The sequence below is a fragment of the Schistocerca nitens genome, chromosome 2 (genome assembly GCF_023898315.1).
Source record: "Schistocerca nitens isolate TAMUIC-IGC-003100 chromosome 2, iqSchNite1.1, whole genome shotgun sequence".
Lineage (NCBI taxonomy): Eukaryota > Metazoa > Arthropoda > Insecta > Orthoptera > Acrididae > Schistocerca > Schistocerca nitens.
Genome location: NC_064615.1, coordinates 250365964 through 250438052, shown reverse-complemented (window position 1 = coordinate 250438052; position 72089 = coordinate 250365964). Strand labels below are relative to the sequence as shown.

The following is a 72089-nucleotide window of genomic DNA, read 5'->3' as shown; positions in this document are numbered from 1 at the left end:
TTGTTGTTTTTCTGACATGTTCCACATCCTGGAGGACCTCCTCACTACGGATCAATTGGAATGAAAGTAAATCTAATCTAATCTAATCTCACAATTATTCTTTGCATATGATTGATCTTATTGATATGGTTATGAACTTTATTCATTTTGTTGGGTTGAAACTTTTTTGCTGGTTTGTACCCAGTCTGTGTTGGATTCATGGGTTGATCCCCACATTGTAAACTTAGGCCCTAATATTTTCCATTATTTTGTTCTTTCATGAGTCAATGTATCCTTGAATACTGCAGTTTAAGTGGCTCATTGATTCCTGCTCATGGTTGAATCTTCTGGTTTGTACCCATCATTGTGAGTTTTTTGGGTCAGCTCACTCGTCGTACACTCATGCTCTGAAATTTTTTCTCGTCTCTTTTGAAGATTCTGAAGGTTTGATTGTACAGATCTGAACTTAAAATTCATAAATTCTGGTAATTTACATTGTCTCTGTAATTATTTCTATAGTTTAGTGGTGTAATGAAGTAGTTTTGACTTTATATTATTTATCTTGTGATACTATGTTCCGCAGATCTGAAAATCTGAATGCCATATCCTGATATATGTATAGATTATGATTTGTATAGTAGATATTTTTCTCATTTTCTCTGTAATATATTATGTATCAGATACGTCTATACATCCATCTGCTATCCTGGGCATCATTTTGTACACTGTTTGGCAAACCTTAAAGTCTGTCACAAAATATTGTAATCATCCTGTTTCCAAATTTTGTGAGGGGGATATTATAAGGGGTCACCCTCCTCTAATATTACCATTTTTCTCTATAGAAATAACCGATACCAAGTATACTATTGATTCTTGTGTAGGTGAACATTCTCAGCTGTTTAACTGAATTAACTTGATATGATTTTGTGTATGATGTGTTATGTTCCAGGCTAGAATGTATCAAAATAAATTAATTTTTTACACTCTGTATGTATGGTTAAAATTACTCTTCTTTTAAAAATATTTGAAATTACGAAATTTATGGCATACTTAAAATTCATATTATTAATTGTACAATATAACTCCAATTATTAAATATATTTCTGGACTCAGTTATAAAATAATATTATATGCTGTTGATGAGTCTTCTGCCGTCAAGAAAATATGTAAACTCTCTTTCTTTGTAAACTCTTTGGAAAGTAGTTAGTACCTCAGAATGTAAGTAGTAGTGGGCATTCCTCTGATGAAAATGCATATATATTTCGAATCTTGTCAACAACAATGTAATTTGTGGTGTGACAGAAGTGAAAATTGTAAAGTCGATGTGATTTAGAAGAATTGGATAAAATAAAAAGATATTCAAAGCAACAGGCAAATCTTCATCAGTTATTTCATCTTCAGGAACCCATAACATTAAATCAAAATTTCAGCTGCATGAATGTACCCTTAGACAAGACTTGGAGCCAGCAACAACAACAACAACAAGATAATGAAGATAAGTAAATAAGTTTTTCTTTTGTATATCTTACACCTCTTGAAGCTTTTGAAATTTGTGCAAAGACAGAGAACTTTAATAGTGTTGTGTGGCAGGGTAAGATTACAAATTGAAGATTTGACAGCAATTTAACCAACCAAAGGGTCCACAGCATGGCGTCAGGTGTCAGGTTGCTCTTCAGATGAGACATGGGAGCAGAGATGTTGCCACAGTTGGGATGGGGTCTGATCCTGCAGCTGTATGTCATGAAAGATGTAATGAATTGCTTCAGCATGAGAGCATGACAGGCGTTCAGTAATTCAGGACCAAACTGTTGCATGTTGAGATGACGGAACCAGCAACATTTCACTGATGAGGTATAGTTCGTCATATAAGCAGCCAACCAGACATATGATTCATTCTTTCTTGCTCAGAATTCCTTGATGTCTAACATGTTATTGACTAAGGCGAACCACATTTTGAGATTCTTTTCTGCAAGCAAGATAGTTTAGCGATATGTCCAACAGGCACCTGTTATGTTGTCACAGGAAGAAGCAAGTGGCAGTGTTGCAATGGCAGCGGTGGTGTGGACCTAGGAAGTGATACATCACCCGAGGTCTGTGGGGAGGGGGGGGGGGTTAGTGATACTCTGTCCACAAATGGCATTTGATGAGGTTATCACAGATGATGTGTCTGTAGTCATGAATTGATGAATTAGAATGTTGTTGGTACAAGGGATGCATAGAAGTACATGTCCATGCATAGTGGAAGGGGAGAACACATCAATGTTATAAATGTACGTCTTCTGCTGTGCCACTTGCTTGATTTGGTGTGGGATGAAATTGGAGTGTTATGGCAGGTTGTGGAAGTGGACATGTTGTCCTGCATGTGGTTCCCAACAAAGGTGGCTGTGACCTGAAGAGGTTAGTGTTCACATTTGTGGATGAATGCAAGCTGGTAGCCACACATAAGTGTGGGATCAGTATAGGTTGAATTTAAGTAGTATCACTATAAAAATAGCACTCTCTGTGTGCCCATGGCAGAGTCTAAGTCACAAAACTGTAGCCAGATCATTGTGTAGGTTTAGGCACAAAAGTGTAAATTCATTGCACAAAAGCATGACTGAGCAGAAGACATCAGGGGCCACCAATGTGGCAGTTCCAACTCCCATGGTGAATCATTGGGCAGAGGAGATCACCAACACAAAACTGAATGTGGAAATGAAGCACTTTATTACTATAAACGACATACAACAAATACAAGCAAGTACACACAAGAGACATTCATACTGGACTGAGCCAAAGTTCATAGACTCCTGAATCAAAGTAGTTCTTCTCAAAGTCGATAACCACATCTTGGATGTTGGTGGTCGCCACATGTATATCTACCTACCATTTTCTTTTACCTTCCGTAGCATGCTGACAATACCTCATGCATGGGTTTCGTGCAAGAGCTGCTGTGGGGGGCAGGGGAGGGGGGGCCGATTAATGGAACAAACTGGATAAATCAACTTTATATTACAGCACCACATATTAGTGTTCAATTGATACCAAAAGTCTCACATCTGTGTAAATTTTATGTATGCATATTGCCACAAATTTTACAGCAGAATGCAATGTTAATGGGACCTGCAAAGCTGTGTGTAGCTAATCAAGTAATCAAGTAACAGAACAGTATTTCAAAAGTAACTTCTCAAAACAAACTGTAAATAAACAGCATAACATTACTATTTTGATAAAATCTGTACAGTTGATAAAAAACCAACTTAGAGATATACCTAGCAATATATTTGGTACTTAAGGAAATGTTAGCTACAAAATCTAAATTGTAATTAATAATAAAATCAACATTATTTGTTTTGCATTATTGGATCTGACATAAAATACTATTTTGTTCAGAAAATTACTCGAAGATAATCATTATTATGTGTTAATTTGGTAACTTATTTGATGTAAAACTACATTAATAGAAACTTATTTAATTGACTTTTTAATTACAAGTTTATGAAATATATTGTAAAGAGATATCATATTTTATATTTCACCAAAATCTGTTCAGTTCGTTAAAAAGAAAACAGCTTAATGAAGATATTAAGCAATATGTCTGGAATTCATGAAAATGTTATCCACAAAAACCAATTTTTAATTAAGAAGAAAATCATTATTTTATATTTTGCACACAAGATCATTTTGCACAGTTAATTACAAACATCACAATTTATAATCCCTATGAATCAATCTGGCAATTTATTTCATGTAAAACTACTGCAGCAAGAACTTTTGTAACTAACTTTTTTAAGTTTAAGTCATGTATTTGTCAATTTCAATAATTACTGTTTTGCTTACTTGTTTGATAAAAGGATAATATATATATGTGAGCTGCACAAGCCCGATCGAGGTACTCCCACAGATTCTCAATTAGGTTTGAAAGTAGGGAGTTTGGTGCCAGGGGAGTACTGTAAACTCATCCTGGTGCTCTTCAAACCATGCATGCACACTGTGAGCTGCACGACATGTTGCATTGTCCTGCTGATAGATGCTATAGTACCGAGGGAAAGCAGATTGCATGTAGGAGTGAACGTGGTCCCCAAGGATAAATGCATACTTGTGTTGATCCATTCTGTCTACCAGAATGATGAGATCACACAGAAATGTCACAAAAATATTCCCCAGATTATAATGCTCTCTCCTATGGGCTGAACCCTTTGCTTTCAGACATTTCACATTATATATGCTAACAGCCAGCTACCTGATGGAGCATAAAATGTGATTCATCTGAAAAGGCCATCTGTTGCCACTCAGTGGACATTCAGTTAAGATACTGGCAAGCAAAGTCCAGCCTTCATCATTGATGAACAGTAGTCAGCATGGGTGTGTGAATGAGGCACCTATTGCAGAGGTCTGTACACAGAAACATTCGCTGAACGGTTATTAAGGAGACACTGTTGGGAGCCCCTTGATTCATCTGGGTGGTGACTTGTTCAACAACTGCACATCTATTTGCCAATACACATCTTCACAGCCACCATCCACCCCTGTCATCTATGGCCAGTGGTGCATTACAGATGCCCCAACACCATGTCCCCATCATATACTTTAACCACAGCAGCACAGTTTACAAACTTCACCAGACATCAGATAAAACACGCCATTTCCTCATTACAACAATGACTGCACTGTTTTCCACATCACCCAGCACACTTTTTTTTACCCTTCACTGCTAGTGCTGCCACCTGCCATCTAAAAGTGGTTATTGCATGTTGATATTGAATATAGATGCTGTTCAAATAAATGTGACCGGTCCATGTGTATTGAGGAAGCCATTGGTTAGGGACTTAGCTTCATGAATGGTGGTAAATTATGTTCATGAAGTCATGTACTATGAAGTCATGGAAATTTATTTGTAATTAGAAGAAACTGGTTCATGAACAATCTGAGACAAGAGATAAAGTATATTTTGATATCAGCTGATTTTGAAATTTGAGAATGCAGAGTATGTGGAATAATAATTTAATAATAAAATATTAAATGTAACAATCAAACAATTTTCTTTTGCATCACTATACTCGATGTTCATTCTCTTTCTCTTCTGACCTGTGTTTCTCTTGCTGCCTTACAAACAGCACTGCACACTCTACTTACGAGCCACTCTGTATCATCTGTCTCGGCCACACACAACAGACGGCTCCAAAACCACACTGATTGTTGGTGCCCCATCTTCTATCTCACATTACTCCTGCTGATATAATTATTCCTACACTATCAAATTGATCACTACCTTTCCAGTACCATTGTATCTCATCCTACGAACCCCTCCCCACCCCCGACACTTTCTCCGTTCTGTCCAGTTCACACCCACTAATTCCACCATCCAGTCACATCTGTCATCCCCCTTCTTCACACTTATTCACACCTACTAACCACAGTAATATATTATTTTAGCGAGTTTTCACATTTCTCTATCATTGACTCCTCAGATTTCATCTTGTTTCCCCCTTTTGCATCCATTTCATTCTTTTTGTATGTTTTCACACATATTTGTGTGTATTTTTGCGAAATTTTTCAGACATTATTCTACATTATTTACATAATTTTTTGCATGTTTCCACCAGCATGGATCCTTGCTCCTTCCATCTGCACCAATACAGAAAAGTCTACTTATACCTAGCCAGACCCCAGTCCCCACATGCTGTTCCTTTGTTGTTGCTTGGCTCATGGAATCCCCCCAACGGCCATACCATCAAATTACCCAGTTACTCAATGCACAAGCTTTTTGTGTGATTTGCATGAAAACAGGATGCTAAACAAATTATCTATGATTTTTAATTAAGCTGTGATGAAACAAAATTCTGTAGAAGAACACTATTATATAACTTCAGTATGCTTACATCCAGTAGGGACTACAATATAATAATTTACCTACATATGATTTGTTATATTGATAAAAAAATTAAAAAATGTGCTTTGAGTCTCATTGTACCACAACAATGAGCAGAATACAGTCATATATTTGCTTTCTGAACAAAATTAAAATAATAAATTAAAATGATATAGAATACATATTTGGTTATGGGATGTAAATGTAGGTAGATTTAAGAATATCTTTATTGAATTTTCATAATGTATACAAAACAATGTAATGTCTATTTTCAACAAGGTTGGCCAGGGGAAGTAACAGACTTGTCTGCAATAGATGGCCGTGTGACCATGCAGAGGAGACTCGTGGTCTTTTTGTCTCGGTCACTTGTGGAGTGAAGACAGCGTTTTGATTGTTATCATTCAAAGAGCAAAGGTCTCTGTTGGTAAGATTCAGTCAATGAGCCACTTGTGATTAAGTGGTTCAGGATAGTAGTAGTGTGGAATTTTTGTGATAATAGTTGACTGCAGTGGGACATTAATGTGTTAAACAAGTGAATAGTAGAACTGATACCAGTGTTGGAGTTTATTTGTTCTTTAATGAGTTTTAGTGGCACTTTGGAAACATTGCAAAGTGTTGAAATTGTTACACGTGCTACAAACTCTGAGATCTAGAGCTCAGAATTTTTCATTCAATGCTCTGATTGATTTGTTCTGCTCTATAGATTACCTCATTTAAGTGTCTGCTGCAAGTCTATTTTGAAATGTGTGACCATCTTTTTGTACTGTTTACTTTGTTTGATTCTTTGCTTGCAAGTAAATTTATGAGTGAATTCAAACCACTGCATTCGGCTACCTCATTATCCTTCAGGATACTGAACTTCATAACATTTGTTAATACTTCTGATTTAGTATATTTGAAAACAAATTCTTAATTCTATAAAATTTAGCTGACTGTTATGCTAAGCCACATCAGTGCTTAATTATTTGGGCCAAAAGGCAGCAGCAGACAACTATCCCTTAGATGTAGTTGAGCCACAATTATTGTAGGCTGTGTGGGTGTACAGTCACCACAGGTTGCTGCTACTGATAGGGCCTCACTGTACATGCTGTTGGTTCACTCTTCAAAACCCAACCAGTGAGCTCACAAGCAAAATGTTTATTCACTATGCCAATCCAAATTTAAGTTGATCATGTTAGTCATGTATCATTGCAGATACAACTCTTGTACACATTATATAAATTTTATTTTTAGAAAATGCTGTGATGGTTCCTTAATCAAGAACATGGCCAACCATTTGTCCTATCCTCATAAGGCATGTTGTGTATGCTGTGTATTGTATAACATTATGGATATGATACTGGCAGTTTCAATAAAACTTTCTAGTTCATCTTTACAGTCTGTTCAAACTGTTCACACAATATTTTCACGCAATATTTTGACACCCTATAAGTTCTGTAGACAAGAAATATAATATAGATTTTACAGCTTATCAAAAATTATCGTCAGTGTAGACTTACAACAAAATTTGAAACTACACAATTATATATATTAAAAAAAAAACATAAATTCTGAAACAGGCAAAATTCATATTACACATAAACAAACATCTGGGTGCTAACGAAATAGCCATGTTAATTTCAATAACAACCCAAAAGGCAAAGGTTACAAATTGTGAAGTAATATTAAATTACTAATTGAATTAGCTGTTGGAGCTTTGTGTTTCATCTGAAAACTTAGGAGACGGAGAGATTGCAATGCTTCCTAATTTTTGTCAGTTCTATCCCAAATAGAAAATAGCCAAATTTGAAGTATAAAATAGGGTCATAATTTTGAATTCAAAAGCATAGTTGATTCTCAAAACTTTTCAAACCAAAATTACTTTTATTGTTTGTAAATCCTGATAAGGAACATAAAACATATCTAACCTATTCAAAGAAAATACAAAACTGCAAAACACCTGTTTGACAATCAGAGTGGAAAATATGCCCAGATCAAATTAAGTTTACCACTGACAACACAGTATAAACATCACATTACCATAAAAAATTACCAGTAGTTAGTGTGAGTGTTGTTCTCAACTCGCATATTTCATATTTTTCTAGTTTTTAAAATGACACTAATCTGTCTCAAAAATGTATAAACAAAAACCAGAATAACAGTTCCAGCCTAAACCTGGAGGTTCTATTAGGTCTTTGACATACCAATGCAAATGATGCAAGTGGTTGTCAGAGATGCACAAAAGCGGATGTGCGTTAAAGGGTTGCTCTATAAACTGTTGTCACTAATATATGTGAATATTGCAATCAATTGTGAAAGTGTATCAGAACCTATAGATAAACCATCTGGTGGAAAATGACATCATGGCCAAGACTATTTATATGAACACAAACGTCAACTTAAACCTACTACCAGAACATATTTTTACAAGCTTGCACAAGAAGAAGAAGAAGCAGCAGCCTGGGAGACTATTGTCAAAACTTAATCAGCAAAAAACTGAGTACCATTTATTCAGCTATGCCTTCTTCACTTTGTCCAAAGTTTGATGCTTTAGAGCAGAAGACGAGTACTGGAATTTGGTCATATCCAAGAGGTATTAGGACAGGCGGGTGAAGTGACGTAAGAATTGTATATTTTAACCTGTTGATTTGAATTTTATTATCTTGGAAAATCCCATGTCATTCTGAGATGTTCCTTAAGGGGCTCCGGAACGCCCTATACTTGCAATCTTAAAATAACATTACATCTTTCCTCACAAAGTATTTGAGTTAGGAAGTTGAACTTTTTACAGATTATTTATTGGAATATGGGCTACAACTTAACACAGGGATTTTACAAAATTTTAGTTCAGTTATTAAAGATGATTTTTTTTCAATTGTAATGAAAATTTACAATATTTTTTTGCAATTTTTTATTTATATATTCAAAAATATACAGTTTTTTGGAAAAAGGCTGTGTTAAATTATGCAGAAGGTACTGTGTAACATTTACTGAATGTTTGAAACAAATATGTTTGGAAGATCCTTAGAAAACATGTAATTAGTATGAGAAAATAAAAGTTTTGGGAATTGAGCGACAAAGATTGGATTAACTTTTTAGTGCATTCCAGGTCCATAGGATGGATTATCTTCATCCTCTGCAAACTCCTCCTCCAGCTTCCTCTTGTTCCTCCTCCTGTTTACTCTTGCTTGTATTTCTAGACTCTTTACAGCCCTGTCTGCAGCCCGAAGGCGTTCCTTGTCTAAAGCAAGCATCGCTCGTACCATGTTAGAACCTATCTTCATTCCCATATTTCTAAATACCTTGCACCTTACAATGTTGCCATCATTGAAAGTCGCGACAGCATCATACACACCAAAGTGAAGTGTTTCTATTCCAACAAACACAGTCTTGGGGATTCTCAACCATATAACACTATTTACACTTTCATTGGGGTTTTGAGTTTTTCCGTGAATACACTTTTTCAACAGTTCAGGTGCTGCTAAGTCTCTGAAAATAGGTTTTATCACCTCCATTATTGCATGAGGCAGACTATGCTTATGAGTGTACACTTCACCAGTTAGCAATCCTTTGTTATATTTACACCAACTGTCTTCTTCTTTGGGACACAAGCTATGTTGGGGATTTTCATCGTCTTTATTGTTTACAGTAATAACACATACCTTTGGCTTTCCAAAATTTCTCCTTTTCTTAAAAGCCTTCAGAGGATTTCTAATAACTTTACTTTTACTCATTATTATACTTCAACAAAACAGAGACTCAAGAAACAGAATTAATTACAAATATTTTCGAGATAACGACAGAGTAAATAAACATGAAACAATCGACAATCACACCAGCGATATATATTGAACCATCACAGGTTAGCCACAACACATACTTTATCTCACATCACTAAAATGTACCTGATGAACACGGACGTTAATAATAACACCATTTGACGGCAGTTTAACAGCGCCACAGTGGGCCACACCCATGTAGAACACATTTAAAAAAAAAATTAAAAATAGTTGTAGTCTTCGGAATTGAATAAATTATATATCTATTAAAAGGTAATACTCTGCAGATTCAGAAAACGCAAAAAAGTAAAAATTGAACTTTTCATGATTTTGAGCCTTTCCGGAGCCCCTTAAATGAATAAAGATATTATAAATAAAAAATAAAATAAATAAACCCACTGGTAGTACTTGGAGAGCATGATGACATTTGTGTGTCAGTATACCAGTTCCTACAAAACATCCTCCTGAAATCTAATGGTAATTGTCATGAATTGTTTTGAAACAGATTTGGTGTACATATTAAACAAGATTGTGAAAGAGAATTCACAAAAATTTATGATTTTCAGGAGTGTCCACTACAATATAAGTAAAATCAAACAATGGAAAATCCAGGATGGAATAATGTAAATATTATGAAAATGGCAGTCTGCTATTCACCATAAAGTGGAGATGTTAAGCAATGGACAGATACAGCAAAAAGGCTATTAAACATGTAAGCTTTTGCCAGGAAGGCCTTCTTCTGAAATAGACAACGTGCACACATACATTCATGCAAATTCAGCTTACACACATGACCACTGTCTCTAGCCATCGAGCCCAGACTGCTAGCAACTGTACATGATGGGATAAGCAGTCTGGGAGGTGGGGGTAAGGAGGAGGCTGGAGCAGGGAGGGGAAGGGAGAGAAGGGTATGGGTGGTGCAGGATAGTAAAGTGCTGCTTGAGGGAGCATACAGAGGGCGAGGTGTAGAGGGATAGGGCAACTAGGTGCAGTTGAGTGGATAGACAGAGGGTGGGGAGGGGGGGGGGGGGCATGGATTGGGAAAGGAGAGGAAAACAGACTGTGTGTGCACTTGTGGAGTAGAAGGCTGTGGAGTGGGAACAGGGAAGTGGATACGTGGGTGAAGGACAATGACTAATGAACAATCAGGTCAAGAGGGTTACAGGAACATAGGATACATGATGTCCGTTCAAAAATTCCAGAACTTTGTCCACAAAATTTTTCTATGCTTACCTTTAACTTATTGTGCATGGTCTCCTTCGAAATACTCTCCTTCACAACTGATACACCATTCCCAACGCCGTTTCCACTTCCACAAGCAGTCTTGGGATGCCTCTTGTTGGATTGCAGGAATTTTCTTTTTTTTTCTTTTATCTTGTCTATCATTACAAATCTTCACCATTTCAATGGGGTTTTCAACTTTGGAAATAAAAAAAAAAAAGTCTGTAGGGGCCAGGTCTGGAGAGTATGGAGGATGAGGCAGCAGAGTGATTTCGTTTTTTGTGCAACAGTCATGCACCAACAGAGTTGAATGTGCAGGCGTGTTACCATGATGCAAGAACCATGAACTATCTCACCACATTTGAGGCCATTTTCTTCTTACGGTTACTCGTAGGCATCGCAACACATCTCAATAAGACCATCAATTAAGAGTTTCTCCGTGTGGCATGAATTCATGATGAACTAATCCTTCAAATTCAAAGAAAATATCAGCATGGCTTTGACATTCGACCTGACCTGATGAGCTTTTTCTTCTGGTCTTGGAAAATCTTTCCCGGCCCATTGTGAAGATTGAACCTTGGTCTCAGCATCATAACTATAGGCGCTCATCTCATCACCAGTTATGATTCTCTTAAGGAACAGCTCATTCTCATCTGTGCGCTGTAAAAGCTCTTCACAGATTGTGAGGTAAAGGTCTTGACTTAGGAGCCATGAGACGAACATGGTGGCAGCATGATGCATTCCGAGATGCTGTGTCAGGATTTCATGACATGAGCCAACTGAAATGTTACATTCTTCTGCAGTCTCTTGGACAGTCAGTCTTCAATTGGCATGCACAATTTCATTGACGTTCCTGTAATGAGTGTCCTCGGTAGATGTCGAAGGCATCCTAAATGAGGGTCATCTTTAACTTCCATCTGGCCATTTTTAAACCATGTGAGCCATTTGTAAAACCAAGTACAGCTTAAGTACCCAACACTGTAGGCTTCCTGCATCATTTGGTGTATCTCTGTAAAGGTTTTCTTGAGTTTTGTGCAAAATTTAATGCAGACACATTGCTCCTCTAATTCTGCCATCTCAAAATTCGCAAATTATGTGACACAATGTTCTACTCAATATAGCACTGAACAATAACTAACAGACAGACAACAATGAAATTTCTGGCAGTTACACATTAAACACAGGCTTGTGCAGGGATGCTAACCACATTTCGCTCCAACACACCAATGGCACGAAATTACAAATGTTACAGAATTTTTTGAACAGATCTCATATTGCAGGAAGAGTTCCCACTTGCACAATTCAGAAAAGATTGTGTCAGTAGGAAGGATCCAGATGGAACAGACTGTGAGGCAGTCATTAAAATGAAGAATGTTATGTTGGACAGCACGCACATCAATGGGGTGGTCCAATTATTTCTTGGCCACAGTTTGTCAGCAGCCATCCATCTGGTCAGTCATCTTGTTGGTTGTCATTGCCAGCTAGAATGAAGCACAGTGGTTGCAGATTAGCTTGTAGATCACATGAATGATTTCACAGGTAGCACTGCCTTTGATGAGATGGGTGATGCTTGTGACAGGACTGGAGTAGGTGGTGGTGGGAGGATGTGTGCAACCGCTGTTCTTTGTTCTACATGGGCATGACAACCAATAAGCTGTCTGTCTCCAAGAATGGCCACTGACAAACTGTGGCCAAGAAAACACTGGCCACCCAGTTGCTGAGTAAGCAGCCCAACACAACTTTCTTCATTTTAATGACTGCTTTACAGTCTGTGCCATCTAGGTTCTCCCTACCAACACTGGCTTTTTTTAATTGCACAGGTGGAACTCTCCCTGCAATACTGATGTCGTATGTTCCCGTAACCCTCCTGGCCTCAACCTTTGTTGGTCATTGTCCTTCACCCGCCTATCCTCTTCACTATTTCCTTTCCATAGCCTTCTGTTCCCATATACCCACAATCTGTTTACTTTTCTCCTCCCCCACCCCCTCCCCCTGCCCACTGTCTAACCTTTTGACTGTACCTAGCTGCCCTACCCTCTCTCCACCTCATCCCTGTATGCTCCTACAAAAAGCACTTCACTGTCCCCCATCTGTACCCCCTCTACCACCCCCTCCCCGCTGCTGCCTCCTCCTTACCCCCAACACTCACACTGCTTCTCCCATTGCAAGCCGTTGCTTGCAGTCTGGTGATGGCAGCCAGAGACAGCGGTCATGTGTGTGAGGTGCATTTGCATCAATGTGTGTGTGTATGTTGTCTATTTTAGAAGATGGCCTTCTGGCTGAAAGCTTATGTATTTGTAGTCTTTTCGTTGTTTCTATCTGCGACTCAACATCTCCGCTATTTGGTGAGTAACAGTCTATCCTTTTTATGACATACAAGTACGCATTACAAAGAAAGTGAAAAATGTAAAAAAACGTAATTTTATTGATAGTTTACTTAACAAAATATAGTTCACTTGTATCATACACTGTTTGTAATTTTTTTTAAAAAAAAAAAGAACGTAAATTGTGATAATTTTATTTCTGGTGACACACAGAGACGCAGTTGTTCTGTGTTGTTAGACACAGGAAAGCTGAACAGCCTTGGCACCTTATTTTGGTTTTCATCATATAGCCAGTGTTGTTGCACCTCGTGCTATTTTTAAACTCAGTCATTTCTGGCAAATGGGTTACAGTAGGTGAGCACGATTATAATGCCAATAATCTTCACCTTTTAAGAGCTGGAATGTCACAATAATTTTTTTCAATTTTGACATGCGTAATTCATCTCGGGTGAATAATGATATTTGGTCAAATGGAGAATTATATGTTTCCACTGAGTGAGGAAATCACATGATACTTAAATAAATACACATCTCATATTCATGTAGTTCTTTTATAATGCTGATTGATTTTGTTTTTTTGTTTCCATGAGTAAAAAGAATCTCTGGAAATTTTGTTACTTCATTTGCTTCTTATTGCTTGAATTGTTGATATGAACTGTCCATGAAAGTGTTCTCAAATAGTAGGAAAATAAATGTATCTCTTCATTTCAGTACCATAACATGCTAACTAAAGGTTGATTTTTCTATAGCTCATGTAGTTGATCAGATGGTGAGTTTTTGGGAGAAAAGTTAGCTGGCTTGATCACAATTTGCACAGCTGCGTTGTGGCTATCTCATTGAGATGACTGTCATTTATGTTTATTACATTGAACTGCTTGTTTCATCTTAATGTAGTCCAATCTGTCAGTGAATAGAGGTTTACATGCCTATAATTTTGAAATTTCATGGTCATAAAATTTTCATCTAAGCCAGTTAATTCTAAAACAAATATTTCATGTTCACATTTTTGATGGTGTCAAAAGGGGGGGAGGGCGGGGGGAGAGAGAGAGAGAGAGAGAGAGAGAGAGAGAGAGAGAGAGAGAGATTCAAGAATAGTAGAATTTAGTACTATTGTTGTGGAAAGCTCGGTACAATTTTCTCTCTCACCAATGTAGCAGCTGATTTTATGTGGTCTGAAACCACACTTCATTATTGACATAGTATATTCTTTAAGCTAAAAGATTTTTGTAATTACGTTGATACCCAGACTGCATATAAGCAATATTACAGAGCTGAGTCCTCATGTACTTCTTCAGAATGTTGTTCCTCTTGGCATTTAAAAAATGCTCTGAAATTCTTAGATAGAAATCAAGATATTGCAGTATACTCTCCTTTGGCTTATCATTCCTAATTCTGTCAATCCTGTGCTGAATCCAACTGTTTGCAATTCCTAGATCTATGAAGTGAAAAATAGTTTTTACATCCACTTTCTGGTTCTGGTGCAGATCCTGTAAACACACATTTCCTGTCAATTAGGTACGTGCCACCCATATTTTTATTGTAGTAGCTGATTACTGCTGGACAGGGAACCTGAATGATCTCCCATCTTTCTTTGGCCACCTTTTGCACTGATTCATAGTTTGCTTCCCAGTCTTAGTCAATCCATTTATGACTGGTGTTTGGGCATACAAATTTTACAATAGAAATTTGGGTAATAGGAAATTAGTTTGTCTTTTGTCACTGTCAACAGATCCATGTCCCTAATTTGCAAGAATCAAGTCTGTTGTCAGATGGACTGCCCTGCGTACTCTTGACTTTATTATTGTTCCAATGGCAAGCAAAGGTTTTTCCCCCCAGCCAATGAGCCCAGTAAAGAAACGGAGGTAAAATATCTATCAAAGAACACATGTGTTCCTTCTGTATGACTCTAGTAAAGCCTCTGGACTGCTGAGGTAAATTCAGGCATTTCCTTAAAAAAGGCCAAGTCAAACTGTTGCTGAAAATAGTCCATGATCTGCTTCTCATTGTGTTTTGCAGCCTGTGTGGGTGAGAAGAAAGCCTAGAGTCCATCAGACCTGAAATCTGGAAAAATAGCATGGGGAAAAAATCTGAAATCACAGGGACAGTAGAAAATTACTTACAAGAAGGTATCACACTTACCTTTCACTTTCCTCCCAGTGCATCTTGTGATTGTGCAAAGAAGTCTCATCACTGAGCATTGATGATCTGTATCCTTTAAGAAAATGATTGTATTAACATAGAACCTATTTTGCTTACAAATAATAATAATAATGTGTCACATAATGCCATTTAGCAACATTCACAGCAAGAAGTGTGTTGGAAATCGCCACTGATGCCTCAGAACCAGTGTTTGAAAATGTGGCACAACGTCTCAGTGTCCATTACAGTGGACATTCTTACTCTATAACCACAATTAAAGAAACATTTAGTACTACCAAAACTTATCACATAGCAAAGCCACATGAACAACACATATAGATATTGTCTACAATAGACAGATATTTTCATGAAAAGTTTCCAAGAATACATAACAATGAAATAGTATTCACCTGTCATGATAACATGTCATAAAAAAAGTGGTACTTGGCACCAATGTATGATAGTGACTGTCTCACTCTCCAGATAACTGCTTCACCCTGTCAATTCAAATGGACCACTCCTTATAATGGACACAGGTATTCAGGGCATGGTCAACTATTCTTTTAAACTTAAACCATAACTTCCCTGCATGCTCCTGCCCTCTGTTGAAAATTTTCAAGTTCCTCTTTGATATATGACACTACTGATTTTTTTCTAGTTTATTGACCATATATATCTTTCTGCTTGTTTTAGTTTTCTTTTTTTTACTTTGGTAATCATTGTTACTACATTTGTTTCATGGTCACTGGTACCAGTTCTGATGTGGACATTGTCAAAGAGGTCACGTCCATTTGTTGCCATTAGATCCAATATATTACTATCATGAGTGGGGTTCCAAGCTATCTATTCAGAGAAGGCATTTATTAATGTTTCAGAGGATGTCTTATCAAGTCCCCTGCTAACAAAACTGTTATTTTCCCAGTTGTTTGATGGATGATTGAAGTCTCCACCAGTAATAACATTACAATTGGGGACTCTATGTACAAGCAAACTGAGGTTTTTCCTAAAGTTTTTGTTACATCATGAGATGAATCTGGTGGGTGACAAAAAGGCCAGTTACGATATTATGTCCACCCCTGATACTGAATCCTGCACAATCAATCTCACATGCAGCATTAATTTCTCTCTTGGTGGATTTTGTGTGTCTTATCTACTGGGACAAATATATCACTTCAATTTCCTTTAGCTTACCCTTTTGACATACACTTAAATTTTCCCCAAAAATCTCACTGCTATCAGTTTCAGGTTTCAACCAGCTTTCTGACCTAGTATTAAGTGAGCTTCACTGACTCTTATGAGCACTTCAAACTCAGGCACTTTGTAAGAAAAAATGTTTATTGTACAAGGAATTTTGGTTTCCTATTTAGTATCCAAATTTATTCAGTTTCAATTATCTCTCCCTGATTTTCTTGTTTCTGCTTCATTGCCTTTCACATGTTCCTGTCAACTGCAACCAACCCTGGACCTTCAATCCATCCACATGACTGCCTCAAATACCATCCTATGCCTACTTTTACACTTTCTTTATGTAGCTAACATGCTCAGGTTTGTCATCCTTGTTCAAATTTTTCCTTCTTCCAAATCCCATTACTCATTGCAAATGCTTGAACTCCATGTTCTTCTCCTCATATTCTGCACCTCGTAACAGCCCCAGGGTGGGTTCCTCTCTTCCAAACTATCAACACCTGTTTCGCTGTTAATGAATTGCTTGATATATTCTCATTTTCATTCAACAGGCTAAGGGAATAGAAGTGATGGCTAAATAGAAGTATATTATCTGGGTACAAAGAGCATGAAAACATTGCTCATTTGAATAAATAGCCAAATAGGAAGCTCATGTTTTATGAAGTAACTGATGCAAACTTGGACCATCAGTAACAAGAGGTTAACATTAAAAATGTATACCTTGATACGATGATGCCAAAGCATCTGTAATCACTTATTGAATGTACTCCACGCCAAACTAATTCGAAGTGCAAAATAAAAGTTGTCAACTCTAAAATTTCTTCATCTGACTCATTAGCTCTAATATCACTGTAGGACATGGGTATACTTCAGTTTTCATATCCTTCCCAACTCCCCCATCATCATCATCATCGTCATCATCACCACCAATATCTCATGTACAAATTAGGCTTTACCAGTCCCATCTACTTATAAATTTATCAAAGTCCTCCCACTTGTTTTTGGTTCTCCCTATTTTTCCTTGTCCTGTACTTGTGTGGTATTTTTGGTACTTTTGTCATTCTATAGATATGTTCTTTCCATTTCCTTCCATAATCATCATTTTTTTTCATTTAGAGATAATTCTAATTGTGTTCTTATTTGTTTTTCACATTTGATCTTGTTTTGTGAGAAGTCTCATTTCTGCACTCTTGATGCTTAGTGTGTCTTTTTCTGTTGTTAACTGATCTCCAGCTCCACCTGGGGATGATGATGTTTTGTGAAATTTCAGAAGTTTCTTTTCTTACTCTCCTGTGTAAGGTTCTTCTCATATTACCTTTCACTGAGATAAAATCCTCTTTCTTATACTGAAATTAAGTCTGTCTTTGTGTGATATATTACATCCTAAGTATTTAAATTTCCACCACGCATTACTAATTTAAACAGCAAAATGTCACTGTGTCCCAAATCTCAACTAAATGAAGACAGTGACAAACCTCTTCCACTGTCCCTCCCTACACTTCTCATCATTTCCCGACACAACGTAAACCAATTTCCACTTCTGATTCATAAATCTGTAGTCAAACTTAACCATCCTATGATATGTAGCCCCTCTACTGCTTATCTCCTATAACTCAATCCTCCATTACCCAACTTAAATCTGCCATTTCGTAAAAAACCTAATGTCCATAAAAAGAACTTCACAACCTTTCTATGAGTCTTTATATAGCTTGTGACACCCATATTACCCCCTTCCCATAGAGCCATTCATCCATCCATCTAGTTACCACGAGCAATTAATCATTTGTCACCATTGTACAGACACCTCCCTCTATTAATTTGTTTGCTGTGAACCAGTTGGATGCTTATTCAAATATAATCAGCATCTTATCTAGTATAGCTGTTTTGGAAATTGATTAAAAAGTTTATTACAATATGTGCAGATACTACATTTTAAAAGCAATCCTTAGTAAGGGCATTTAACGCAAGAGAAGTAGGTAGAACATGAAACTTTGTAGGAAAGTTAGTTAGTTAGTAACATATTCCATCATCTTGCATGATAGATTGTAATGATGTGGAACACGTCATTATACATTCACATCACAAATTAATTTGTACATTTTTTCAAACACCGCCTTAACGTAGAGTAATGAATGTCATTTTTCCTTCTGGTATTGTAATCATGTGTCTCATTTTTCCTCCAGAGCTGTAGTGGATTATTTACAACAAACTTCATGAGGGAATAAATATAATGTGAAGCAGTAGTCAGAATGTCCAACTCCTTAAACAGATATCTACAAGGTGACTGTGGGTGAGCACCACATATTCTCACAGCATGTTTTTCCATAATGAAGACGTTCTTACTTACTGAAGAATCACCCCAGAACTTTATCCCATGTGACAGTATTGAATAAAAATATCCAGAATATGTCAACTTACTTATTTCTCTCACCCCAAGATTTGCAGTGATTCTTAGTTTAAATGTGGCTGAACTAAATTGTTTTAGGAGTTCCAAAATGTGTTTTTCTCCAGTTTAAATTCTTGTCAATATGGACTCCTAAGCACTTTTACTTACTTTATTTTTACTTACAAAAGCTAGTATTTCTCTTACTTTGTTAAGGTCTGAAGTTATGTGGAAAAAAAAAAGAGGCTTCTCCTATATTTTACTGTTTCCTTAATTTTAATAAATGTATTTAGTTGTTACTGGAAACAATGAAATTGGGAAACATACGTATGTACTACTTTGGTTCGTGCTAATTTTATGTTTTGTTTTTACTAGATGAAAATTTGATCTGGGCACAGTTTCCTTCAGCAATTCATCCTTGTCTATAGGTTGTAGTGCACAAGTTCAAATAAGGTCACCTATTTTGTAGACATGTTTTGATACTAAGTAGGCTGCTTCTCTTACACAGCATTACACTATCTGCAACTAATTCCATTTCTTAATTTATTTACTGTAGTAAGTTTCAAGGAAGGCCTGAAAACTGGAACCAGTCTATATATCTTGTCTCATTAGCTCCTCAGAAACTCAATATCGGCACTGAATTCACTTTATTACCATCCTATCTATTACATAGTATGATGTCTGTTTTTTCAGAAGCTTCATGTATCTGATACTAATTCAAAATATAACTAAAAGTTATTAAAAATATTTATGACAGAAGAGCATTGCCTCACAACGGACATGTATTTATTGCATTTCCAGTAACAACAATAATCTCTCTCTCTCTCTCTCTCTCTCTCTCTCTCTCTCTCTCTCTCTGTGCACCTGCAAGCATGCATTTCTTCTTCTGTTTTCAAGCTTAAAAGAAATTGAAATGCTATTTGTGATAAAGGGGAAAAACATTTCAAAAAAATAAAATAATTTCTGTAGTGTTTTGTAATTTTTATAACAACATTTTTCACCACATTTTATAGTTTATGTTTAACAAATATAAATAAATAAAAACACCGGTGACAATGAAATGTGAAATGACTGAAGTGAAAAATACAACAAAGATAAAAGAATTGTGAATATGAAATGGATTGTGACTGTGAAATGAATTATGAGTGAAATGAATAATGACTGTGAAATGAATAATGACTGTGAAATGAATAATGATAAATGGATGTGAAATCCAACTATGAAATGAATTATGATTATTAACAGAAATATGAGAACGTATTAGTGGTTCTATGGCATGACAAAAATAAAATACAGATGAAAATATCCAACTCAGTTTACAAATTCTCTCTAAAGTAAAGTAGTTGCCATTTCACTTTAGTATTACACACTGAAATACAAGATCACAATAAATTGTTTCTGCATCCAGAACAATGCCACTGAAACGGAAGTTGTAAGACTCTCCCATTTCTTTGTACAATAGCTTAGAAAATTTTCTTTGGAGTTTAACACATAAAGAGAAAGATTTTGAGTCTTTTTAAAGTACATCTCTGTACATTCAATATGCGAAAAAGTTTGTAATGTACTGTACAGAAAGTGTCATGACAACATAAGTTTTTGTGTATATACAGTACTTCACATACATTTCTGTCTGCACTCTTAACACAGAGCTGATCTTATCACATTATAATCACTGCTATGATCAGAGGTTTTCAGAATAATGAAGAATGGCATTTGTGACTAAGGACAAAAGTGAGATTGCTGAATCAGTCTTTTAATTTTTTGGTGACCTATATACACCCATAAACAGAACAGCTTGTGACACACGGTCAAACAAGAAGTACACAAAAGGATGGTTGCACACGAATTTTGTTGGATTAAGAGGCCTTGCTGAACGGAAGAGGAATATGGCTGTTGCAGCAGCAGCTTCCGTTCCTTCTTCATTCACTTCTATCTTTGCTTGGTGTATGGCACTATTAAAGAACACTTCAGGTTTACCAGTAAACCCTGAATAATCAGCAGTTTTCTCAAAAGCATCACCTGCTCCAAGGGCTTTAAAAACCTGCAAAAAAAAATAAAAATAAAAATGAATAACCGCCACTGCATCTGCTCTTTACACACACCTAGAAATATATCAGTGGTTAATGCTGAAGTATTAAAGCACTTAAACAGAAATAATTGCATGTAAGAATAATGTATACTGGGTACCTAAAGTATGTAATAGACTATTTTTATTCAAGAGCTCCAATGCAGTACAGAAATGTTGATTGTGGAATAACAACTTTAACATGCTTGTAAGCTCAATCTGCTGCCTATCAATCTCTTTTTTTCAAAAGACATAAAATATTTTCAAATTCCTGATAATTTCTGTTGTTTGGTTTAGCGGTATCTACATCTACATCAACACTCCGGAAGCCACTATTACAGTGCACGGCAGAGGGCATCTGTTCATTTCACAAACTGAGCGAGGGAAAAACGACTATCTATATACCTCCATACAAGCTCTAATTTCTCTTCTCTTATCTTTGTGGTCCATATGTGAGATGGTCATTGGTGGCAGTAGAATTGTTCTGCAGTCAGCAGCAAATGCCAATTCTCTAAATTTTTATCATTAATATTTCTCTAAAACAATGTCCCTTCTCTCAGGAATTCCCATGTGAGTTCATGATGCATCTCTGTAATACTGATGTGTTGATCAAACCTACCAATAACAAATCCAGCAGCATGCCTCTGAACTGGTTTGTCTTCCTTTAATCTGACCTGGTCGGGATCTCAAACACTCTCCAATGAACATTTACTTTCCACACGAAAGTACTGGGTTCTATTAGTTAAGAAGCCTTCGAGCCACTCACATATCTAAGGATCTATTCTGTATGCTCATACCTTTGCTTTCCAGAAATATAGGAACATGAAATCGATCTGTTGCCCTACATCCTTGCTTTACAGGATATAGTGCGACAAAAGGGAAGCTGAGTTCTGAATGAGTGACAGTTTCTAACGTCATGATGGTTTGTGGACAGAAGCTTTTATGTCTCAAAGAAACTTATTAGATTTGAGCTTAGAATATTTGAAGAATTCTGCAGCAAATTAAAAATGATATTGGTCTGTAATGTGTGGGCCCAGTCTTGTACCCTTCTTATACAAAAGAGACACCAGTACCATTTTCCAGTCATTACAAATTTGCGAGAGATTCATTACAAGTGCAAGTAAGAGGCCAATGCCGAAGAATCCTCACTGTAAAACCAAAGTGGAATTACATCCAGACCTGGCAACTTATTCATTTACAACTCTTTCAGTCGATTTTCTGTATGATCCTCCCAAGTGAATATTTTTTTTTTAATGTGGCATTTAAAACTTCAGATTTTACTTTCCTTTCTTCACTACTGCACCAGACTGGTCACTGGGTGATTAAATATAAGCCTTCAGCATACTTTGTGATTTTGCACAGGACCACAATTTTCTTGAGTTCTTGGCAAGGTCATTTGCTAAACAATAGTGGCAGTAGTTGTATGCTTTGTGGATCAACCTTTTTATACAAACACAAGTTTCAACTAACTTTTGTCTGTTGACGTTTCTGCGTTCTTTTTTATACAGTTATAATTAAAGTTAAATTTATGATAACACAGCAACATATTCTTACCTGCTGCATTTCAATTCGGCTTTCCACAGTGAATTTTGGTATTTCAACTTCCACAGTCTGTGGGTACATGGCATCTTGTTCTGTGATTTCCCTCAGGCTGTCCACATCCAGCTGCTTAATTATTGCATCCACACCATTGCTCTTTAGAAATGGTGGCAGGAGAATGAACATACTAATATCCTCTCCTTTGTATGGCAGTTCCAGCACATGGGCTCCTAGCCTTTCAGAAATCACTAGAAAAAAAAAAAAAAGCTAGATAAATATATTTTCACATAGGGCATTTCCGAAAAGTCATGTGATGAAGCTATGGTACAAAATGAACAGCATTTATTTTTTTATGTCACAGGTATAACATATATTTCTGGAAACACAACAATTTCTCAGATGTTGACTGTATCATTCTTACATTTTTGGAATGAATTTAGTGCCTCGAATAAAGAGAGTACATGTATAAACAGGGAATAACTTACTGTAGTTAAATGTTCCTTTTTGTTTCATCATCTCAACCAAAGCCTGTTTTGAATGTGAGATATGAAAGACTTCTTTGTGGGTGTTTTCAGGCTGGAATTGTGACTGCCATTTTCCTTTGAAATATGCAGCATTCACCTAGAATGCAATTAAACATTTACTTAAATGCAGAACTATATCTTAAAAATTTATCTTATTTTTTAATTGCTACTGGTGTACATATTTCAGAATTAATTTCCAAACATATATAAGATATTATAGTACATTATTTTCACTTTCAACTCTTAAAAAGTAAACAATTTATGTTTTAAAAAATGACAAAAAGTATGGTCCACAGCTGCAGGTAACCACACCTTACAAGAGTTAAGGAAACTGCTTGACAAATAAAAGTTTAAAAACTATCAGAGTCAGAGAAAAGAGCATGAGAAGTACCCACCTGTTATGTGGACAAGTTTAGACTAGGATCTTTGCCTACCTTTGTCCTCATAACATGTGGCTTCTCTCAGCAAGGGGTCTGAGTGACCTGCCTTCCTTTTTAAGGTACCCCAACCTATCCCTCTGTCCTCTCTGAGGAAGGAACTATTAGTTACAAAAGCTAGGATAGTTTAAGTAACTTTATAGGTTTATTGGCAGTACTGAAATTTTGCCTCTTGAAGGTAAGAAGTGGTCAGCAACTTTGCCTCATAATTTTTTAATATCAATTTACAATTTTCTTATTTGACGTGTGATTTAAATAGCATGTTTATGACCAGGAACACATTTTAATGTATGATATACAGAACAAACTACATACTACGTATGGTGGGTGACTGGAGAAAGACGAAAAATTTAGGATGTAATATAACAGGATAAAAAAGGAAATTAACTGATGGGAAGCACGAGAGAATGATGTGGGACCACATTAATCACAAGAGGGGGAAGTTTTGCATAATAGTCACATCCCAATGCAAAATTTCTGTTACAAAATATGGAAGCCAGACAATACAACACTGGCGCAAATAAATTCACAGCTAAGAACTGTTATGGCCTAGTAGAATGAAATGAATTAGTTGTGGTATTTGTGACTGCTTACCAGTGTAACAGTAGAAGCTGGAGAAAGACCTTGTATGAGGTTGTTTATCTGTCCATGTGTTTGTTCAGAAACCCAAGCATTGATGGCTTTTTGTGCCGCCTCCACATTGGTTTCATAGTCAATGGATGCAAGTTCAGTGTCAAATTTCTCTGCAAGGCACGGCCGCATCTTCAGCTTGTTGGAGATGTATACCCTGTTTGAGCTGGTGAAGAGATGGCCATCCGAAGTGTTGAAATTGCGAAGGAACTTCTCTAGTCTGTAGGCCTGCCATGTTGCTGCTTTACTCTGTAACAATACAGTGTAATTTATTACATTACTTGTTAAATAATATCATTTGACCAAAACAATACACTTTGCATGATATACAATCATAATGGGCATTCAGCATTGTCAGTGTCTCACTTAGTACTACAGTTGTGAACATGGGTCTGCTGACTGTAGCTATGTGAGAGTGTAATTGGGAGGGAATACCTTTTTTTCCAGTCATTTCTGCCTACATCCTCCTATGTTTCTTTGTGGAGGGTCTTTAGCTTTCTGTCTTGCCTGGTTAAGAAATTTGTAGATATTTAAAAACATAAAGGGTTATAGTTAATTTTTTTTAACCCCAAGAACCTTTCACTGCACTTGGGACACTTGATAAAAGGCAGGTGATTGGTAACTGTATGCCATGAGCTCTCCTCTGGTATTGAAAATTTCTTCCACTGCCAAAATTTGAACCAGCTAGAGTTCGTGCAATATAACTTTGCCCCTACACAGAAACACATTCTCATCCTAACTGCTAGTTGATCCCGTCCCTTTGTTCCAAAAGAGTGGCTGCCTCACTTGACCTGCACACTTTGAATGTTCTCTTTACTCCATAGCATGGCACTGTAACCTTTGTACACTGTAGGAGCAGGGACAATTCTTTGTAATCAGGCATTTGAGCTTATATGCAGTGCCATTAAAGTTTTGTCAGAAGACACAAACAAGCAAGTGAAAGCCTCACTGGAAAGTATACTTCGGAGGGTTGCATGAAATGAACAATCAATAGAATAAAGAAAGAGGGGGAAAATGTAACTACTAGTACCTCCTACAGCTTCACTATTTTGGAAAGATGCGGAATAAGGAGAAAAGAATTTTTTACTTAGATAATGATGATGAACATGTTCTCAGAAGGTTGACACATAATTTGCACATTGCAAATATTCTTTACTTACATTGTCAGCTATTTACCTTTTTCATGCCTTTTTTTATCAAATTTCCTTTTGGAAGTACAGATTAGAATTGTTTTGCTTTGTCTGGTTACTCATTTATGTGATCATTTCTTTTATGATACTCTACTAAGAAGTTATTGACCATGGAGATTTATATTTGTTGAATTGTTGGTCGTACTGGCATAACCTGTTAATACAGTAGTTTGTAGACTCATTAGCTGCAGGTTGCAAGATATGTTAAGGATATTCAGCTGTTCAACTGCATCTCTCCTACCTCACAAAGGGGTCCCCACTACTACCCTTGTCCCTCCCCCTGCAACAGAGCATATGGTACAGCTATGGTACAAGCAGGGAACACGTGTGTGGTCCGACATGTCAAATGACCGCCGCAGCAGTTATCCCTTCCGAAAAAAGTACTTGAGCCGGTATGATTTCTCTCACCACAATGGACAAAGCACTGCCAAGAGTGCTTTTGCATTGCATCTGCTGCACCCTTTAACTCTACTGTAAAATACCCGTTGCCTTGAGTTCTTGGGAATAGGCACTTTTATGGATAAATACTGTACAGCCCACCAAGGGATTTCATTCTCAAGACAAAGGGTATCAGTTAATTTTGTATCCCAGACCACTGCATGACCCAACATCTGAAAAGGACTACCCTAGTGTCAGTCAGTGACAAAGCCACATAGGTGCTGTGTTAGCAACGTAACACTCACTGTGTGATTACTAACTGCCAAGCTTGCCCACACAGATCTCTACTGCACATTTTGTGCTCGTCAAGAGAATGCACAAAATAAGAAATTGGGTGGTACAAGACAATTATTTAGGGATTCAGCTTGCAGTGTACCAAAGGTTATGTCATGTCAGTATACATTGGTATTCGGATAACTGATGAATCCCAGTAAAACTTCTCAAATGATGGGCACATCCAAATTACCTGGATCACCCAGTCTGGACCTGCTGCTGAGTATCTCGTATAAGCTGCTTATATGAGATACTCAGCAGTAGCTCCACAATACACGAGGTCTCCCCTACCTGGCACCTGTAGGTCCACCCAGCTAATGTGTTGCAGCTCAAAGGCCAACCCACTTGAACTGGATACTTGAATAACAAACAAAATCTTTAGGAAATGTTTACTTATTATCAGCCACCAGCTCTAGTAGGAAAATGTATCTATTGCACTTCAATGACTCCCATGACTGTTAGCACCATACTATTACTCAGAAATTGCAGTAAGGTGGCTTTGGAAGCTGTCAAGCCAAACTGCTCCACTCAGCTATGGAGGCAGGTTCTCTGAAGAGTGATCTGAGTACAAGCAAGTATAAGAGGACAAGAGAGTGAAGGAGGACCCACCTGCTGTTGGGGGACACGGAGAGCACGTCGGAGTGCGGCGTCGGTCTGGTTGGCAGCACCGAAGTATGCAAGCAGCAGTGCCTGGTGCGTGCTGTAGGGCGAGAAGAAGAGGTTGGAGGCAGGCAGTGTGGCAGCTAACTGCTGCAGCAGTGCCACACTGAACGCCTGCTGGCCTGCCGACAGCTCGCGCCGGTCCTCGCGGCCCGCACCCACCGCCGTGTCATCTGCAGTCAAGCACTGCCCCCGTGCACTCGCCACCACCGCCATCAAACAGCTCAGCGTAAACACCCACCACATCCTGCCAGAACAAAAAACACACACAACTGTAATCAACACATCTTCAGGTTGTGTGTGCAGCACTTCCTCCTGCAAAAAGCATGTTTTACAAGAGCAACATTCTGGTCAAACTCAAGTAGTCAATGTTGGTGCACGTCACATGCTTGGAAGTGAATCAGTTGTCAACCAAGTGGTGAGTGGGTCAGTGATGTCAATGATCGATTGACTGGCCAAATATGTTCCAGAGTTCCTTTTACCCACACAGCTTTCTTGTCTCACTCTACCACTCGGGGCAAGTGAGTTTACTGCCTTTTTTCCTTTACCGTTATTTATTTCACCCCAATAACCCATATGAGCAGGGGAGGGGTTGGGGGAACTGTCAGCTGTATAGGCAACCTGCTCCTCAACCAACTGACAGTAAAAATTAAATGAGATGATAAAGAAACAAACAAACAGGGGGGACATTTACATTGAATTTTAATACTTTTTAGAGGTGAGAAATTAAACTGAAATTTTTAGATATATGAGAGATATGACCTCTTGCACTGGTAGTTAGAAGCAGTAGCAACAAAAGGTGGAACAAGACACAGAAGTGTACATTTAAAACTTGATGCCGAAACCTAATGTTTAAAAGAAGCAATTTCCTGTCATTAAGAATTGGAAGGACCAGCCCTGAGCTAAGGAGTCTTTTGTTGAAGGGGGAAAAGTTAGCTAGTGAGGAATATAGGAATGTGGTGGTATTAGGATGAAGGGCTAGTGCATAGCAATTATGGGGTAAGAGTGGCTGCTGGGATAGAAGAAGGAGTGGAGTAGAGGGGGGAATTTGTGATGCTAATAGTTGTTGGGAAGAAGGGGTTCAGGAAAGAAAGGCAGAGGGCAGAATAAAGGTGGAGGGGGGAAGGAAACGTGAGGAGGGGAGGGAGAGGAAGCCTTGATGAGGTGGAACGCATTGGGTGGGCTTACAGATGGTAGGATGGGTAAATATCGAGGTGGAGTTCATAATCTCGGGGGGGGGGGGGGGGGGATAGCTGAAATTTCTTTGGAAGAGTATGTGTACGTGTATGGGTGGTGGAATGTGTTTGTAAACATGTGGCAGTATAAGAGGACTGAAAAGTGGGGGGGTAAGGATATGATTATTGGAGTCGAGCTTGCGGATGGTGCAGATTGTTTGGAGGTGTTCAATGCGAGTGAGGAGAGGTTGGAATTTGATATATTGGTAAAGTGTCCTTGTGGGGGAAGGTAAATGGATGCACAAAGTGAGGTGGAGTGCATGGCATTCTAGGATCTGGAGGGACTGATAGAACTTGGATGCAGCAGAGATCCATGCAACATTTACAAAGCAAAGGTTGGGTTGGATCATTTTATAGGTGCCGAGCACAGTGAAGGGGTGAAGTCCAGCCACTTTGTACTTTTAGTCTATTGTGGGCTTCCTGTTGGATGTTTAGGAGGTAAGATTTCCATATTAGTTGCCTGTTGAAGGTTAGTCCAAGGTATTTTAGTGTGTTTAGCTAGATAGAATAGTCGTAAATGATGAAGTAGAAGTTGTGGAGACAAAAGGTGCATGTGGTGTGTCCTGTAATTATTGCCTGAGTTCTGAAGGGGTTAATCTTAAGAAGCCATTGGTTACAACAGGAGATAAACTAACTATGGTGGATTTGGAGGGATCATTGGGATTTCTGTACAATAGGGTGAGGAGAGCGGTGTCATCAGCATACTGAATGAGGCGGACAGGAGGGGGTGTTTCTGGCATATCAGCAGTGTATAAGAGGTAAAGAAGAGAGAAGAGAATGGAACCTTTGGACACGCTTGTAATGGGGTAAGGGAATTCGAGTTGTTAGCAATGACATAGAGTGAGCAATTGGAGACAAAGGATGTAATAAGGGAGGTATACCCTAGTTGAGTGGAAGTGAGTAAGTCTGGAGTTTGAAAAGGGGAATGCCATATGCGGTCATAAGCTTTCTCTTGATCAAGGGAGACAAAGGTGGCGGATTTACAGTAGCTGAACTGTTGATATATGAGATGAGTGAGTTTCAGTTGTTCATCAGCAGAGACAGAGGGACAGAAGGCACACTGGGTAATAGGAAGCAAATGGTGTTGGTGCTGAGTTTAGTGTAACGCCCCTGGCATTTTATTGCTATACTTAGTCTGTTACGGGTGATCTTTTTCATTCACACCCCCAACACCAAAGCAAACTACAACAGCGAATGAGACTCTCTATGGAGTAAACGCAAGGTATGCATTAGCAAACAGCATTTGGTCTTGTTCGGTTCACATTCATCTGCATTCATTATTTTCTGCTGGTTGTCGGTCTTTTAGTGAACCATCCAAGGAAGTTCGCAGCCTCTCCACTTCATCGCTAGCAGTACAGAAAAGTCCTGTCTGATATCTCGTCTATTGCACTATGTAATGTTCTGACAGAAGAATATAGACGGCATATGTGCTTCTGGGATCCAACAGATCTACAGCATGACTGCCGCCACAAAAAAAAAGTTAGGCAGAAAATTGCAGAAGCACTAAGAGGTCCTATTGGGGACGTGAGAAAGAACATAAATTCATTGGATACTTGCATCAGGCAGGAAAGTAGTGAACAAGCACAAGCTTGGTAATTCTTTTTACTGGAAAAGAACAATAATCTTCCTTGAAAGTAAACAAGCGTGATTATGTTCCTTTTATGCTAACTGAAATATAAATACCATCCTTACATTCATGGTATCTAATTATACGGTTGATATATTCCTCTTACTTTAAAGATTTCTGATAATAAATACTGTTTACCCAGCATCACGCTATCTGCTCTCTAACAAACATTACCACACATTTCATCAAGTAGCCTATATGATGAGTCGCATGTATATTTAATTAATCGCGTTTTGTTGACATTATCTTCCTTATAGTTCATTAATAAAATCCTCTAAATGCTTCGTATGTCACTTCATACATAATAAACTAACATATGGCAGCTCTTGAAATGGGAAACAATCACAAACGTAAATTTCTCCAATTCTTAATAACGAAGAGCGTAAATGTCAGCCTTTCCCCCAATTCTGTTCGTCATTGGTAAGAAGTGTTCTGCTTTTAAATTTCCTCGTCAACTGTAACGAGAAACCAGCGAAATGTGTATATCGACATATGCCCAAAGTTTTGGACTTATTGTACAGAAAACAAGAGCCTCAAGTGCACTACCTCCACGCGTTTCACGTTTTACGTCCAAATTGAAACACCTAAATGCTTCCTTTTCCGCGCCATTTTGATACTTGATCAAAACAGCGCACTCAACATACGAAATAACCGTCTCTGAATACCAAAGTTTTGCATCGTGGCTCTAACGGTGTAGTGTTGTATTCTGTGTGGTGGTTATTGGCGCCAAAAAGCAATAACGCACCATTCATAGACTATGTTTGTAATCTAGTGTTCTCTTCCATTCCTTCTTGTGTAAATCCTTTTTAACAGATATATGCAAATTGTGGTGAACACTGGCGAACTGTTTGCGACTGCGCATTAGCATGTGTTCGCCTCCATTTGCTACGGTGCTCCTTTTTGCTCTTTCTCGCGTTGTGCGTTTCTCTGTTTCAACAGAGAATTCTGTCGATACTGGTTGTCTTTTCGCCCTCTTTCTCAGATCTCGGGAAAACAGACTTATGGGAAGTAAGAAGTTTTAGGTTCATTCGACGGCAACAAAAGGGCGAAATGAACATCGGGCTTTTCAGAACACCCAAGCTGTCTTTTGTTTTTGTGGCCTCCATTTCGCAGTCGTAGTTTTAAAAAATTCATGTTATGCAATCTTTTGCGACAGAACAAAGTCTTATTTGGGACAGATCCCTTTCGCTCTATTTAAAGCAGGGATGCCGGTAAGCCGTTCGTTCCTGTAATTTTTTTACTCATATTGCATTACCTCCAGGAAATGAGACGGTGGGCCGTAATAGAACTTAGTTCTTATGAGCCACGGCAGTATACTTGGAATCGGAGCACGGGGATCGAAAATCGGAATAGCTTGTCTCAAGGCACCTAATTTCTGAACTTGCGCTACAATGCAGTCGCGGCAACAAGAGCCGCATGTAAGGCTGCAGGGAACGTAATTGTTTAGTTGTCTATGGTTCGTGCAATGAGACGGTGGGCCGTAATAGAACTTAGTTCTTATGAGCCACGGCAGTATACTTGGAATCGGAGCACGGGGATCGAAAATCGGAATAGCTTGTCTCAAGGCACCTAATTTCTGAACTTGCGCTACAATGCAGTCGCGGCAACAAGAGCCGCATGTAAGGCTGCAGGGAACGTAATTGTTTAGTTGTCTATGGTTCGTGCATTCTGCACTATATACGGGGCTTCATGAACGTACACATTAGTGCCTCGAACCTATTGCGACAATGCGGCTGGTCCCGGCGGAGTTTTCGAGTCCTCCCTCGGGCATGGATGTGTGTGTTTGTCCTTAGGATAATTTAGGTTAAGTAGTGTGTAGGCTTAGGGACTAATGACCTTAGCCGTTAAGTCCCATAAGATTTCACGCACATTTGAACATTTTGCGACGAAAGTAAACAATAATGTCGTTTTTTCCGTACGATTTTTTATTTTTGTTTCCCTCGTATATATTGCGTTTTTGCGGCATTAGCAGGTCTCTCTACACCCCTGATTTAAAGCAGGTCTCTACACCCCTAATTTAAAGCATCAACGGATCATTGTAACAATTGTGGTTTTCCTTACAAAAGAGTTTAACGAGATTTGGATCCAAGTAAGACTTTATATACAGTCGCATCGCATAACACGACATATCTCCCATACACGTTTTCAAAATGTTTCTGATAACATCGAGCATGAGTAAAGGGATATGCGTTGAGCTTTAAAGATTTGTTGGATCTCACAGTATCTACCAAAATACCCTGCTAAGGAAATGTAAATTGCCAAAGGAGGGACTTTTGAGGTGAGTGCAACGACTTAAAAATGATAAAACTACACTTTTCAAAAGAATTAGGGAACATGTGTATCAACGTCCGATATCTTATATCTATTTTGATACAAGTAGCACCTGTGATCTTACTGAATGGCTTGGGACCTTCGCTTTCAATGTAGGCAACAATTAAAATCATTTGCCATCTATTGGCTGTGTTATGAACTACAGTGCAGAGTAGCGGTGTCCCAGTCTTTTTTAGTGATGTACACAGATGGCATTTGTTTGTGGACATTGTATTCAACCAAGCACATGCAATGTGACATCTTAATGCAGTGCAAGTAGCAAGGGCGGTCTGTTTGGTACAAAAGGACGAACTTTCGGTCGTATTGCTGTAAATGCCACCGCCTCTCCGTGTGTCATTCGTAGGTTGTGGGTACACTACAGAGAGAAAGGTCAGTACATAAGGCAAGTTGGACAAGGTCGCCGACGCATTAGAATCCGATGTGAAGACCGATATCTGGCCATGTTTGCGTTGCGGCGTCGCACGGATAGCGCCAGAGCACTGCATGACGATCTCAGAAAGGGCAATTGGAGCCGCTTTGTCTGAGCAGACTAATGAACAGGTTAGAGAAAGGACCTTACGACCCACACGTCCTGTTCAGAGTACCTCGCTTGACACGACATCCTGCAGCTCGCCTTCAGTTCTGCTATTCCCATGTCAACTGGCAACTTCGTCACTGCGAAACGTGTTATTCATAGTATGAACTGATAACGCATCCAGTCCTCAATTATTGTTCAATGGGATATGGCAATCGCCTGGTCATGTTACCCTAATTCTTTTGAGGAGTGTATCTAACGTTCACGTAATGTTTATTAACTTGGTGGTATTGTATTAAGCTGCTCTTTTCTACACATCAGTATTTAATGCGTAAGGGCTGATAAGTGGATGCGATTCGACAACAATAAACTACAAAATTGCGGCGCGGCGTGACACCGCAGTGCGCGCCTAGCGTGGCTTACGTTGGATCCACGCTGCGAAGCAGATGTGGAACAGGACTGGGTGGCTGTAAGTATAAGATTCGCTTCTAGCTAGTTCATACAGGGATATCAAAAGGCCCCCTACGATCATATACCAACACCAGAAAAGGTCACGTTGGCAGACTCGCGGGCGAGACCAGTGGTCGCGATCACAATGCGATTATAAACAGGATCCAACTACACTACTGGCCATTAAAATTGCTACACCACGAAGGTGACGTGCTACAAACGCGAAATTTAACCGACAGGAAGAAGATGCTGTGATATGCAAATGATTAGCTTTTCAGAGCATTCACACATGGTTGGCGCCGGTGGCGAAACCTACAACGTGTTGACATGAGGAAAGTTTCCAACCGATTTCTCATACACAAACAGCACGTGTCCGGCGTTCCCTGGTGAAACGTTGTTGTGATGATGCCTCGTGTAAGGAGGAGAAATGCGTACTTTTATAAAAGTAGGATTGTAGCCTGTCGCGATTGCGGTTTATCGTATCGCGACATTACTGCTCGCGTTGGTCGAGATACAATGACTGTTAGCAGAATATGGAATCGGTGTGTTCAGGAGGGTAATACGGAACGCCGTGATGGATCCCAACGGCCTCGTATCACTAGCAGTCGAGATGACAGGCATCTTACCCGCATGGCTGTAACGGATCGTGCAGCCACGTATCGATCCATGAGTCAACAGATAGGGACGTTTGCAAGACAACAACCATCTGCACGAACAGTTCGACGACGTTTGCAGCAGCATGGACTATCAGCTCGGAGACCACGGCTGCGGTTACCCTTGACGCAGCATCACAGACAGGAGCCCTGCGATGGTGTACCCAACGACGAACCTGGGTGCACGAATGGCAAAACGTCATTTTTTTCTGATGAATCCAGATTCTGTTTACAGCATCATGATCGTCGCATCCGTATTTGGCGACATCGCGGTGAACGCACATTGGAAGCGTGAATTCGTCATCGCCATACTGGCGTATCAGCCGGTGTGATGGTATGGGGTGCCATTGGTTACACGTCTCGGTCACCTCTTGTTCGTATAGACGGCACTTTTAACAGTGGACGTTACATTTCAGATGTGTTACGACCCGTGGCTCTACCCTTCATTCGATCCCTGCGAAACCCTACATTTCAGCAGGATAATGCACGACCGCATGTTGCAGGTCCTGTACGGGCCTTTCTGGATACACAAAATGTTTTACTGCTGCCCTGGCCAGCACATTCTCCAGATCTCTCACCAATTGAAAACGTCTGGTCAATGGTGGCCGAGCAACTGGCTCGTCACAATACGCCAGTCACTACTCTTGAACTGTGGTATCGTGTTGAAGCTGCATGGGCAGCTGTACTTGTACACGCCATCCAAGCTCTGTTTGTCTCAATGCCCAGGCGTATCAAGGCCGTTATTACGGCCAGAGGTGGTTGTCCTGGGTACTGATTTCTCAGGATCTATGCACCCAAATTGCGTGAAAATGTAATCACATGTCAGTTCTAGTATAATATATTTGTCCAATGAATATCCGTTTATCATCTGAATTTCTTCGTGGTGTAGCAATTTTAATGGCCAGTAGTGTACATATACACTCCGTAACCCACCGTAAAGTGCCTGATGACGAATGCTTCGTACATAATGTTATTAGCCATTATATTCCCCATTCTATCTCGCATGGAGGTAGGGAAAAACGACTATCTACATGCCGTTGTATGCGCCCTTATCACTTATCTTATTCTCGTGATCTCCGCTTCTGATACACGATGAAAGCAGCAGGTTTGTCGCACAGCGTACCTGAATACAGATTTCTTGAAGACAAGGCCGCCTTTGCTTCCGAAGCTCGTCAATTAAGACCTCTGCACATCACTGTACCACTTTCTTACCGGGTACGCTGACCTGTATGGTCCCACAGAGATCCTCTGAATTAGCTCGATGTCTATTGCCACACCTACCAGACAAGAACACCGAACGCTGAAGCAGTACTAAGATTAGGTCGTACCAGCGTCTTGTATGCGTCTTCCTTTCCGGTTGGACGTGCCACATTTTCTCGAAACCTTCCAACAAAATAGTCACCATTCGGCTTCGTTACAGATGATTTTACAAGTACATCCGATTTCATGTCGCTTCTTATCATTACTCCAAAATATTTTAACGATGGCAAGATGTCCCGAAGTTTATCATATATTATAGGATATTTTCTCTTTGTTAGGGCATTTCCTTCGTTTCATTCACAGTTAATGGGAGGCGTCATCCAATATACCGAATGAAAAAATGGTCTCCGCCATTTTGCTTTTCTGGGGCTATAGCAAATAGTCTCACCTGCACATTAGACAGAAACATCACTGCATCCATCCACTAACCGGTCCGATGTAGGTGAAACAAAATGGTGGACCTCAGAGCCCTTCCATAAGGAGTGATAGTTGAAGAAAGGGCAGCTAGAAAAAGTGTACTAGGAGTATCAACTGTAACAGTGTCTCAAAGGAATACATACCCGCACTGAGCGAGTTGACTGAGTGGCTAAGACATCGAGCTCCTCATCGGGAGCATAGCGGTTCAGATCTTTAATCAGCCAGGCTCCTCTATGTTTTTTGTTTGCCTAAACCAATTTACACAAATGTTCTTCCTCAAACACTGTCTGGCGGAGCGTATGCATTGTCCTGGCCTAAAGACATGTGCGAGGATATAAAATGGAGTGGGCCCTATGTCTAGCTGCGGGCAAAAAAAAAAAAAAAAAAAAAAAAAAAAAAAAAAAAAAAAAAATCGTAATTTGCGAAACAGGGCGGTTAAAATATTTGCGTACCGTAATACAGCTGAAGTATATGGAATCCATTTCAAATTGGGCGCAAGGGGGTGTAGTATATGAGCGAACAGCGCAGTCACGTGTATGCAATTCCCGTGAGTCAGAGAACTGCCATAGAATCCTCAATCAGATGCTCTAAGAAGGAAACCTAATACAGAAATAAATTCCAGACGTCTTTCCAGACGTCTATATTAAAATCATTCAGAATTGTACATACAACTCCGGGATGGTTAATGCCTTCTCTACCAGGTATCACGTTTTGATTTGTGTAGTGTAGGTGTAGTTGCAGAAAGTAGGTGGAGGGGTGGACAGAATACAGTAAATTTTGCGAGTGACGTGCCTGACATCATCTTTCACCTACCAAGGGACGTCGTGTTCAAGACGTCAGCGTGTGTGCTGTAGCCGTAGCTAAGGGTGCGACAGTCAAAAAAACAAAAAAAGGAGCTCTTTGGGCTGCAGCTGCTGGCGCCGAAGCGTCGGCAGGCGCGCCTGTTTGACATTCCGGAGAAAGCGGCCGTGACGTAGCGATGACGTCACGCGCTGGCCACGCTCCAGTCAACTAGGTCGTAGGGTGCCTACGCAGCACGGGGTACAGCGACTGCTGGTTTTGGCAGCGTGGCTGCTTACACAACTAACGAGCGAACTCCACCTGCAAATGCGTCACGCTAGCTGATTTCACTTTCTGTCTCGCGCTTCATGCTGCTGCCGCGCTGTCGACGGTTGAGCGAAAAAGTACAACAGCTGAACACAATATGTCTGCAAACAACACAGCTCAAGGCGGGGCAAAACACACAAACCGAAAACATCCTTACCCTTGACCCTCTGGAAAGTGATCAGTTACCCAACAAAACCTACAACGTGTTGTGAAAAACGCTGGTGATTTCAACGCACGGTTTGAACAGTAACCCTTTTCCCATCGCATCTGCGCACTTACTGGGAGCGGACGGCGATCAAGAAGTATTGTGACATCATCCCCCCTTCCTTAAAATACTAACAGATCAAGGCAAAATGAAGCGCTGATTACTTTAAATCTACAAATATAAGAACGAAGTCTTTCCCGGTGACTTCTATGCATTTGTAGAACTCATCCCCTTCAATTCGACCGAAAACAATTTTTTAATTGAAATTTCGTTACGAAAGTTATTACAAAAAAGACTTATAGAACAGAGAATACAATCCGGCCGGGGTTGCCGAGCGGTTCTAGGCACTACAGTCTGGAACCGCGCGACCGCGACCGCTACGGTCGCAGGTTCGAATCCTGCCTCGGGCTTGGTTGGGTGTGATGTCCCTAGGTTAGTTAGGTTAAAGTAGTTCTAAGTTCCAGGGGACGACTGATGACCTCAGAAGATAAGTCCCAAAGTGCTCAGAGCCATTTTCAACAGAGGATACAGATTGATGCTGAAACCAGCGTACTTCTTGTGCGTTCTCAATTACGTGCAGTGGAAATTATTTTTCACGGAGGCGCTAGAGAAGAGAAGAAGTTTCTTACATTGTTTCCAGACATCTTATCGCCACAAGGAAAATTACATTAACATAAAAAAGCGAAGATATTTAAACGGAAATTATGGCTTGTACACAATACCGTTTTACTACGCAGGGTCCTACTGCAAGAAGTAAGGCATATTAAAGTGTTTAACAGCATACTAAACAGTTTTAACATATCCTCTAGCATAAGCGTCCGCAAAAGAGAGGGGCGTGGGCGGCGGGTGGAGAAAGTGAGGACATTTGCCCCCTCCTGAAATCTGGGCGTACATTTTATATGTATCACGAAATTCTCGCTTATATCTACCAGTAATTGTCTGTAATTTTAGAAAATCGCAGATTTGGTATTGGCGAGCGCTACAAGAAATGCTTGGATTTTTTGAAAACTATTTCTGTTTCTTCGGTTTCATGAGTGTTAATTTGGCATTGTTCTTGACTGCTTTTGTTGCTATTCAGCAAGGGTTTACTCAACCATTCAGACATCTTTCTGTTTCAGATTTTTTAAATTTTCAGTGAAAACTTAACACCATTGGTTTATGAAGAAATATTTGCTATGAAAATCTCGTTGAATACTCTGAATCTGACCTTTATGAAGATGAAATTTCAGATCGTTGGATCAAAAATGGTGGCATTCATATTCATATTAATACTATAAAAATAAGTAACAATGAAATAAGCTAACCATTTATGCACCATAGTAGTCTACCTATAAACACTGAGTGAATGTTTATCAGTCGTTTGAGATTCAATAGGTTTTGTGCAATTCCTGTCAAATTTAGTTTTTGGGATACTAAGTTCTCAAACTCACAGAACAAGTTATAAAAAATAGCCGTGTTACTATTTTCTCCCTTCTTGGATGAATTTCTGCGGACACTCACGTCCTCCACATCGGGATTATCAGCGACTGGCGAATGCCTTTGTCTCTCAAAGAATCAGGCTTACCCTCTAGAAGTAGTATGACTGGAAGATTATCTGAAATCTTTCCACGTGAATACAAGTCCTTTGTACAGATATCTGCTGCACTTCTTTCTCAAAAACCTAAAAACTAGCTTAGACAGCTTGTAAATAGTTGAATATGATACTGTAGATGAATGATGAGGCCAGATTAACTTGTCGGTATCTGATATATGGGAAAATAAAGATTTTTCTGAAATACATTTAACCATAAAGAAATGAAGTAATGATGAACATGTACTTTACGAACATCCGATACAGTACTTTTGGATTCCACCCGCCTGCTCTCTTTCGGTAGGAAGTCCCGAATGAACTTGTTAAAGAAAGAACACGATAGACTGACCACGAGGATCCCAAGTAGGAGACTATTAAATGTCCGTTGCTATTGCTGATACGTGTGAAGCAAGGGACTTTAGAACGTCTGTCCTCAGAAAGCAGAATATGATAACATTATTTTGAGTAACTGCCCTTTCACAAATTTTGGTATTACGGTAAAGTGACAGGTGTTGTGCGTTATGAGTAGAATTAAAATGTTCGCAACTTAGAGCGGAAAAGTTCAGATGTGTGTGTATTCCTAAGGGACCAAACTTCTGAAAGCAGTTCGTGTCATGCCGCCTCAAAGCACGCGGCCACTCCGCGCAGTAAGGGTGGCACTTACACATTGGTTATGTGTGCTTCAACTAAGTGGAATACGCAACTTTCTAGCGATAGTGAGAGCAGTTCGTTCCAAGCGTCTAGATGTCAGTTTTACACAAATTGCCCTTTTTTTTTAGAGCAGGTAAATAAACACGTTCCCCAGGAGAGATACCGATTTACAATAACACAGTACATCGACACGGTGCCCTTCTCAGACAGTAATTTCTAAATCACTCCATTTGTGAGAACAGTTTTATTTACACTGTAGACTATGATGAAACTGTGATTATTATTGTTCAAAACTGGCCAAGTGCACTCTCCCACGATCTAATCCTATACGGGATGGAGACGAGAGCAGTTTGATTACCGCCAGCCTGGAGCATTTAAAAAGTCGTTCTTCCAACGCGCCGCATATGAATGGAACGGGAAGAAGACCTAATAACTGGTACAGTCGGGAGTAACCTCTGCCAAGCACTACACAGTGGTTTGCGGAGTATGGATGTAGATGTAGTAGACGAGACATGACAATGCAAACAGGACTTACGTCACTGTCATTACACTTGTCATTATTTATAACTGGAATACGGAAATAATTCACTCAGAAATAGGACATAAACATCACAGAGGTTAACGTTTTTAAAGAATGTTCTGGCAGAATGTAAGTACTTTAGCTGTAACGGAGACCACTCACCGAAAACCAAAACCGTTGAGTTGTTGACGGCACACATAGAGAAGCAAGCAAACTTGCTAGCTTTCGCAGCAATGGTTTTCCGAGCTAGAGTACACACACACACACACACACACACACACACACACACACACACACACAGAGAGAGAGAGAGAGAGAGAGAGAGAGAGGTTAAAAAATGATATCTCCGAAAGCAAGCAAGTTTGCTTTCTTACTTGTGTGCGCCTGTCGACGATTCAACGCTTCTGCTTTTCGGTGTGTGGTCTCCTTTACTCCTAAAGAATTTACAAAAGTTGTTTCCCGCTTTTAAAAGCAGTAATCTCATTTAACTTTCTTGTCATGTGAGCTCCATCTACAAACTTCGAAATTCGGAAGTGAGTTCTCCGACTCCCATGTTGTCTACACGACTCAAGCTTCTTGGTGGCCGTAGTAGGATCTAGTCAAAAATATTAAAAAACTAAAAATATAAAAATAAATGAAATATATCTATACTTGTAAGTAAATAAATGAATTTGATCAACTAAAGCTCTCTTGATTCTGTCAGATCCCTTTCCTTCCTTGGTTCTGGGAGAGCGGCAATGGGAAGACGTCCCCTGCCTTCTTTGCCCCCGACCCTTCTCTCGAGTCAAAAAAGTGGCTAGGACAGCTGGTTTTCACCCAGTAGACCCGAGTTCGATTCCCGACATGGGAATGAATTTTAATTTCCTGTAAATGACCACACATTACGTCTTCCGATAATACTTACATGTCAATCCGGCATTATCAAACTGCATATAAGTGTCAAAGTCACTGTAAGAACACATGTTACTAGCGAGTTATAGTTTGAATGCTTTAAGACCGATAAATCTGCCACAACAGATGGTTTACTGGTTCGAATCCCGAGCTGTCGAACTCGTTTTAATTGATCATCACGTAAATCAAATCGTCTGAAACTTTCCTACTAACGTGATTATTCATTCGAGACATGGCTGTTAGCTATACTATCTACGATTGCTTCCAGCGTATTACCAACAACACAGACATAAAACTGCACATTTTCAGAGCAGTAAAGGGAGCCAGTGAGATGTGAATAAAAATAAGTTTCGGATTTCGGCAGTTGAATGCTCACGGAGCTTAGTCACCAGACATGTAGTGGATTGCGCCAAATTTGAACTCTGCAACAAATGAAGTTTCATTTCGAGAACAAGTTAGAGGTAAGGAAAACATTTTTAATTGTTCCAACGCTCAAAAGAAAAAAGTGATCAATGTTTCATGTCTATCAAAACATTAAATTAACGAACCTTGAAATGCAGTTTGAAAGTACTAGTTTACCTTACAACGCCATGATTCAACACGCCTTAGAAAATTTGGTTTCGATGGAACTCAAGCGGAAAACAGTAAACAGAAAAGCTCATCATACGAATGAGAAGTAATTCTCTGTGAAACACCGTAAAAATTTCCAGGAAAATGTCTTGAGTCAAATTGCGAAGACCCATTAGCGTGGTATTCACGGTGTACGTACGAGAAACAAACGCTGGAAATAACACCCCGTGATATTAAACAGTTTTACGCCAGACCTCGTACGTGCTATGCTTCGTACCCTATCTCGCATATCAGGAAAGGAGCCGTAATAAAGACAGTGGCGCGTGAGTCAAACAGCGTTTGTTTTTCACGCCACTATTTGTGCAGAATTCCGAGTAGGCGCACCCTCAGTTGCATTGTGAGCAGAGTTGGTTCATGACTGCCGGCCGCGGTGGTCTCGCGGTTCTAGGCGCGCAGTCCGGAACCGTGCGACTGCTACGGTCGCAGGTTCGAATCCTGCCTCGGGCATGGATGTGTGTAATGTCCTTAGGTTAGTTAGGTTTAAGTAGTTCTAATAAGGGAACCTCCCCATCACACCCCCTCAGATTTAGTTATAAGTTGGCACAGTGGATAGGCCTTGAGAAACTGAACACACATTAATCGAGAAAACAGGAAGAAGTTGTGTGGAACTATGAAAAAATGAGCAAAATATATAAACTGAGTAGTCCATGCGCAAGATATGCAACATCAAGGAGAATGGTAGCACCGCAGCGTCGTGGTCCCGTGGTTAGCGTGAGCAGCTGCGAAACGAGAGGTCCTTGGTTCAAGTCTTCCCTTGAGTGAAGACTTGAATCCTTTATTTTCAGTTTATGTGACAAACTATTATGTTTTCATCAGTTTTTTGGGAGTCATTATCACATCCACAAGAAAACCTAAATCGGGCAAGGTAGAAGAATCTTTTTACCTATTCGCCAAATGTACAAGTTAGGTGGGTCGACAACAAATTCCTGTCATGTGACGCACATGCCGTCACCAGTGTCGTATAGAATATATCAGACATGTTTTTCTGTGGAGGAATCGGTTGATCTATGACCTTGCGATCAAATGTTTTCGGTTCCCATTGGAGAGGCACGTCCTTTCGTCTACTAATCGCACGGTTTTGCGGTGCGGTCGCAAAACACAGACACTAAACTTATTACAGTGAACAGTGACGTCAATGAACGAAAGGACAGATCATAAATGCGCGAAAATAAAGAAATTAAAATTTTCACTCGAGGGAAGACTTGAACCAAGGACCTCTCGCTCCGTAGCTGCTCACGCTAACGACGGGACCACGGCGATACTAGACTGACGCTCTGCTTGATGTTATCTATGTTACGCATGGACTACTCAGTTTCTATATTTTGCTTATTTTTTCGTAGTTCCACATAACTTCTTCCTGTTTTCTCGATTGATCTTTGTTCAGTTTTTCAAGGCCTATCCACTATGCCAACTTATACCTAAATCTGAGGGGGGTGCGATGGGGAGGTTCCCTTGTAAGTTCTAGGGGACTGATGACCACAGCAGTTGAGTCCCATAGTGCTCAGAGCCATTTGCACCATTTTGGTTCATGACTGACTCACGCACGCGCTATTCAGCAACGCGGAAGCGACCGGCAACTGTCATAAAGAGAAGCGCCGCTTTATGCGTCACCACACGCGTATAGATATATCGAAGCGATTTCATAAATCCATTGTAGTTGTATAGTTGACATATTGCCTCAAAACTCAACACTCATGTAGAAAAACTCAAAAAATATTTGTATTGTTGCAGCCGAATTTCAGATTTCTGTCAAGAGAGCGCAGCAGTGACCAGTTTGGCAAGATGGCGACAGGCGCAGAGAAAGCGTACGTTGTGCTTGAAACGCATTCCCAACAGTCTGCCGCTAACAGTGCATCGACGCTTCAGAGCGAAGTTCGACGAGATCCACACACTTCCAACTCTATTTGGCGATAGCATGCAGAGCTTCAAGTTCAAGATGCCTGGTAAGGAGAAATCAACGGGTCGGCCTGCAGTGAGTCAACAAACGGTTGACCGCGGGTGGGGGCGAATTTCGCACGTAGTCCACAGAAGTCGATGAACAGAGCAAGCAGAGAGCTTAACATACAACTGACTTTTTGCAAGGACTTCAGGAAACGACTGAAGCCGAAGCCCTGCTGCTTACGTACATGTGCGCTTATCACACTCTTCAGTGTCACCGAAAAAGAAAAATTATAGAAATAAAAATGAATTTTTAAAGCACCATGTTTTTAAATCGGGCTACGAACTATAAAATAATTTCTCCTAGCGCCGTACAGATATTCCTCAAAATTCGTGATTGTGAATTTTTAATAGCCATGAAAATACTTGTAAGGACTGAAACGTAAAACGTGGAGCACATGCAATAGACAACAATAGTACGTAGGTGAACTACTCGTGCACCATTAATGAAGGCAAGCCAATCTTGATTCCATACAAGAATTTTGCAAGCTACGTATTTCGTATATGAACTGCAGTTTTCCAGTATCTTTCCAATAAATCGAAGCCTTCCATTAGCTTTAACTGAATTACAACTCGGCTTACGTAATCGGCCCGCAGGCATCTGTATGATCTGACGGACTAGGGATGCGCTTCATTAAGCGAATAGCCTAATCATTTCCTAAAGTGCACAACCTTAATAAGTGAAGACGAAATACGAAGCGAAACTGCTCGTATGATTGAAACTGACGAGAAATACGGACCGTGGAAAACCATTAACATTAGACTGCCTTGCAGAACGAGACTACGGGATCGACAACCCACTAGCTATAGAAAACGGGTGTGGTACATCAGAAAGTTAAAAGAAGACAAATCTGAACCACAGACTTTTGGCAGCGCTGGGCGTTAAGTTTGCAGTGATATAGAAACTGATACGACATATATTGTGCCTGGTGTCCATTTTCAGCTTATTTTACACGCGATGGGAGAGTGTCACATGCCAGCATGTAAATCAGCCGCCAATCACCTCGCGGTCGGTTCAGTAACCTCAATGATCGGTTGACTGTGCCGAGTGTGGAGTTCTAAAATAGTGCTGACGGCTGGGCATGCATCGGCTAGCACCAGAAGCTACACAATTCTCGCCACTTCTGAAAAAAAGGGTTATTGTGTTCTTACAATATCTGAAAAAAAGGAAATGGCCTACACTATGCCCAAATAGAGTAAAGAGGCGATGCGATTTGTACTGCCTTCTAAATATTGTTTAATACACTATTTTTATTTGCTCGGCAAACAATTGTTGATGTACTGAAATGTCTGGACACTCCCTATTCTTCCAGTTCTGTGCAGTGTGGAACGTTTAGCATACGACTTTCTGCTACGATTCTTCTCATCGTCAATAAACTTTTTAATACTGTTACTATGTTCCGACTTTTTGTCAAATGAGCATTGCGTGATGACCTCACTATCTAGGTGGCGTGTCAGATTGCGCAACAATTTTGGCGCAGACGTGTAAACGGAAACGTCAACAATAAGCCACAGGCATTGCAGCAGATTCGTTTGTCGCGAGTAAAGGACTGAGACAAGACACGCCTGTTAAAGGGGCTTGTAAGTCCACTTTTACCAACTGGAGATGTACGTCTACCGATTACGACGATCCAGCCAAACATGATTCAGTAGCGACGCGAGATGATTAAACAACGGCGCAGTGTTGTCTAAATTCATTTTTTGTCGTACTACAGAAAGCTCAGTGGAAATTCACGTGAGTGCACCTCGCGAATGCCAGAGTTCCAGCACGTGCCAGGCGCGACCAGAAGTTTCCTTAGCGCGGCCGCCAGATGGCAGGCAGGTGCTCTAAGGCCGCCCGGTCAGCGTCGCCGTATAGTCGTATACCCTGCAGATTCACCCCGACGAATTTCGGTGAGCCTACCGCACGTGTCCTTGGTAGCATCGCGTCCCATACATCGACGTAATATCGCTTCTGGCAAACCGGTTTGGATTCACAGCGACCTTTCGATGCAAGTAGCTGATTCCAGATAGCTTATCGGACCGCCAAGCGATAATTTTACTCGCATCTGACAATACCTGAATTATTGAGAGTCAGCAACTTAACTGCTTAAAGTAATGACTGACAAAGATTACTCACAATCCTTTGTTTTTGAAGCGGTAGCAGCGACTGCATTTGTAGATTTAAGGATGGGGATTCATGTCCTATTATGCAAACAAGTATTCATTTTTATGTCCAAACCTGTTTAAGCATATCAGAACTGGTTACCGGCACTTTTATTCAGTTATTATTGTGGATCTCGGGTGCTAGAACCATTTTTTGATTGCAGTACAGGGTGTCTTTCGAAGCAAAAAAAGGATGGTAAGCATGGAAGAGGTGATACCATGGATCAAAGCAAGAGAAAATGTCCAATGAACATGAGCTGTAAAGTGCATTTCTTAAGAGCTTTGAGCACTTGTTCATCTTCACTAATGTGAAACATCTCTTCTGCTGAAAAAGTGTCCACTTAAAGTATGCATTTTAGAGCTCGTGTTTAGTAGACAATTTTTTCCTGTTTTGGCCCATACTACCACCTCCCAAAATATGGAATGCAAAGAGCTTGCAGTAGAAGAGATTTGTTTGCCCGTATAGAAGCTGAAAAAGTGCCCAATGCTCTTGAGGCGTACGTTTTAGAGTCCAGGTTTAAGTAGATTTTTTCCTTCGAGTTATTGTTCCTGTCATATCCCTAAATACTATCCATTCCTCTTGGGACGCCCTGTATAGCTTGGCATATTAAGGTCTTGTAGGAATACTCACGGAACCCTGGTAATTTTCTTTTTTAAGGACCACATTTGCACGTTGCAACTTCGATGCTCACAAAACTTTTTTTTATTTTTTTTGCAGCAGTGTGCTTGGGTTTCGGTGGAAACAGCTGAATAGCAACATGGACCAAACACACAGCAAAAACAACTTATTTTGTATAAGTTTGACGTTATTACATGAAAGTATGGCTCTTCAAAAACATTTACTGGATTTCTGAGTGTGTATTCCTACAACAGATGAGTAAGCAGGTGAGAAAACGTAAAACACAGTAACTATCGCGAGCTATATAATTCAACAATGGTACTACAAGACCTAGCACTCTACATAAGGAGACCTGAATAAAAAAACACAATGTTGATGGCACAAATGTGCTGAAATTTGTTTGGATATAAAAATGAATAGCTGGCTGCATATTGTGCAGAACTGAATTTCCATAATTAAACATTATTATCCTCAACAAATTAGATTATTGTATGGCATTAGTGGCCGGAAGGCCCGACGTTATGTCGATCGAAGTCAAAAACAGTGAGACACCACCAGTCCGAAGAGTACCGTATCCTCTGCACAAAAGAACATTATTTGGTGTGTGTAATCGCCTTTGCTTTCCTCCTACCAAAGAGGTCACTTGGACAGTTCGTGGTGAGCGAAGTTCAGAACAACGTAACATACATTACTGGCCATTAAAATTGCTACGCCACGAAGATGACGTGCTACAGACGCGAAATTCAACCGACAGGAAGAAGATGCTGTGATATGCAAATGATTAACTTTTCAGAGCATTCACACAAGGTTGGCACCGATGGCGACACCTACAACGTGCTGACATGAGGAAAGTTTCCAACCGATTTCTCAAACACAAACAGCAGTTGACCGGCGTTGCCTGGTGAAACGTTGTTGTGATTCCTCGTGTAAGGAGGAGAAACGCGTACCATCACGTTTCCGACTTTGATAAAGGCCGGATTGTAGCCTATCGCGATTGCGGTTTATCGTATCGCGACACTGCTGCTCGCGTTGGTCGAGATCCAATGACTGTTAGCAGAATATGGAATCGGTAGGATCAGGAGGGTAATACGGAACGCCGTGATGGATCCCAACGGCCTCGTATCACTAGCAGTCGAGATGACAGGCATCTTATCCGCATGGCTGTAACGGATCGTGCAGCCACGTCTCGATCCCTGAGTCAACAGATGGGGACTTTTGCAAGACACCCATCTGCACGAACAGTTCGACGACGTTTGCAGCATCATGGACTATCAGCTCGGAGACCATGGCTGCGGCTACCCTTGACGCTGCATCACAGACAGGTGCTGCGATGGTGTACTCAACGACGAACCTGGGTGCACGAATGGCAAAACGTCATTTTTTCTGATGAATCCAGGTTCTGTTTACAGCATCATGATGGTCACATCCGTGTTTGGCGACATCGCGGTGGACGCACATTGGAAGCGTGTATTCGTCATCGCCATACTGGCGTATCACCCGGCGTGATGGTATGGGTTGCCACTGGTTACATGTCTCGTTCATCTCTTGTTCGCACTGACGGCACTTTGAACAGTGGACGTTACATTTCAGATGTGTTACGACCCGTGGCTCTACCCTTCATTAGATCCCTGCGAAACCCTACATTTCAGCAGGATAATGCACGACCGCATGTTGCAGGTCCTGTACGGGCCTTTCTGGATACAGAAAATGTTCGACTGCAGCCCTGGCCAGCACATTCTCCAGATCTCTCACCAATTGAAAACCTCTGCTCAATGGTGGCCGAGCAACTGGCTCGTCACAATACGCCAGTCAGTACTCTTGATGAAGGGTGGTATCATGTGGAAGCTGCATGGGCAGCTGTACCCGTACACGCCATCCAAGCTCTGACTCAATGCCCAGGCGTATCAAGGCCGTTATTACGGCCAGAGGTCGTTGTTCTGGGTACTGATTTCTCCGGATCTATGCACCCAAATTGCGTGAAAATGTAATCACATGTCAGTTCTAGTATAATATATTTGTCCAATGAATACCCGTTTATCATCTGCATATCTTCTTGGTGTAGCAGTTTTCATGGCCAGTAGTGTAGTATGAGATACGTTTCGTGTTAGTGAACGGGGATTAGCCAGTGCGTGCAAGGAAGGCTTAGCGTGAATGCGTTAAATCAATTTAATGGTCATGTACTAATTACGGTCACACATTACAATGCCGATACCCAACAATCTCCAGTGGGAATATGTCACAAATAAGGAGCTGCTGCTTCTTGAAAAGCCTTAGCCACAAAATTCGAAAGGCCCACTTAACAATTATTCAAGAAACGTGTCACTTCGTGCAACACACGGCCACAAAGCAAAAATCAGAGAAATTCTTGCATATACTTGGGGATATCGACAACCGGTCTTTCGCGCATCACCGGCAAATGGTATGTAAAGGTGGAGAAATGTATCTAATTCAGTCTGGACGGTGGACAGTGCTACTGTTAAAAAACAGTAGTTGATCTGGTCACAAACTGCAACCAGTCTTTTGAAATGAGATATTGTTCCACAACAATAAATTGTGCTACACCATGTGACCTGAGCCCCACACGTATGGTAGCTTGCATAGAACTGACAGGACGTAATGTTTCCACTGAAATGCTGAGCGCTTTCAATGAGACCTTATCAGGCGTTTGGCACATAGAACTATATTTCCTCAACTTATTTAAGGGCGCTATACAACAATGCATGGGTCAAGCTTCAGCTTTACTTTTAGAACATATGTAATAGTTCTGTATTCTGTGCACCTGATAATGAGGGCAAATCTTGAAACGCACTGGGTTTTTACAAGGGTCGCTCAATAAATATCGAGGAGGTGGCGCAGTAGTTAGCACACTGGACTCGCATTCGAGAGGCCGACGGTTCATCAAACCCGCGTTCGGTCATTCAGATTTAGGTTTTCCGTTATTTTCCTAAGTGGCTTCCGGCGAATGCCGGGATGGTTCGTTTGAAAGGACATGACTAAACTTCTTTCCCCATCCCTGGTATGTTCCGCCCTTGTACTCCGTCCCTAAAGACGTCATCTTCTCTTGAATAAATAATGCCCTGTTTTAAACAGATAAATGGCAGTGTCCTTTTAGGTGCACCAAATTTGACGTTTTTCTGGATGTGCAAAGTTCCGAACAATTCCGACAGACGGTAACGCTGACGCATGGAACGCGATGGAGACTATGTAGAAAAATAGTACATGTAAAAAAAAATGTTGACTGATATTGTCATCAAATTCAAACTCTTAAGAATAAGTATGTTCTGAGAAAAAATTTGTGGGCCGTTATTTATTGAACTACTCTCTTATTGTCATAACGATATAGTAACGTAACGATTTAACTGAGTTATTTGTTCAAATTCGTAGAAATATTGCGTGCAAATGTCTATATTCAAATAGTCCAAGACCCCGATTTCAGCGAAGACTCATTGAACGAACAATTTGCAGGCACCTACGTATCACTCGCATATTAATCGCTACGGCAAACTTGGATCAAACTTCAGCAACCAGTAGACAAGAATGTAAACAAGGAAGGACGATTGTAATTCAATGTACCTTCGACTTCTAGGGCCCCTTGAGACGCGTGAAGATGTTGGGAGGATCCGCCCACGGCCTTGGCGAAGGAAAAGTAGAGACTTGGAAGGAGAAAGAAAAGACAGTATAAACGTCTCTACCCACACAGCAGGTGCCCAAGTAGCTTTCCACTGCTCAGCGGAAACAATCCATCACACCATTCCCATCACGTAACACATGCATATTATACAACTTACAAATCTCGCATTAAATATAATACAAATCTCAGCCTATCCTGTGAAAATAATCTAACGAAGCTGTCCATATGGCATGTTTTCTCTCTGCATATGGAAAAGATGTACACAAATACTTTCGTGAATCGTGCAAAAAACTAACGCATCCCCTCCTTTTTTTCCAAGAAGTAACCAAGATCGAAACCGGAGCAATACACAACTGCGGTCATATGATAACAGACACTCTGAATCAGAAAGAGTCGGACCGAACACACAGCTTTCAAGTTTCAGTTAGCTGTTCGAGCATCATTGATGCCTCCCCCCTTTCTCCGCCCTCCCCTCCCCCCCCCCCCCCTCTCTCTCTCTCTCATTAGCAGTGAGAGCCCCATAGTCGAAGGAACATTAAGCCTCTCTGATAACCAGGGATTTACAACACACACAAATCACATTTCCACTTTCGGAGATAATTTACGTACGGTAGGTAACTCATGTAGCAGCCGAGAGACACGCGCTCAGTCCATTCCGCAGAGAGCAACTGGTTTTCCCTGGGAGCTGACCTTGACTGCAGAAAAACGTCAAGTACTACGCTTCGCTGCATGTAAAATTTAACGACCTTCGCTTGCTGAGTTAGTCAAAACGTCAGGCATTCAAGCTGGACCATTACTTGCTTTATGAACGAAGCAGAAGACATCACGTTTTATGCAACTGTTACGATCCATTTCGGCAGAACTACGCCCTCGTCATATGTAGCATTAAATCACAGCAATTACAACAACGAAGTGAAAGCAACACAATCAGAAATTACGCAATGGATTTTAGTCCGAATTTTCATAGCTAAACAATCAGTGGGAAACGGGGAATCACATTTACCAGCGTTGAAGTCTAGTTTTGCAAAAATGAGGTTTGTGATTTGAGCGAAAATTGAAACACTCACGAACAGCTTCTCCTAGAAATGTTTAAATAAAATGTCACAAAATATCAAATGACGCCATAAATCGGAACCTCTATGCTTCTTGATTATTATATGCTTAATAGTAATAGAATACTGATCGGTATTCGAATGTATTTCACGCTTTCAAAAAAACTGAGACAAATGGCCAAATGTTCTGTGACATGATTTGTCTGAACTCTAAACTGATTAGAGAAACATTTGGCGCGCTTTTTGAATGATGCCCGAACTTATATGCAACAACTATAAGATGCCGTCAAATGTTTCTCGAATCGATCTCATTTCTTACCTTATGCTAAATCATTTGACAAAACTTTTGACTTTTTTTCGGTTTTTTTAATTGTCAATCGTGAAGATGGTCTAATTCGGCCGAAACCATTACCTAAAACCTGATCCGGGCCGCTTTGCGTTCACAAAATAATAAAACAAGATCTCCAAGTCCTGTTGCGACATAATACGGCCTTTCTGTAAACACTTATCTGTTAAGAGTGTACTGTATTACACTAAGACATGATCACACAATCTTGGTACTGAGCGAAGCGAACAGAAGACCTCCATTTTCAAATAGTTAGGATACATGGAAACTGCACTACATTACTAGCATTATTGCGAGGCATTCTTCCCGCGCTCCAGAAAAATTACCGTAAGGCTGACATCAGTCTGATGTCTGCTTCGAACACAAGGGTGCGTTATTAGGCATACTCCTATTCGCTGTGATATGCAAGAAGAAACCCAAATATGTGGTACAACGGGAAATAAGCTCTGCCATAAACTTCACAATGGTTTGCAGAGTATGGCTGTAAATGCAAAGATTGTTACTCAAGATGTGCAAGGAACGCGGCCCAGGAGTATTAGCTAAAAATAATTGCAGAACATCTGAGTTTTACACGACATTCACTGGACAAACGATGCTCGAACAGATCAAAATTTTAATTAAATACTCTCGTATTTTCCCGAGAAATCAAAGGACATCTTGCACGATGCAGCTTTGTGGGTGAACCGGAGCGAGAGTAATTGCCGTGCGCACGAAACGGATAATGGCCGGACTGTTATTTCACGTGGGGCCACTCGTGCACAGACTGCAATGACGCAGAAGATAAGTATTTTCTGAAGAGGCTGTGTCCCCACATTATGAAACCATTGATACGTTCGCGCCCAGCTAATGGCATGCTGCTGGCGTGCTTCCGGTTCTCCAGACACACTCGTCGAACTTTCCAACGTTTCGACAGCACTAGCGACCTACACTGAAACCGCTGGTGAACAGTTCTTTGAAAGGAATGTCACACTTGCTGACGAATCAGTCGAAAGTCTTCTAAGCACATGTAGACCGAAGGACTTGCAGAAAGCATCATGACAGTCTGACGCTGATGCTAACAACTGCTGACACTCACTTTTTTGTTATGGGTCCAACGTAATTGTCTATTGGTAGCTGTGGAACATCTCTCAGTAATCCAATCGAGATATCAAATGCAGGGGCCATGCAGGTCAACAACAGATCGAACGTGGTTTATGGCGAAGAAACTTAGTTTCCGAAACGTATCGTAAGCAAACATTTTGGAAATGAGATATTGGTGTTTCACTGATAATGCACAACGAAACGATTAAATACTGACAGGAATACAAGAGATGGTTGGAATTCCAATGAAATAGATTTACTGTCAAAATGGACAATACTCCCCAAAATAATTTATAGTTATAAGTTCAAATTTCACGATGTGCTGGGCAGATCAAATACAAAACGAATATGTAATGAGCGTTACAGAAAACGTGTCGTGTAGCTTAGAAAAAGCAGTACGTAAGGAAGAACAAATTTATGGAAAAGAGTACAAAGAAAACTTTTTTGACAAGTGAAACAACTACAGCCATATTGGATTTTTCCTCGACTACGCCTGTCTGCTAAAATTAGCAAAAAGGCATTACAGTAACCGCTACGGTCACGATTTAATAGTATCTTGCTTGGACTTTCAATACCGAATAACACGGAGTGGCTTCTTAAAACATTAACGTTGACTGTTAACGAATTAAGACGTTCTTTCACATGCGCTTGGCATACAGTGCCACAATTATGTAGTTGAAATGTGCGTACTGCCGCACTTGCTCGATCCTGAGATTAGAAAACTGTGAAACACACGAATAAATTGTAGCTGGTAGCGGATATTACTAATTGTTAGAAGTGTTCAGAGCAAGGAAACACACTGTATTCACGAAAAGCTTTTTTTTTTTATCAGACTGTGACGCGGACATGCGAGTTAAAATGCTCTTTACACAGGCAAATAGAGAAAAGAAATAAAATATGGGCAGAATGAGCCATTTCCAGCCTTACATTTGTATCTCGAAGACTATCGGTTCGATTACTCATATTAACCGGATTAACTTTCGAGATTTCGCGATACTACGAAGGCAAAGAGGTGCTGATGTTACTGATTTTTCTTGCTGGTTTCCCCCAATCTATTGTAGAAGGACAGATACCGAGCTGTTACGACGTGTCCTATACCGTAGAACCTACAGCACGAGTGCGAGTTCACAATATAATAGCCCACAGTGAATGACGGAACTGCTACTGTTAAAGTGAGAAATACGGATACTACAACAGATCCGCAAAGCTGATCTTACAACAACGCGGTTCGAACTGCTGTTGGTAAACCACAGAATGCGACGCTAAAGAACAGCTCGCTACGAGGGAGACTGCAGCTTATAGAATACGCACACTATCCGGATGCGAGGGCGACGCGAGTAGCGAAAGACGCACTGCGCGCCGTGACCTAGGTCACTGCGACCTACCTGTCGAGTTGCGTTCTGCGCAGACGGTGCGTCGCTGTGGGTCGTGTTCTCTGCAGACGCTGCGTCTCTGCCAGAGGAGGGAACTGGACTAGCTGTCGCCGGCAGGAGGGCGCTGCTCATAGCCGCCGCGAGAGCTGCAGGACTTCCCAGCGCTTGCGTAACGCCCCCCACCACCTCAGTCCGACCAATCAGCGCGCGCGGCGAGGCCTGCGCTGGATGCCGACTTCCCGGTCAGTGGCAACGGCTCATCGCGCCTCCTTGGCCCTTGGGGAACGCCCAGCCCGGCGCAGCCACGCCGGAGGCCATCCGGCGTCTGATCTTCTTGAGCGAAGAAGGGGTTCCCGCCTCAACAGACCTGCGAAGTTGCAATTCACCGGGAGAAAATTCGCACGCCGAGTACATTTACCTAATTCCTTATTGTGCAGATGTGTGTGAAGTGCGTGACAGAGTGTGCCCCCAAACTCCCCGCGCCGGATCGAACTTGGGATATTGATAAAATATCGATATTTTCCCCAAAATATATCGATATATACTGGCGTTATTTTCTTCACCGATATGTCGAAATCGAAATTTCTTTCGCAATTTTCCATAAATATTGGAAGTTGTTCTCTTCCAATATTTATGGAAAATAGCGAAAAAAATATAATATAAAATAAAAATATCGGCACTTGATACTGCCATTTCGAAGTTGTTCTCTCCGCCGACCCCACATGATGTGGGAAAAGGCTGCGATGATGATGATGATGATTGGAAGTTGTTCCTTGATACTATAGTACAGTAAAACTTCGTTAACACGAATCTGAAGGGATCGAAAAATCAGGAGTTCGTGTTAAAAAAGTTCGTGTTAAGTGAAAAACACAGATTTTAATAAGTATACGTGTACAGCAGTACACTAATGTGTAATACACTACACTATCAATCACGTTATTGTAGACATATGACACTATAAAATGATTGCAAAATTACAAGTACTCACAAATTATGTATGTTACTTTCTTGGAAAAAATTCGGTCATGGTTCGCTTACCTTCATGGGAACGGTAATATTTAGTAATTTCACAACCACCTGTAATGATTGCGTCGGTAAACCCAGCAGTGAAGTCGGATGTTGAACCGAACCGTTCTAAACAGTCCAAGGCTGTAAACATCTCCTAACGGGTGGGTGGAATGGTATCTGTATTCTCTTCCTCTTCACTTTCTTCAGATGGCCCTTCTTGCGCCTCGTCCACAGCTTTTGGCACATCCGATTCCACAGAAGCACATACGGCAACATCGTCGTCTACACTAATGAATTCTTCGAAACTAATCCTAGGGTTCGCAACGTCCTGCAGAACTGTCCAGTCATCATGTGAAGTGGCATCTTCTAACTCGTGGACATCTTCAGTGTTGCTATGTCTCCAAGCTCTGTTAAAGCACTTCCCTATATGATGTGGCCCCCCCATGAACCATGGACCCTGCCGTTGGTGGGGAGGCTTGCGTGCCTCAGCGATACAGATAGCCGTACCGTGGGTGCAACCACAACGGAGGGGTATCTGTTGAGAGGCCAAACAAACGTGTGGTTCCTGAAGAGGGGCAGCAGCCTTTTCAGTAGTTGCAAGGGCAACAGTCTGGATGATTGACTGATCTGGCCTTGTAACAATAACCAAAACGGCCTTGCTATGCTGCTACTGCGAACGGCTGAAAGCAAGGGGGAAACTACAGCCGTAATTTTTCCCGAGGGCATGCAGCTTTACTGTATGATTAAATGATGATGGCGTCCTCTTGGGTAAAATATTCCGGAGGTAAAATAGTCCCCCATTCGGATTTCCGGGCGGGGACTACTCAAGAGGATGTCGTTATCAGGAGAAAGAAAACTGGCGTTCTACGGATCGGAGCGTGGAATGTCAGATCCCTTAATCGGGAAGGTAGGTTAGAAAATTTAAAAAGGTAAATGGATAGGTTAAAGTTAGATATAGTGGGAATTAGTGAAGTTCGGTGGCAGGAGGAACAAGACTTCTGGTCAGGTGACTACAGGGTTATAAACACAAAATCAAATAGGGGTAATGCAGGAGTAGGTTTAATAATGAATAGGAAAATAGGAATGCGGGTAAGCTACTACAAACAGCATAGTGAACGCATTATTGTGGCCAAGATAGATACGAAGCCCACACCTACGACAGTAGTACAAGTTTATATGCCAACTAGCTCTGCAGATGACGAAGAAATTGAAGAAATGTATGATGAAATAAAAGAAATTATTCAGATAGTGAAGGGAGACGAAAATTTAATAGTCATGGGTGACTGGAATTCGAGTGTAGGAAAAGGGAGAGAAGGAAACATAGTAGGTGAATATGGATTGGGGCTAAGAAATGGAAGAGGAAGCCGCCTGGTAGAATTTTGCACAGAGCACAACTTAATCATAGCTAACACTTGGTTTAAGAATCATGAAAGAAGGTTGTATACTTGGAAGAACCCTGGAGATACTAAAAGGTATCAGATAGATTATATAATGGTAAGACAGAGATTTAGGAACCAGGTTTTAAATTGTAAGACATTTCCAGGGGCAAATGTGGACTCTGACCACAATCTATTGGTTATGACCTGTAGATTAAAACTGAAGAAACTGCAAAAAGGTGGGAATTTAAGGAGATGGGACCTGGATAAACTGAAAGAACCAGAAATTGTACAGAGTTTCAGGGAGAGCATAAGGGAACAATTGACAGGAATGGGGGAAAGAAATACAGTAGAAGAAGAATGGGTAGCATTGAGGGATGAAGTAGTGAAGGCAGCAGAGAATCAAGTAGGTAAAAAGACGAGGACTAGTAGAAATCCTTGGGTAACAGAAGAAATATTGAATTTAATTGATGAAAGGAGAAAATAAAATGCAGTAAATGAAGCAGGCAAAAAGGAATACAAACGTCTCAAAAATGAGATCGACAGGAAGTGCAAAATGGCTAACAGGGATGGCTAGAGGACAAATGTAAGGATGTAGAGGCTTATCTCACTAGGGGTAAGATAGATATTGCCTACAGGAAAATTAAAGAAACCTTTGGAGATAAGAGAACGACTTGTATGAATATCAAGAGCTCAGATGGCAACCCAGTTCTAAGCAAAGAAGGGAAAGCAGAAAGGTGGAAGGAGTATATAGAGGGTCTATACAAGGGCGATGTAATCGAGGACAATATTATGGAAATGGAAGAGGATGTAGATGAAGATGAAATGGGAGATACGATACTGCGTGAAGAGTTTGACAGAGCACTGAAAGACCTGAGTCGAAACAAAGCCCCGGGAGTAGACAACATTCCATTGGAACTACTGACGGCCTTGGGAGAGCCAGTCCTGACAAAACTCTACCATCTGGTGAGCAAGATGTATGAAACAGGCGAAATACCCTCAGACTTCAAGAAGAATATAATAATTCCAATCCCCAAGAAAGCAGGTGTTGACAGATGTGAAAATTACCGAACATTCAGTTTAATAAGCCACAGCTGCAAAATACTAACACGAATTCTTTACAGACGAATGGAAAAACTAGTAGAAGCCGACGTCGGGGAAGATCAGTTTGGATTCCGTAGAAACACTGGAGCACGTGAGGCAATACTGACCTTACGACTTATCTTAGGAGAAAGATTAAGGAAAGGCAAACCTACGTTTCTAGCATTTGTAGACTTAGAGAAAGCTTTTGACAATGTTGACTGGAATACTCTCTTTCAAATTCTAAAGGTGGCAGGGGTAAAATACAGGGAGCGAAAGGCTATTTACAATTTGTACAGAAACCAGATTGCAGTTATAAGAGTCGAGGGACATGAAAGGGAAGCAGTGGTTGGGAAGGGAGTAAGACAGGGTTGTAGCCTCTCCTCGATGTTATTCAATCTGTATATTGAGCAAGCAGTAAAGGAAACAAAAGAAAAATTCGGAGTGGGTATTAAAATCCATGGAGAAGAAATAAAAACTTTGAGGTTCGCCGATGACATTGTAATTTTGTCAGAGACAGCAAAGGGCTTGGAAGAGCAGTTGAATGGAATGGACAGTGTCTTGAAAGGAGGATATAAGATGAACATCAACAAAAGCAAAACGAGGATAATGGAATGTAATCGAATTAAGTCGGGTGATGCTGAGGGAATTAGATTAGGAAATGAGACACTTAAAGTAGTAACGGAGTTTTGCTATTTGGGGAGCAAAATAACTGATGATGGTCGAAGTAGAGAGGATATAAAATGTAGACTGGTAATGGCAAGGAAAGCGTTTCTGAAGAAGAGAAATTTGTTAACATCGAGTATAGATTTAAGTGTCAGGAAGTCATTTCTGAAAGTATTTGTATGGAGTGTAGCCATGTATGGAAGTGAAACATGAACGATAAATTGTTTGGACAATAAGAGAATAGAAGCTTTCGAAATGTGGTGCTACAGAAGAATGCTGAAGATTAGATGGGTAGATCACATAACTAATGAGGAAGTATTGAATCGGATTGGGGAGAAGAGAAGTTTGTGGCACAAGTTGACCAGAAGAAGGGATCGGTTGGTAGGACATGTTCTGAGGCATCAAGGGATCACCAATTTAGTATTGGAGGGCAGCGTGGAGGGTAAAAATCGTAGAGGGAGACCAAGAGATGAATACACTAAGCAGATTCAGAAGGATGTAGGTTGCAGTAGGTACTGGGAGATGAAGAGGCTTGCACAGGATAGAGTAGCATGGAGAGCTGCATCAAACCAGTCTCAGGACTGAAGACCACAACAACAACAACATATGATGTGGCGATACTGAGTTCCAGGCTGCTGCGAAGGCTTTTATTGCGCCAAGCAGATTCCAATTTGGGGTTGCACTATTGGTTTCAGCAGCACAAATTGCAGCTCTTACAAGTCGCTTACGATAAGCTTTCTTTATGAGAGAGATTATGCCTTGGTCCAAAGGCTGAAGGCGGCTTGTGGCGTTGGGTGGAAAAAACTGAACCTTTATGTTGGATAGGTTCAGATCATGAACTTTATGGACAGTACATCTGTCCAATGTAAGAAGAACATGTCTATTTTGAGCAACCTTCGACTATTGAAACGAAGAAGCCACTTGCGAAATGATGTGCCATCGATCCAAGCTTTCTTGTGGTGAGAGTAGATGCAAGGTAAAGTGTCCAAGTGTCCATATTAATGTTTTTAAAACAACGTGGTTTCTCGGATTTACCGATAACCCAGGGACGAAACTTCTCACTGCCGTCAGCATTACAGCACAGTACAACAGTCACACGTTGTTTGCTTCATGCTCCACCGTGACACTTGTCACCTTTTATCCCCAGGGTGTGATTTGGAAAAAGATTGTAGAAAAATCCAGTTTCATCCATATTAAACACATCACACGAGGCATACTTTTCCCTCACTCGGTTGAATTCAGGCAATCAGCTGTTCGCACTTTCTTCATCAACTTTATTTGCTTCACCACAAATTTGTACAGATGAAATTGAATGTCTCTTTTGGAACCGATACAACCAACCAGCAGAACAACGGAAGTCTTCGATGCCCATATCTTTAGCAATATCATTTGCTTTTGACTGAATCACAAGGCAAGTTAAAGGTACGTTAGTTGCACGCATATGATTGAACCATTCTAGCAGTAACGTCTCGATGTCTTCATACTTGGCAGTACGAAGTCGTTTAGATTTTTCTCCAGAACCTGATGCCGCAGCTTTAATAATTTTTTCTCGATTCTTAATAATCATAGATAAAGTAGATTTAGGAATCCTAAACTGCTCTGCAATTGCTGTTTTCTTGATACCACGGTCCACTTCATATAGAATCTTAAGCTTTAACTGTACATTTAGAGCTGTCTGTTTCCTTTGCCATTTTCGCGTGCTACGGTACCGGTTGTAACTAGTTTTCATTCAGTATTCCAACTCGATACGGCTACGACTAACAGAACGCCTGTCAAATCTGGCACCGAGTACGTTCCTAAATGCTGGTGCACACATTATTGAATGTCTTACTTAGAATACTCTAAGGTCGGAAGTGTATGTTACAGTGAAATTTAAGTACGCTAGGAACTGAAACAGAGTTCGTAATTCGCCATAACCGAAATTCGTGTTAACCGATAAAACATACCATAAGAACAAACGTATTCCTGGTGAGACCAATATTTTTTTCACATTAACCGCGAGTTCGTCTTATGCGAGTTCGCGCTAACGAGGTTATACTGTATAACATAATTTTACTTGCACTGTTAAGGACTCGTACTATTTTTTGAGCTTTCATCACGTCCAGTCTGTCTCTTTGATTGTGTGAAGCAACTATAGACGGCACAAAGAAGAAACCCGATTGTGGCGGTTGGCGGTGTGAATGGATAACAACATATCCGATGTGTAGAAATAGCATACCAGTTGCGTTAAAAACAATTTTTAACGCCACTAGTGTGCTATTTCTTCATATCGGAATTCTTCAAAAACAGTTGCTAAAACTGACGAACAAAAGTCTAAATGACAAGATTGACTTGTGAGGAGATATACTGAGGGCCGGCCGCGGTGGTCTAGCGGTTCTGGCGCTGCAGTCCGGAACCGCGGGACTGCTACGGTCGCAGGTTCTAATCCTGCCTCGGGCATGGGTGTGTGTTATGTCCTTAGGTTAGTTAGGTTTAAGTAGTTCTAAGTTCTAGGGGACTTATGACCTAAGATGTTGAGTCCCATAGTGCTCAGAGCCATTTGAGATGTACTGAGGTAATCGGCGCTCGGTGCTACCATCAGAAACTGGAACGTTTAACTTCACCACGCAGTTTTGATACTACAGCTGCTAGGTCTCCGGCGTTTTCAGAAATTAAAAAACAGGCAAGTCGACGCAAAATGTTTCAGACAAATCCGATATGTGACGAAACCAAGTGACGGACCTATCGGACACCTATTGTGCCACTTGCCTCCAGTTACCATTGTTAGCAAAGTGGTTATCGCCATGCGTGAATGTGGCTCTGAGCACTATGGGACTCAACTGCTGTGGTCATAAGTCCCCTAGAACTTAGAACTACTTAAACCTAACTAACCTAAGGACAGCACACAACACCCAGCCATCACGAGGCAGAGAAAATCCCTGACCCCGCCGGGAATCGAACCCGGGAACCCGGGCGTGGGAAGCGAGAACGCTACCGCACGACCACGAGATGCGGGCCATGCGTGAATGTGCATCGGTTTCCTTTCAATACTTGCTGTAAGGGGGACAAGCGGGCTGCTAGCTTGTTGATGTACAGAATATCTAATAGGAAATCAGTATTTAAACGTAAAGCTTTAAAACTGGCAGTGTATTTACAGTGTGTAGCTTTCCGGTCGCCGTAATAGTTAGACGCATGACGCCAAAACTTAGGTAATCGGAGGATTATTTCGCATGACAAGGTGCACTGTGTTTGACTAAGTTTTGCATCTCAGTAGTTGTTATATACAGGACAGTTGCTGATGTCTGCAATGACATATGCGAAGCTCTCCAAAGAGTTTTTTAAAGGACGTATAAGGAAGGTATTGACAATAAATGGTGATAGGTGAAGTGTGGAACATACAAACTGCGAGAGTGTGGTGCCATCACACGGAAAGATACACTGAAGAGTCAAGGAAACTGGTAAACCTGCCTATTATCGTGTAAGGCACCCGCGAGCACGCAGAAGGCCGTAGCACGATGTGGCATGGACTCGACTAATGTCTGAAGTAGTGCTGGGGGAAATTAACTCTATGAATCCTATAGGGCTGTCCATAAATCCGTTAGAGTACGAAGGGGTGGAGATTCTTCTGAACAGCACGTTGCAAGGCATCCCAGATATGCTCAGTAATGGTCACGTCTGGGGAGTTTCGTGGCCAACGGAAGTGTTTAAACTCAGAAGAGTGTTCCTGGAACCATTCTGTAGCAATTATGGACGTGTGTGGTGTCGTACTGTCCTGCTGTTCATGTCCGTCGGAATGCACAATGGACATGAATGGATGCAGGTGATCAGACATGTTGCTTACGTGCGTGTCACGTGTCGTATCTAGATCTATCAGGGGTCCCATATTACTCCAACTGCACACCATTACACAGCCTCCACCAGCTTGAACAGGCCCCTGCTGATATGCAAGGTCTGTGAATTCATGACATTGTCTCCATACCCGTACACGTCCATCCGCTCGACAGAGTTTGAAACTAGACTCTTCCGACCAGGCAACATGTTTCCAATCATAAACAGTCCAATGTCTGTGGTGACGGGCCCAGGCGAGGCGTAAAGCTTTGTGTCGTACAGTCATGAAGGGTACACGAGTGTGTCTTTGGCTCCGAAAGCCAATATCGATGATATTTCGTTGAATGGTTTGCATGTTGACACTTGTTGATGGCCCAGCGTTGAAATCTGCAGCAATTTTCGGAAGGATTGCACTTCTGTCTTGTTGAACAATTCTCCTTAGTCATCGTTGTCCCGTTCTTGCAGGATCTTTTTCCCGGAGCAGCGATGTCGGAGATATGATGTCTTACCGGATTCCTGATATTCACGGTACACTCGTGAAATAGTCGTAAGGGAAAGTCCCCACTTCATCGCTACTTCGGAGATGCTGTGTCCCATCGCTTGTGCGCCTACTGTAACACCATGTTCGAACTCACTTAAATGTTGATAACCTGCCATTGTAGCAGCAGTAACCGATCTAACAACTGCGCCAGACACTTGTCTTACACACGCGTTGCCGACCGCAGCACCGTATTGTGCCTGTTTACATATCTCTGTGTTTGAATACGCATGCCTATACCAGTTTCTTTGGCGCTTCAGTGTAGTTGCTGCAGTTTATTCCAGTGATAACGCTTTTTAATAAGGTTGTTCTGGGCCTACCCCTTCATTTCTTTTTCCCAGAAATTTTCTTTGCCAGGTGGTTTTTTAAGCCGTTATGTCGAATTAGCTGCCGAATTAATTTAGTTTTTCTTCTCTATATCATGTTAATCAAAGTCCTTTTCTCTACAATTTCTTTCCGTTTTTGCTCATAAGGATTCCTCAAAAACCAGGATGTTTTCACTATATCCACATCTATATTTATTCTAATTTTCTTTCTTTCTTGTCCCTGGTGTCCACGCTTGACAACCATAGTTTAAAATGCTCCATTTAAATACCACGATCAATTTTTTTTCTTGTTTCTATATTAAGGAGATTGATTGTTAATTATCTACACTTATTAACGAATGCTTGTTTAATCATTGCAGTTCTTTTAATTTGCATTGTAATCCTCACTATTGAAGTGTGGTGTCTTTTCAGTCGGATGTGTCTAAAACAACAGGTACCACACATATAATAGCCTTGACAGCATTTCATGATATCTTCAGTGTGGATGCCCCCTAGGTCCTACCTCTTGTAGGAATGATGCGAGATGACGCGAGCAATTTTTTTTTTTTTTTTTTTTGTGGTTTTAGGGCGCACAACGTCAACGGTCATTAGCGCCCAGACTACTTTAGGAATGCACCGCGAGTCACAAGTTTAAAACAGCAACGAAACGGAAAACACGATGAAAGACATACTGACAGGCATAGGATTAAAAAAGAAAACAGCATAATCAAATGTGCTTTGAGAGGGGTGTCAAATTGATAAAATGGAGAACGCGAGCAGCTGCTCGTGGGTCATCCGCTAAAATGGCTTCTACAGTACATGGCAGGCCAAGATCGAGACGCAGGGTGTTAAAATCCGGACACGACGTTAAAATGTGGCGGACCGTCAGCAATTGCCCACATGGGCAGAACGGCGCCGGCGCAGCCGTCAGCAGAGACGCGAGCAATGAGGAAAATGGACGGGCAGTGCTACGGAAGTACTGTTCGACAATTTGGAATTTGGGTTGGATGTGCAGCGGTGAACAGATCGTCCAAGCTGTCAAGTCGAACGCTCACGTGTAGCGGAAAATGCGGTTCGAGTCCGTCCGTCACAAATTTTCACTTCTTGCAACTGAATTATTTCGAAGCCCTTAACCGGCTGACATCGTTATTTCTCTTTCATCATTACACACTGAGGTGACAATAGTCATGGGACAGCTATAGGTACATATTCAGTTGGTGCTAGTATCGCGTACTCAAGTTACAGAAGGGCAGTGCATTGGCGGAGCTGTCGTTTGTAATCAAGCGATTTAAGTGAAACAGTTTCCTTCGCGATTATAGCCGCACGACGGGAATTTATAGACTTTGAACGCTAGAGCTAGACGCACGGGAAATTCCACTTCGGAAATCTATAGGAAATTCAATATTCCGAGATCCACAGTGCGAAAAATGTGCCGAGAATACCAAATTTCAGGCTTTACCTTTCACCACGGACAACGTAATGGCCGACGGCCTCCACTTAACTGCCGGCCGCGGTGGCCATGCGGTTCTAGGCGCTGTAGTCCGGAACCGCGCGACTGCTACGGTCGCAGGTTCGAATCTTGCCTCAGGCATGGATGTGTGTGATGTCCTTAGGTTAGTTAGGTTTACGTAGTTCTAAGTTCTAGGGGACTGATGACCTCAGATGTTAAGTCCCATAGTGCTCAGAGCCACTTGAGCCATTTTCCACTCAACTACGGAGAGCGGAGCCGTTTGCGTAGAGTTGCCAGTACTAACAGACAAGCAACACAGCGTGAAATAACCGCAGAAATCAATGTCGGACGCACGACGAAAGTATCCTGTAGGACAGCGCGGCGAAATTTGGCATTAATGGGCTATGGAGGCAGACGATCGACGCCAGCGCCTTTCCTAACAGCACGAAATCGCCTGCAGCGTCTCTCCTGGGCTCGTGACCATATCAGTTGGTCCATAGACGAGTTCATTTGGTAAGAGCTGATAGTATGGATAGTGTGTGGCGTAGACCTCACGAAGCCATGGACTCAAGCTGTCAATAAGGCAATGCGCAAACTGATGGTGGGTCCATAAAGGTGTAGGCTGTGTTTACATGGAATGGACTGGGTCCTCTGGTCCAATTGACCCGATTATTGTTTGGAAATGGTAATTTCGGCTACTAGGAGACCATCTGCAGCCATTCATGAACTTCGCGTTCCCAAAAAACGATGTAGTTTTTATGAGTCAGGCCACAATTGTACGTGATTGGTTTGAAGAATATTCTCGACAGTTGGAGCGAATGGTCTGGCCACCTAGACCGCATGACATGAATTCCATCGAGGATTTATGGGACATAATCGAGAGGTCAGTTCGTGCACAAAATCCTGTGCAGGCAGCACTTCGGCAGTTACGGTAGGTTATAGGGGCAGTATGGCTTATTGAAACTTCCTGACAGATTAAAACTGTGTGCCGGACCGAGACTCGAAATCGGAACCTTTGCCTTTCGCAGGCAAGTGCTCTACCATCTGAGCTACCCAAGTACTACCGCGAAAGGCAATGGCAAAGGCAAAGGTCCCGAGTTCGAGTCTCAGTCCGGCACACAGTTTTAATCTGTCAGGAAGTTTCATATCAGCGCACACTCCACTACAGAGTGAAAAATCTCATTCTGGAAACATCCCCCAGGCTGTGGCTAAGCCATGTCTCCGCAATATCCTTTCTTTCAGGAGTGCTAGTTCTGCAAGTTTCGCAGGAGAGCTTCTGTAAAGTTTGGAAGGTAGGAGACGAGGTACTGGCAGAAGTAAAGCTGTGATGACGGGGCGTGAGTCGTGCTTGGGTAGCTCAGATGGTAGAGCACTTGCCCGCGAAAGGCAAAGGTCCCGAGTTCGTGTCTCGCTCCGGCACACAGTTTTAATCTGTCAGGAAGTTTCATATCAGCGCACACTCCGCTGCAGAGTGAGAATCTCATTCTAGTATGGCTTATTATTTCTGCAGGGGACTTCCAACGACTTGTAGAGGCCGTGCCACGTCGAGTTGCTGCCCTACGCTTCGTAAAGTAAGCTCCGACACGATGTTAGGGGGTATCCCACGACTTTTCCTAACCCAGTCTATTACTTGCAATCAACATTCCGGCGGGTACACCGGTTATTAACGTACCAGCATTTCAATTTGCAATGGCTTATCTCGCGCATATATTAACCTGTGATCTTGCAAAGTCAATCACTTAAATATGTTACCCAGATAAATGTATTCCCGAGATGTCATTAGCCAACGTTAATTACAACTTGGTGTTCCTGTTTTTTTTCCGTCAGTGTATATGTAAACGTTATGGCTGCGCTCAGAATGCACGCATCAAAGGTGTACGCAATTGTTCAGTGGAAAATATGTTTTCCGTTTCGAAGATATCTAAAAATTATCTCCGGACCACTGCTTTGCAAGACAGACACGAAACATTATCTGTTTTGCAAATTGTAAGGTAAACTGGAATTTTTATGATATAATTGATGACTGATGAAAAAGAGTGTGGATGAAAAAATTTCTAGGTGTAATCCTACAGGATGACAATCATTGAACTATATGAAGTAAAATTTTCATAACTTCTGAACGATTTGCGTCAGGACGTACAAACTGCACGGTTGGCCGCGGGGCATGTTAGGAATTTCATTAGGATCGGTTCGTCAATACGCAAAATTGGCGCATTTGCGGGACTGAGAATCCGCATTTCGCGATCGAGAAGTCTCCACCCTCAATATGTGACTGTGTAGTGTGCAACGTCCAGTAACGGAATAATCAGTGCGATATTCATTGATGGCACAGTGGCTAGCGAACAGTACGTGAAGGTTTTGGAAGATGATTTCATCCTCATTATCCAAAGTGACCCTGATTTCGCCGAGATATGGTCCACACAAGTCGAAGCTCGACCCCATCGAAGAGGAGAGTGTTTGACGTCCTGGAGGAGCCCTCTGGGGACCGCATTCTGGCTCTGGGGTACCCAGAGGCCACTGGGGCGTGGTCCTCGATTGGCCGCCATATTCTCCGGATCTGAACACATGCGACTCCTTTTTGCGTGGCTATGTGAAAGACAAAGTGTACAGTAAAACCCCCAAAACCAGTGCTGAGCTGAAAACAGCCATTCAGGAGGTCATCGACTGCATCGATGTTCCGACAGTTCAGTGAGTCATGCAGAATTTCGCTATTCGTCTGCGCCACATCATCACCAATGAAGCCAGTCATATCGAAGATGTCATAACCTAAATCCGAATATCTTAGTGACGTGTACATGTTGAATGAAATATGTGCACGGCGTAGTTCGTAACTAATTTACGTTTCTTTCATATAGTTCAATAACTGTCACACTGTACTTACTAAGTTAACGGTACTAATCACGATTACACATTACAATTACTTCTTCTCGTTCGACGAATAAACTGTATCTGTCTGATTTGGTTCGTTGTCGTGCTAAGGTGAGAATGACTATTGCATTTCCCTCTCAGATCCTCTTCCCCCTCCCCCCTTTTCACTTTTCATCCACAATACGATACCACGTAACCCGAGACAGTTAGTTCCTCACTCCGATAAGGGTATCTTTTTCACCAGAGAAAAATACCTGTAAGCTGAACGTGCGCTGTCCGTGACATGTCTCTACTAATTCCATAATTGATTACATTTTTTGTAATATGAGCAGTAAAAACACACGTGAAAGCTATTACAATCTACGTCCATTTGAACTTTCTAACTGTGATCGATCATTGGTTCCCTCTACAATTTTCACCAAGAATACTGCCTTTCACTACCAATGTAACTATTCCTTGAAGCTTCAGGACGATCCCCATCAACCGATACTTTATTTTAGTCAACTTGTGCCACGAATTTCTTTCCTCGCTGATTCGTTTCAGTACCTCTTCAGCAGCCACCCTATCTACCCATTTTTCTTGAGCATTCTTCTGTAGCACCACAAAAAAATGGTTCAAATGGCTCTGAGCACTATGGGACTTAACTTCTGAGGTCATCAGTCCCCTATAACTTAGAACTACTTAAACCTAACTAACCTAAGGACATCACACACATCCATGCCCGAGGCAGGATTCGAACCTGCGACTGTAGCGTCGCGCGGTTCCAAACTGTAGCGCCTAGAACCGCTCGGCCACTCCGGCCTGTAGCACCACATTTCACAAGCTTCTGTTCCCCTCTTCTCTGTGCTGTTTATAGTTCACGTTTCACTTTCAGACAGATACTTTAAGATACGTTGTCCTCACTTAAATTTATATAAAATGTTAATGTCTTTCTTTCTCTCTCCCCCCTTTACTCATGGCATTGTCAGTTATTTTGCTCTTCGTAGCAATATTCGTCTACTATCGTCTTTTTCCCAAATTGAATTCCTTTCCGAAATTCCTGATTTAATTCTTTTACATTCCATTACCATTGTTTCACTTTTGGCGACGTTTACTTTACAGTCTCTGTCCAAATCACTATCTGTTCCGTTCATCTGACCTTCCAAGTCCTTCGTTGTCTCTAACAGAGTCACAATGCCATCGACAAACCTCAAAGTTTTTATTGCGTCTCCCTGGATTTTAATACCTTTTTTCCTCGATTCCGCTTGAATAACGCGGGGGACAGGTTACAGCCTGGCCTGACTCCCTTCTCAACTATTACTTCCCTTTCATAAAACTGCAGTGTCATTTCTGCATGTTGTTTATGTATTTATCTCTACCACCTTCAAAAATTCAAAGAGCTTTTTCCAGTCAACATTGTCAAAAGCTTCCTTGTAATATACAATTGCTATACACTTAGGTTAGCCTTTCTTCAGTCTGTCTTCTAAGATAAGTCGTAGGGAAATTACTGCCTCGCGCTTCATATATTTCTCCGGAACCCAAATTGATCTTCCTCCAGGTCGACTCCCATCATTCATCCGCAAACAGCTCGTGCAAGTATTTGGCAACCATTATTTTTTACACTGGTTATATTCACAGCTGTTAGCACGTGCTTTCTTTCGAGTTCAGTAATAGCGCACTCTGATCTACTGAAAAGCTGTGTCTTGAACAGCTTTCACTAACATAATAAAGTAACGCAGCAGTTGGTTTAAACGCCAGATGCTCCTATTGAAGGTATTATGCCCTTGGCTACCTCTGACTTCTGAACTGTCTTACTGAGCCATTGCTGGGGAATTACTTCCTCTGTGCACTCCGTGGTATAGCTCAAATCGGCATTATTCACAAAAGCAAATCATTGTCAGAGGCGAAAATGTCAATAAATTACAGAGAAACTCTTGGACCGAATGTTTTTCAAAAAAACTGTTGATATTCTTCTCCTTCTTCTTCTTCTGAGTCTTCTTCTTCTACCAATCCAGGATTATACCTTATGGCCCGTCCCGGCCTCACCATCTCTTCATTCAATAAGGTTGTTTTCCATCGCTTGACGAGCGATTCCCTGAGGTGACATACGCAATACATTTTCTGTCCAATCCTGCTTTCGTTGGATTACTTTTTCAGTTAATGGCTACACACACAGTTCGTTCCTTATTTTTTCATTTCTTTTTCTGTATTCTCTTGTGCAACATTTTACAGATGTAAGGAACTTAATTCCTGAAGTTGTTTTATATATTTTGATCTTAATGTCCAAGTTTGTGCTCCATATAGTGTAGTACTGTGAGTAGTTCCACGACTTTATAAAATTTCTTTTGGGTTTCTCTTTTAGTTTTACCCTTCAGTGGTCTTCTTACCGTGCCACATGTTTGTTGACAGGTGTTATTTCCTTGTTTGTGTCCTTCTGTTCTTCAGAATTTATGTCACATCCCAAATACTGTAAATGGGACGTCTGTTCTATTACTATGGTATTGATGATAATTTTAGTCGTTATAGGGTACTTTCCTAAAAATACCATTGTTTTTATATATGAAGATAGTAACTGTTCTCGAAAGAACAGAATACTGTTGATGACCGTGCAGCTTTTCCCTGGAATAAATGATGACTAACTGAAACCCTCAGCTGCCGACAGGTGTTGTTGATATACCTCGATGTGGACAGCTGAAAATCTGTGCCCCGACCGAGACTCGAACCCGGGATCTGCTGCTTACATGGCAGACGCTCCGTCCATTTGAGCCAACGAGGACACAGATGATTAGCGCGACTGCAGGGACTTATCCCTTGCACGTTTCCCGTGCGCTTGCGGACAAATGAATATTACAGATACAAACAAAGAGGCTGGCTGTGTGAGCATACACAGCCAACATGAAAATAAAAGGTTTGTTAATAACACTGAAAGAGGGATTTTACCTGAGATCGTACCAATGACTACAGGTGACAGTTTACGTTTTGAATCTGGATGGTTATTATTCTCAACAAAAATAAAATCTACAGGAAAACTTCTGAATAATTACTTAACGTTGATATATAGACTTTGTGACAGTGGTAAACATACTCATTCTATTTTGGATTAAATTTTAAAAGAACATAAAATTGGACTGCATATCGTTGATAGCCCTAGTTTTCAGTCCATGAATACAACAAATAATGTTTCACTTGGCAGATAAAGACTTTTTTGGGCGCTTCATGAGAAAATGTCGAGCAAGATTAAATGTAATACCTTCTTTATATGTGACAGGCTTCTCTGTTTATCTTTCGTTTGTCCCCTTCGACCATGCTGTATTTAAGTTAGCTCAGACGCTGTAAGAGCGTAAAACGTTGCGTGCACGTTACTGCATAGTTCGACCATCTGTTGGTAAAAGTATGAAGTATTACGAAGTTTTATTGTACGAGCGAGGCGAAGCGAGCGTAGCCGCGGCTGAGCGGCGAACTGGGCAACTTCGCCAGGCTTCCGTACTTCATGAATGAACTACTTCATTTGAACGCTTCACGGCAAAGAGTGAAATGAATGAAGTAGTTCACGGGAATGAACGAGTTCGACCCATCTCTAGGGCCGACACTACTACTTCCACTCTCACAGACAGACCTCGTCTCACAACAATACTTAGAATCGCGCTGCCATGTTTCGCCCGCAGATTGTTACTATCGATATCTGAGTGCTTACACAATGCAACGAGTAGCGTTAAGTTGGCTACATTATTTTCAATGTAATGGAGAGTTCTGACACACTCCCTACAAGGAGAGGATATTCGGCGAATGGACTGGCTAGCTCGTTCTTCCGACTTAAATCCCGTCTAGCAGGTGTGCGATACGGTGGGGAAAGGTACTGCAGCACTTCCACAGGAACATCCAGCAGCTATCAACCGCTCTGCTGGAGGAATGGAACGCCATACCACAAGAACGCCTTACTCGTCTTGCGGCCAGTGTGGGAGCACGTTGCAGACCATGCGCTGCCTTCGTTGGTGATAACACAACCTTTTACGAACCACGTCCCGCCTTTTCTAATGTCCAGGAGACCACAACAAATCGCGGTAACTTTGGTGCAATTATTGGAATAAAAGTGTCATTTCTGTTCGTCTCATTGCGTGTTTCTCGAAGTTACTTCCTGTAGTATACTGTATGGTCCAAGTCATTCGAAAGTTACTTTCGTCGGTAAGTTTCGCACACCTGTGTACGTTAAGCCTAGTTTAGACGACGACATTGGGTTGCGCCACTCGTTGCGTGGAATGGGATGCACGCAAATGGTTTCATATTTGACTGTAGACATGACGAAACCAGTATACACTTCAGTTTCGTCGTTTTGTGGGTTCCTGAGTCGTGTCTGAAATGAAAGTTTTGGCAGCTGCACGTCGCACGAGTTGTGATGGAGTTAAAGATTGTTGCATGGGAATCGCTACATAAGAAAAAATAAGAAACGTGTTTCGATTCGTGACTGGATGAGGAAAAGACGTCAGTTCGGTTGTTCAGCATCCTTGCTGAAATAATTTGTAATGGAAGACCCAAGAAGTTCTTTTAATTATCTTAGAATGTCACCAGAACTGTTAACGTTTCTTATAAATAGAGTTAATTACACGATAAGGAATAAAGATACTGTAATGCATGAAGCACTGTCGCCAGAACTGAAATTTCATATCACACTGCGTGCGTTACAATCGAGATGACTCGTGCTATGTGGTGCGGTTTTAATTGGTGATGACGCTTTTTCATTAACACCAATAATTATTAACATTAACAGTAATAATTATTAACGTTAACAGCAGTAATTATTCGAAGTAGGCCGCATTAAGAAGAGAATTGTTTGCAAACTACTCTGATCAAGATATATCAGTACAGTGTCAATATTTCAAAATTCAGACATATGTGAATGGGGAGCAGTGCTGCGACGTTTTAAATAGATGAATATTGAATCAAGAATGTAGCTTCTTGATTTGTGTAGCCTTCTCCCCTGTCAGCAATATTCCTTTAAAAAAAAAAAAAAAGAAAAAAAAAGAGGCGGCCAACTCGAACAGTGGGATTTTAGTCTTGTAGACAAGAACATTTCTACAGGTAGAATTACATTTGCTTGTATTTTTCTTAATTCAGTAGTATATGTGCTCCTAATTCAATAAATTTTGCCCTGCAGCTCAGATATTGTCAAACTATCTATGTTCTGATCGCACGTGACGGTCTCAGGTGCAGCAATAAGTTGCTTATTTTTGTAATCAACACCACTGAAATTCCACAAACACCTATGCAAAGCAAATATATGCAAAAAGCGAGCATTATTCTCCGTTCCCCACTTCATATTTCAGTTTGTCTACACCCTACGACCACACATAACCTCAAAACTCATGCAACTAATGTCGCTGAAGTTGGAACACGCCGAAGTGTTTCGTTTCAGCGACGAGTTGCACAAACGCGCGGCGCGCATGCGCAGTGGCCGGTAGCGCCGTTGCCTGCAGCCTAATGTTGTCGTGTAAACTAGGCTTTATTGTAGAACAGCGTCACGGCAGGAATAGTATTAGCCGATTTGGAAAGGAAAAAGCCAGAATTCCCGGCCGATGCAGTAGAGGCTGCAGACGAAGAGTGCAGAAGCGGCGAGTGACGCAGGGCTCGTAATGCGGCTGACTTGAGCTGGGAGCCCCGGTCGTTTGTCGGCTGAGAGAGACTAGCGGTGTTTACACCGGCTGAAGGCAGCTCTGCCGCATCGCATATGGTGCAGCCGACTGCCCGCCCGGGGGCCGGTGACTCCCAGATCAGCCTGTCAGATGTCGTCAGCGTGCGTCACCCAACAGCCTCATTGCGTTCAAAGGGGGACGCAGCAGTACCTGCTGCAGACGGCCGGAATAAGCAATGGGCCGAGCCCCCAGGAATTCCCGCTGACAATTCGGACCCGACGGCGAGTGGACTCATCACCTTTTTATGCCTTGTTTTTCTGTTGATAGTAACTGTACTATTCTTTAACATAATACTGATACGCGATCGTTCGAGAAATAAGAGAAAATTTTGAATTACGCGCCAACGGAGATAGTGGTGTGCCTTGATCATTACCTCCTTTGTAGGAACCATAGAATAGAAAAATTTCCCGAGTGAGCACTGCGTTCTGTGCATTTTGTCTATATTAAACTGGGCAACATTCGTCTCACACTACTTCCTGCGAAA

At 41.1% G+C, this 72089-nt stretch overlaps 1 protein-coding gene across 1 annotated transcript; it reads right to left on the bottom strand.

The window, feature by feature from the left end:
* Window positions 1–20139: 20139 nt before the first annotated feature.
* Window positions 20140–53002, bottom strand: LOC126235974 (serine protease inhibitor 88Ea-like). The gene is made up of 6 exons (XM_049944949.1): window positions 52854–53002; window positions 26546–26843; window positions 24000–24284; window positions 22930–23065; window positions 22460–22692; window positions 20140–20881 (listed from the first exon to the last, which is right to left on the bottom strand). The coding sequence occupies exons 2-6, from the start codon at window positions 26840–26842 to the stop codon at window positions 20594–20596; spliced, it is 1239 nt and encodes a 412-aa protein (XP_049800906.1). The 5' UTR covers window position 26843; window positions 52854–53002; the 3' UTR covers window positions 20140–20593.
* Between the last annotated feature and the right edge of the window lie 19087 nt (window positions 53003–72089).

What these genes read in the sequence shown, in the direction of transcription:
- LOC126235974 (XM_049944949.1), bottom strand. Translation starts at nt 26,842, where the DNA reads ATGTGGTGGGTGTTTACGCTGAGCTGTTTGATGGCGGTGGTGGCGAGT. An exon ending in TCCGTGTCCCCCAACAGCAG is followed by an intron (nt 24,285 to 26,545) that starts GTGGGTCCTCCT and finishes GTATTGTTACAG; the next exon opens with AGTAAAGCAGCAACATGGCA. An exon ending in CAGCTTCTACTGTTACACTG is followed by an intron (nt 23,066 to 23,999) that starts GTAAGCAGTCAC and finishes ATTGCATTCTAG; the next exon opens with GTGAATGCTGCATATTTCAA.